General features: G+C 44.3%; 6 protein-coding genes and 1 long non-coding RNA gene across 8 annotated transcripts; 5 read left to right on the top strand and 2 right to left on the bottom strand.

Moving 5' to 3' along the window:
* Window positions 1-25,034: 25,034 nt before the first annotated feature.
* On the top strand, window positions 25,035-29,664 carry LOC123103452 (glucose-1-phosphate adenylyltransferase small subunit 1, chloroplastic/amyloplastic). The gene is made up of 10 exons (XM_044525044.1): window positions 25,035-25,439; window positions 25,918-26,214; window positions 26,777-27,046; window positions 27,165-27,344; window positions 27,614-27,717; window positions 27,807-27,918; window positions 28,089-28,187; window positions 28,266-28,385; window positions 28,845-28,995; window positions 29,263-29,664. Exons 1-9 carry the CDS (start codon window positions 25,233-25,235, stop codon window positions 28,959-28,961), a joined length of 1,506 nt encoding a protein of 501 aa, XP_044380979.1. The 5' UTR covers window positions 25,035-25,232; the 3' UTR covers window positions 28,962-28,995; window positions 29,263-29,664.
* Window positions 29,665-30,890: 1,226 nt separating this feature from the next.
* Window positions 30,891-35,624, top strand: LOC123103451 (phosphoenolpyruvate/phosphate translocator 1, chloroplastic). Its single transcript, XM_044525043.1, has 9 exons — window positions 30,891-31,550; window positions 32,846-32,968; window positions 33,055-33,207; window positions 33,315-33,400; window positions 33,639-33,723; window positions 34,623-34,742; window positions 34,827-34,895; window positions 35,114-35,243; window positions 35,321-35,624. The coding sequence occupies exons 1-9, from the start codon at window positions 30,906-30,908 to the stop codon at window positions 35,395-35,397; spliced, it is 1,488 nt and encodes a 495-aa protein (XP_044380978.1). The 5' UTR covers window positions 30,891-30,905; the 3' UTR covers window positions 35,398-35,624.
* A 3,105-nt stretch (window positions 35,625-38,729) lies between these two features.
* On the bottom strand, window positions 38,730-40,395 carry LOC123103447 (uncharacterized). The gene has a single exon (XM_044525039.1). The coding sequence runs from the start codon at window positions 39,530-39,532 to the stop codon at window positions 38,894-38,896; it is 639 nt and encodes a 212-aa protein (XP_044380974.1). The 5' UTR covers window positions 39,533-40,395; the 3' UTR covers window positions 38,730-38,893.
* On the top strand, window positions 40,396-42,640 carry LOC123103448 (uncharacterized). The gene is made up of 5 exons (XM_044525040.1): window positions 40,396-40,851; window positions 40,993-41,030; window positions 41,118-41,207; window positions 41,350-41,427; window positions 41,865-42,640. Exons 1-5 carry the CDS (start codon window positions 40,719-40,721, stop codon window positions 42,126-42,128), a joined length of 603 nt encoding a protein of 200 aa, XP_044380975.1. The 5' UTR covers window positions 40,396-40,718; the 3' UTR covers window positions 42,129-42,640.
* Window positions 42,641-43,490: 850 nt separating this feature from the next.
* Window positions 43,491-46,621, top strand: LOC123103450 (uncharacterized). The gene is made up of 5 exons (XR_006449842.1): window positions 43,491-44,510; window positions 44,607-44,714; window positions 44,837-45,030; window positions 45,538-45,769; window positions 45,898-46,621. It is a non-coding gene; the product is annotated as an uncharacterized lncRNA (long non-coding RNA).
* On the bottom strand, window positions 45,354-46,401 carry LOC123103449 (uncharacterized). 2 transcript variants are annotated; one of them, XM_044525041.1, is made up of 2 exons: window positions 45,934-46,401; window positions 45,354-45,660 (listed from the first exon to the last, which is right to left on the bottom strand). In XM_044525041.1, exons 1-2 carry the CDS (start codon window positions 46,399-46,401, stop codon window positions 45,637-45,639), a joined length of 492 nt encoding a protein of 163 aa, XP_044380976.1. In that variant the 3' UTR covers window positions 45,354-45,636. The 2 variants fall into 2 exon arrangements, with proteins under 2 accessions (XP_044380976.1, XP_044380977.1); XM_044525042.1 differs by having other exon boundaries at window positions 45,354-45,657.
* Window positions 46,622-51,270: 4,649 nt separating the features above from the next.
* LOC123103446 (ubiquitin-conjugating enzyme E2 variant 1C) lies at window positions 51,271-54,789 on the top strand. Its single transcript, XM_044525037.1, has 4 exons — window positions 51,271-51,518; window positions 53,892-54,031; window positions 54,158-54,283; window positions 54,388-54,789. Exons 1-4 carry the CDS (start codon window positions 51,479-51,481, stop codon window positions 54,526-54,528), a joined length of 447 nt encoding a protein of 148 aa, XP_044380972.1. The 5' UTR covers window positions 51,271-51,478; the 3' UTR covers window positions 54,529-54,789.
* Window positions 54,790-70,127: the final 15,338 nt, after the last annotated feature.

The following is a 70,127-nucleotide window of genomic DNA, read 5'->3' as shown; positions in this document are numbered from 1 at the left end:
AACAATATCATTATACATATCTTTCTTCTTTTGCATATCACACAAATCAACAAAGTTGTTTAGATGGGTAGCGGCATCTTCACTAGGAAGGCCAGAAAACGGATCTTTCATGACAAGATTCAGCAAAGCAGTATTAATTTCACAAGATTCAGCATCGGTAAGAGGAGCAATCGGAGTGCTAATAAAATCATTATTTTTGGTATTGGAAAGGTCACACAATTTTGTATTATCTTGAGCCATCGTGACGAGCAAGCAATCCAACACACAAGCGAACAAGAAACATGCAAAAGAGGCAAATTGGGAAAGAGAAGGGGAACGGAGAAGAGAGCGCGAATAAAACGGCAAGGGTGAAGTGGGGGAGAGGAAAACGAGAGGCAAATGGCAAATAATGTAATGCGAAGGATAAGAGTTGTGATGGGTACTTGGTATGTCTTGACTTGGCGTAGATCTCCCCGGCAACGGCGCCAGAAATCCTTCTTGCTACCTCTTGAGCACTGTGTTGATTTTCCCTTGAATAGGAAAGGGTGATGCAGTAGAGCAGCGTAAGTATTTCCCTCAGTTTTTGAGAACCAAGGTATCAATCCAGTAGGAGACCACGTGCGAGTCACCTCGTACCTACACAAACAAATAAGAACCTCGCAACCAACGCGATAAAGGGGTTGTCAATCCCTTCACGTCCACTTGCAAGAGTGAGATCTGATAGAGATGATAATAATAAGATAAATATTTTTGGTATTTTTATGATATAGATTGAAAGTAAATAAAGCAAAATAAACGGCGCCAGAAATAGTTTGTTGACGAGAGATTAATATGATGGAAAATAGACCCAGGGTCCATAGGTTTCACTAGTAGCTTCTCTCAAGATAGCATAAGTATTACGGTGGGTGAACAAATTGTTGTCGAGCAATTGATAGAAAAGCGAATAATTATGAGAATATCTAGGCATGATCATGTATATAGGCATCACGTCCGCGACAAGTAGACCGAAATGATTCTGCATCTACTACTATTACTCCACACATCGACCACTATCCAGCATGCATCTAGAGTATTAAGTTCATAAGAACAAAGTAACGCCTTAAGCAAGATGACATGATGTGGAGGGATAAACTCATGCAATATGATATAGACCCCTTCTTTTTATCCTCGATGGCAACAATACAATATGTGTCGTTTCCCTTTCTGTCACTGGGATCGAGCACCGCAAGATTGAACCCAAAGCTAAGCACTTCTCCCATTTCAAGAAAGATCAATCTAGTAGGCCAAACCAAACTGATAATTCAAAGAGACTTGGAAAGATAAACCAATCATACATAAAAGAATTCAGAGAAGATTCAAATATTATTCATAGATAGACTTGATCATAAACTCACAATTCATCGGATCTCGACAAACACATCGCAAAAGAAGATTACATCTAATAGATCTCCAAGAGAATCGAGGAGAACTTTGTATTGAGATCCAGAGAGAGAGAGAAGAAGCCATCTAGCTACTAGCTATGGACCCGAAGGTCTGAAGTAAAGTACTCACACATCATCGGAGAGGCCATGGAGTTGATGTAGAGGCCCTCCGTGATCAATGCCCCCTCTGGCGGAGCTCCGGAAAAGGCCCCAAGATGGGATCTCTCGGGTACAAAAGGTTGCAGTGGTGGAATTAGGTTTTCGTGGTGCTCCTGGATATTTGGGGGTACGTGGATATATATAGGAGGAAGAAGTACATCGGTGGAGCAACGAGGGGCCCATGAGGGTGGAGGGCGCGCCTAGGGGGTAGGCGCGCCCCTTGCCTCGTGGCCTCCTCGATTGTTTCTTGATGCCCACTCCAAGTCTCCTGGATCACGTTCGTTGAGAAAATCACGTTCCCGAAGGTTTCATTCCGTTTGGACTCCGTTTGATATTCCTTTTCGGCGAAACACTGAAATAGGCAAAAAAACAACAATTTGGGCTGGGCCTCCGGTTAATAGGTTAGTCCCAAAAATAGTATAGAAGTGTAAAAATAAGCCCGATAACATCCAAAATAGATAATATAATAGCATGGAGCAATCAAAAAATATAGATACGTTGGAGACGTATCACTGGCTTGCCCATTTTCTTGCTCATCCTGTTCAGATCTTACCCCAGCAAGGTCTTCATTGTTTTCGGCATCATCCGGATTATTATTTTCTCCTTTGTCGTGTTGCTATCTTTACTGCGGCGTGACTTAGAGCGGCGCCGCTGATGCCGATGTTTTGATTGTATCTCAGGAGGTTTATCCTCAAATGGATTTTCTTTGTCATCACCGCTATTCTCCTTTGGTGCATCCACCATGTACACATCGTACGAGGAAGTGGCCGTCCAACGTCCAGTGAAAGGTGGGTTCTGGGCCTCTTCTTCTCCAGCATCGTCGCCCATACCATTGATGTCATCGGAGCCGTAATCGAGCATGTCAGTTAAGTCTTCGACAGTGGCTATAAAGTGGGTGGCTGGTGGGGGCGAAATTCCCTGTCATCGGCTTCTAGTTCGAACCGGATATAGTTCGGCTGTGAGTCCCCCGCCAAGGACAGGTTCATTAATGAGCTTCGCAGATCGCCCAAAGGTGAGTGCTGGAATATGTCTGCGGCGCTGAACTCGAAGATCGATAAACGATCGAGTTCGGCATCCATGGACTCACATGGTTCGGAACTTACACCCAGAGATGAGTCCGGGGTTCCGGTGACACAAATATTGTGTGAGCTTAAGTCCATGTGCGGCTCCAACGCTGGTGAATCTGTGGCCTCCGTGGTGGGGTTGAACCTCCAGTCCTTAGATGGCGTCGTATGCTCCGGATCTAAGGCCAGAGTAGTTACAGGAGCTATCTCCCGAGTGCGGTCCGATGACAGATTTAGGTCATGTTCATCGAGGTGACCAGGAGCGATCGCTGCGGTCTCGAATCCGGTGAAGATCAAATCTCCACGGATGTCCACGATGTAGTTCAAGCTCCCAGATCTGACCTGATGGCCAGGGGCGTAGCTATCGATCTGCTCCAGATGGTCAAGCGAGTTGGCCCACAGTATGAAGCCGCCGAACACGAAGATCTGTCCAGGGAGGAAGGTCTTACCTTGGATAGCATCGTTGTTGACGATTGAAGGAGCCATCAAACCTTTTGGGGACGACCTAGTGGAACTCTCAATGAAAGCACCAATCTCGGTGTCAAAACCAGCGGATCTCGGGTAGGGGGTCCCGAACTGTGCGTCTAAGGTCGATGGTAACAGGAGACAGGGGACACGATGTTTACCTAGGTTCGGGCCCTCTCTATGGAGGTAATACCCTACATCTTTCTTGATTGATCTTGATGAATATGAGTATTACAAGAGTTGATCTACCACGAGATCGTAATGGCTAAACCCTAGAAGTCTAGCCTGTATGGCTATGATAATGAATCTATCTCCCCTCCGGACTAAGTCCTCCGATTTATACAGACACCGAGAGGATCTAGGGTTACACAAGGTCGGTTACAAAGAAAGGAATCTACATGTTTGGTCGCCAGGCTTGCCTTCCATGCCAAGGAGAGTCCTATCCGGACACGGGTGCAGTCTTCGGTCTTCGTATCTTCACAGCCCATCAGTCCGGCCCATGGCTAACAAGCCGGACGCCCGACGACCCCTTAGTCCAGGACTCCCTCAATCATCATACCTAGTTCAATCTCAATACCGGCAAGTCTCTTTACTCGTTCCGTAATGCAACATCCCGCAACTAACTCATTAGTCACATTGCTTGCAAGGCTTATAGTGATGTGCATTATCGAGAGGGCCCAGAGATACCTTTCCAACAATCGGAGTGACAAATCCTAATCTCAATCTATGCCAACTCAACAAACACCATTGGAGACACCTGTAGAGCATCTTTATAATCACCCAGTTACGTTGTGATGTTTGATATCACACTAAGTGTTCCTCCAGTATTCGGGAGTTGCATAATCTCATAGTCATAGGAACATGTATAAGTCATGAAGAAAGCAATAGCAATAAACTAAACGATCATAGTGCTAAGATAACGGACGGGTCTTGTCCATCACATCATCTTCTAATGATGTGATCCCGTTCATCAAATGACAACCCCACCTGACTCCCTCGCCCTCTCTCGGCCGTCGCTGCCACCGCCTCAACCCGTCTGTTAGGGAACGTAGTAATTTCAAAAAAATTCCTACGCACACGCAAGATCATGGTGATGCATAGCAACAAGAGGGGAGAGTGTTGTCTACGTACCCTCGTAGACCGGCAACGGAAGCGTTGACACAACGTAGAGGAAGTAGTCGTACGTCTTCCCGATCCGACTGATCCAAGTACCGAATGTACGGCACCTCCGAGTTCTGCACACGTTCAACTCGGTGACGTCCCTCGAGCTCTGATCCAGCCGAGTGTTGAGGGAGAGTTTTGTCAGCATGACGGCATGATGATGGTGATGATGTTCTACCGCTGCAGGGCTTCGCCTAAGCACCGCTACGATATGACGAGGTGGAATATGGTGGAAGGGGGCACCGCACACGGCTAAGGAACGATCACGAAGATCAACTTGTGTGTCATGGGGTGCCCCCTTGCCCCCATATATAAAGGAGGGGGAGGGGGAGGTGCGGCCGGCCCTAGGGGTGCGCCTGGAGGAGTCCTACTCCCACCGGGAGTAGGACCCCCCCCCCTCTTGCCTTATTGGAGAAGGAAAGGGGAGGGGAAAAGAGGAAAGGGGGGCGCCCCCCCCCTTCCTTGTCCTATTCGGACTAGGGGGGAGGGGGTGCGCGGCCTGACCTAGCCGGCCCTCCTCTTCTCCCTTAGGGCCCATGTAGGCCCATTAACCCCCGCGGGGGTTCCGGTAACCCCCCGGTACTCCGGTAAAATCCCGATTTCACCCGGAACGTTTCCGATATCCAAATATAGGCTTCCAATATATCAATCTTTATGTCTCGACCATTTCGAGACTCCTCGTCATGTCCGTGATCACATCCTGGACTCCGAAGAACCTTCGGTACATCAAAACACAAAAACCCTAATTATGATCGTCACCGAACTTTAAGCGTGCGGACCCTACGGGTTCGAGAACTATGTAGACATGACCGAGACACGTCTCCGGTCAATAATCAATAGCGGAACCTGGATGCTCATATTGGCTCCTACATATTCTACGAAGATCTTTATCGGTCAGACCGCATAACAACATACGTTGTTCCCTTTGTCATCGGTATGTTACTTGCCCGAGATTCGATCGTCGGTATCTCAATACCTAGTTCAATCTCGTTACCAGGAAGTCTCTTTACTCGTTCCATAATACATCATCCCGCAACTAACTTATTAGTTGCAATGCTTGCAAGGCTTGAGTGATGTGCATTACCGAGAGGGCCCAGAGATACCTCTCCGACAATCGGAGTGACAAATCCTAATCTCGAAATACGCCAACCCAACAAGTACCTTTGGAGACACCTGTAGAGCACCTTTATAATCACCCAGTTACGTTGTGACGTTTGGTAGCACACAAAGTGTTCCTCCGGTAAACGGGAGTTGCATAATCTCATAGTCATAGGAACATGTATAAGTTATGAAGAAAGCAATAGCAACAAACTAAACGATCAAGTGCTAAGCTAACGGAATGGGTCAAGTCAATCACATCATTCTCCTAATGATGTGATCCCATTAATCAAATGACAACTCATGTCTATGGCTAGGAAACATAACCATCTTTGATCAACGAGCTAGTCAAGTAGAGGCATACTAGTGACACTCTATTTTTCTATGTATTCACACATGTATTATGTTTCTGGTTAATACAATTCTAGCATGAATAATAAACATTTATCATGATATAAGGAAATAAATAATAACTTTTATTATTGCCTCTAGGGCATATTTCCTTCAGTCTCCCACTTGCACTAGAGTCAATAATCTAGATTACACAGTAATGATTCTAACACCCATGGAGCCTTGGTGTTGATCATGTTTTGCTCATGGAAGAGGCTTAGTCAGCGGGTCTGCAACATTCAGATCCGTATGTATCTTGCAAATTTCTGTGTCTCCCACTTGGACTAAATCCCGAATGGAATTGAAGCGTCTCTTGATGTGCTTGGTTCTCTTGTGAAATATGGATTCCTTTGCCAAGGAAATTGCACCAGTATTGTCACAAAAGATTTTCATTGGACCCGATGCACTAGGTATGACACCTAGATCGGATATGAACTCCTTCATCCAGACTCCTTCATTTGCTGCTTCCGAAGCAGCTATGTACTCTGCTTCACATGTAGATCCCGCCATGACGCTTTGTTTAGAACTGCACCAACTGACAGATCCACCGTTCAATGTAAACACGTATCCGGTTTGCGATTTAGAATCGTCCGGATTAGTGTCAAAGCTTGCATCAACGTAACCATTTACGATGAGCTCTTTGTCACCTCCATATACGAGAAACATATCCTTAGTCCTTTTCAGGTACTTCAGGATGTTCTTGACCGCTGTCCAGTGATCCACTCCTGGATTACTTTGGTACCTCCCTGCTAGACTTATAGCAAGGCACACATCAGGTCTGGTACACAGCATTGCATACATGATAGAGCCTATGGCTGAAGCATAGGGAACATCTTTCATTTTCTCTCTATCTTCTGCGGTGGTCGGACATTGAGTCTTACTCAACTTCACACCTTGTAACACAGGCAAGAACCCTTTCTTTGCTTGATCCATTTTGAACTTCTTCAAAATTTTGTCAAGGTATGTGCTTTGTGAAAGTCCAATTAAGCGTCTTGATCTATCTCTATAGATCTTAATGCCGAATATGTAAGCAGCTTCACCGAGGTCTTTCATTGAAAAACTCTTATTAAAGTATCCCTTTATGCTATCCAGAAATTCTATACCATTTCCAATCAATAATATGTCATCCACATATAATACCAGAAATGCTACAAAGCTCCCACTCACTTTCTTGTAAATACAGGCTTCTCCAAAATTCTGTACAAAACCAAATGCTTTGATCACACTATCAAAGCATTTATTCCAACTCCGAGAAGCTTGCATCGGTCCATAAATGGATCGCTAGAGCTTGCACACTTTGTTAGCTCCCTTTGGATCGACAAAACCTTCTAGTTGCATCATATACAACTCTTCTTCCAGAAATCCATTCAGGAATGCAGTTTTGACATCCATGTGCCAAATTTCATAATCATAAAATGCGGCAATCGCTAACATGATTCGGACAGACTTAAGCATCGCTACGGGTGAGAAGGTCTCATCGTAGTCAATCCCTTGAACTTGTCAAAAACCTTTCGCAACAAGTCGAGCTTTGTAGACAGTAACATTACCGTCAGCGTCAGTCTTCTTCTTGAAGATCCATTTATTCTCAATTGGTTGCCGATCAACGGGCAAGTCAACTAAAGTCCACACTTTGTTCTCATACATAGATCCCATCTCAGATTTCATGGCTTCTAGCCATTTTGCGGGATCTGGGCTCACCATCGCTTCTTCATAGTTCGTAGGTTCATCATGATCTAGTAGCATGACTTCCAGAACAGGATTACCGTACCACTCTGGTGCGGATATTACTCTGGTTGATCTACGAGGTTCGGTAGTAACTTGATCTGAAGTTTCATGATCATTATCATTAGCTTCCTCACTAATTGGTATAGGTGTCACAGAAACCGGTTTCTGTGATGTACTACTTTCCAATAAGGGAGCATGTACAGTTACCTCATCTAGTTCTACTTTCCTCCCACTCACTTCTTTCAAGAGAAACTCCTTCTCTAGAAAAACTCTGAATTTAGCAACAAAAGTCTTGCCTTCGGATCTGTGATAGAAGGTGTACCCAACAGTCTCCTTTGGGTATCCTATGAAGACACATTTCTCTGATTTGGGTTCGAGCTTATCAGGTTGAAGCTTTTTCACATAAGCATTGCAGCCCCAAACTTTCAGAAATGACAACTTTGGTTTCTTGCCAAACCACAGTTCATAAGGCGTCGTCTCAACGGATTTTGATGGTGCCCTATTTAACGTGAATGCGGTCGTCTCTAAAGCATAACCCCAAAATGATAACGGTAAATCTGTAAGAGACATCATAGATCGCACCATATCTAGTAAAGTACGATTATGATGTTCGGACACACCATTACGCTGTGGTGTTCCGGGTGGCGTGAGTTGCGAAACTATTCCGCTTTGTTTCAAATGTAGACCAAACTCGTAACTCAAATATTCTCCTCCACGATCAGATCGTAGAAACTTTATTTTCTTGTTACGATGATTTTCAACTTCACTCTGAAATTCTTTGAACTTTTCAAATGTTTCAGACTTATGCTTCATTAAGTAGATATACCCATATCTGCTTAAATCATCTGTGAAGGTGAGAAAATAACGATAGCCGCCACGGGCCTCAACATTCATTGGACCACATACATCTGTATGTATGATTTCCAACAAATCTCTTGCTCTCTCCATAGTACCGGAGAATGGTGTTTTAGTCATCTTGCCCATGAGGCACGGTTCGCAAGTACCAAGTGATTCATAATCAAGTGGTTCCAAAAGTCCATCAGTATGGACTTTCTTCATGCGCTTTACACCGATATGACCTAAACGGCAGTTCCACAAATAAGTTGCACTATCATTATCAACTTTGCATCTTTTGGTTTCAACATTATGAATATGTGTATCACTACTATCAAGATTCATCAAAAATAGACCACTCTTCAAGGGTGCATGACCATAAAAGATATTACTCATATAAATAGAACAACCATTATTCTCTGATTTAAATGAATAACCGTCTCGCATCAAACAAGATCCAGATATAATGTTCATGCTCAACGCTGGCACCAAGTAACAATTATTCAGGTCTAATACTAATCCCGAAGGTAGATGTAGAGGTAGTGTGTCGACCGCGATCACATCGACTTTGGAACCATTTCCCACGCACATCGTCACCTCATCCTTAGCCAATCTTCGCTTAATCTGTAGCCCTTGTTTCGAGTTGCAAATGTTAGCAACAGAACCAGTATCAAATACCCAGGTGCTACTGTGAGCATTAGTAAGGTACACATCAATAACATGTATATCACATATACCTTTGTTCACTTTGCCATCCTTCTTATCCGCTAAATACTTGGGGCAGTTCCACTTTCAGTGACCAGTTTGCTTGCAGTAGAAGCACTCAGTCTCAGGCTTAGGTCCAGACTTGGGTTTCTTCTCCTGAGCAGCAACTTGTTTGTTGTTCTTCTTGAAGTTCCCCTTCTTCTTCCCTTTGCCCTTTTTATTGAAACTGGTGGTCTTATTGACCATCAACACTTGATGCTCCTTCTTGATTTCTACCTCCGCGGCTTTTAGCATCGCGAAGAGCTCGGGAATAGTCTTATTCACCCCTTGCATATTATAGTTCATCATGAAGCTTTTGTAGCTTGGGGGCAGTGATTGAAGAACTCTGTCAATGACACTATCAACAGGAAGATTAACTCCCAATTGAGTCAAGTGATTATGATACCCAGACATTTTGAGTATATATTCACTGACAGAACTATTCTTCTCCATCTTGCAGCTATAGAACTTATTGGAGACTTCATATCTCTCAATCCGGGCATTTGCTTGAAATATTAACTTCAACTCCTGAAACATCTCATATGCTCCATGACGTTCAAAACGCCGTTGAAGACTCGGTTCTAAGCCGTAAAGCATGGCACACTGAACTATCGAGTAGTCATCAGCTTTGCTCTGCCAGATGTTCATAACATCTGGTGTTGCTCCTGTAGCAGGCTTGGCACTTAGCGATGCTTCCAGGACGTAATTCTTCTGTGCAGCAATGAGGATAATCCTCAAGTTACGGACCCAGTCTGTGTAATTGCTACCATCATCTTTCAACTTTGCTTTCTCAAGGAACACATTAAAATTCAACGGAACAACAGCACGGGCCATCTATCTACGATCAAACATAAACAAGCAAGATACTATCAGGTACTAAGTTCATGATAAATTTAAGTTCAATTAATCATATTACTTAAGAACTCCCACTTAGAAAGATATCCCTCTAATCCTCTAAGTGATCACGTGATCCAAATCAACTAAACCATGTCCGATCATCACGTGAGATGGAGTAGTATAAATGGTGAACATCACTATGTTGATCATATCTACTATATGATTCATGCTCGACCTTTCGGTCTTCGTGTTCCGAGGCCATATCTGTTATATGCTAGGCTCGTCAAGTTTTAACCTGAGTATTCCGCGTGTGCAATTGTTTTGCACCCGTTGTATTTGAACGTAGAGCCTATCACACCCGATCATCACATGGTGTCTCGGCACGAAGAACTTTCCAGCGGTGCATACTCAGGGAGAACACTTACTTTGATAATTTAGTGAGGGATCATCTTATAATGCTATTGTCAATCAAAGCAAGATAAGATGCATAAAAGATAAACATCACATGCAATCAATATAAGTGATATGATATGGCCATCATCATCTTGTACTTGTGATCTCCATCTCCGAAGTACCGTCATGATCACCATCGTCACCGGCGCGACACCTTGTTCTCCATCGTAGCATCATTGTCGTCTCGCCAATCTTATGCTTCCACGACTATCGCTATGATACGTCTCCAACGTATCTATAATTTTTGATTGCTCCATGCTACTTTATCTACTGTTTTGGACTATATTGGGCTTTATTTTCCACTTTTATATTATTTTTGGGACTAACCTATTAACCGGAGGCCCAGCCCAGAATTGTTGTTTTTTGCCTATTTCGGTATTTCGAGGAAACAAAATATCAAACGGAGTCCAAACGGAATGAAACCTTCGGGAACGTGATCTTCTCACCGAACGTGATCCAGGAGACTTGGACCCTACTCCAAGAAGTTTCCGGGGAGGTCACGAGGGTGGAGGGCGCCCCCCTGGGCGCGCCCCCCTGCCTCGTGGGCCCCTCGGAGCTCCACCGACGTACTTCTTCCGCCTATATATCTCCATATACCCTAAAAACATCCGAGAGCAAGATAGATCGGGAGTTCCGCCGCCGCAAGCCTCCAGAACCACGAAAAACCAATCGGGACCCCTTTCCGGTACCCTGCCGGAGGGGGGATCCATCTCCGGTGACCATCTTCATCATCCCGGCGCTATCCATGACGAGGAGGGAGTAGTTCACCCTCGGGGCTGAGGGTATGTACCAGTAGCTATGTGTTTGATCTCTCTCTCTCGTGTTCTCTCTCGTGTTCCATCTATGGCACGATCTTGATGTATCCCGAGCTTTGCTATTGTAGTTGGATCTTATGTTTCTTCTCCCCCTCTACTCTCTTGTGATGAATTGAGTTTCCCCTTTGAAGTTATCTTATCGGATTGAGTCTTTTATGAACACTTGATGTATGTCTTGCCGTGCTTATCTGTGGTGACAATGGGATATCATGTGCCACTTGATGTATGTTTTGGTGACCAACTTGCCGGTTCCGCCCATGAACCTATGCATAGGGGTTGGCCAACGTTCTTGATTCTCCGGTAGAAACTTTGGGGTACTCTTTGAGGTTCTTTGTGTTGGTTGAATAGATGAATTGAGATTGTGTGATGCATATCGTATAATCATACCCACGGATACTTGAGGTGACATTGGAGTATCTAGGTGACATTAGGATTTTGGTTGATTTGTATCTTAAGGTGTTATTCTAGTACGAACTCTAGGGCTGTTTGTGACACTTATAGGAATAGCCCAACGGATTGATTGGAAAGAATAACTTTGAGGTGGTTTCATACCCTACCATAATCTCTTCGTTCGTTCTCCGCTATTAGTGACTTTGGAGTGACTCTTTGTTGCATGTTGAGGGATAGTTATGTGATCCAATTATGTTAGTATTGTTGAGAGGACTTACACTAGTGAAAGTATGAACCCTAGGCCTTATTTCCTATCATTGCAATACCATTTACGCTCACTTTTATCATTAGTTACCTTGCTGTTTTTATATTTTCATATTACAAATACCTTTATCTACCATCCATATTGCACTTGTATCACCATCTCTTCGCCGAACTAGTGCACCTATACAATTTACCATTGTATTGGGTGTGTTGGGGACACAAGAGACTCTTTGTTATTTGGTTGCAGGGTTGCTTGAGAGAGACCATCTTCATCCTACGCCTCCTACGGATTGATAAACCTTAGGTCATCCACTTGAGGGAAATTTGCTACTGTCCTACAAACCTCTGCACTTGGAGGCCCAACAACGTCTACAAGAAGAAGGTTGTGTAGTAGACATCAAGCTCTTTTCTGGCGTCGTTGCCGGGGAGGTGAGTGCTTGAAGGTATATCTTTAGATCTTGCAATCGAGTCTTTTAGTTTCTTGTTTTATCACTAGTTTAGTTTATAAAAGAAAACTATAAAAAATGGAATTGAGTTTGTCTCATACGCTTCACCTTTTTAATATCTTTCGTGAGTATGATGGAAAGGATAATTGTGCTCAAGTGCTAGAAGAAGAAATCTATAAAATGTTTGGCACTAAATATTTGAATGATGAGCATGATTGCAATGTTGTTAGTATGAATTCCTTGAATATCTATGATGCTAATGATATGCAAAGCCACAAGCTTGGGGAAGCTATGTTTGATGAAGATGATATTTTTAGTCCCCCAAGTTTTGATGTGCAAATTTATTATGATGAGAGCATGCCCGCTATCTATGATGATTATTGTGATGACTTGTATGCTATAAAGAATAATGATAACCATGAAACTTGTCATCTTGATCTTAATTTTCATTCACATGATAGTTATTTTTTTGAGTTTGCTCCCACTACTATTCATGAGAAGAAATTTGCTTGTGTGGAGAGTAGTAAAATGTCTATGCTTGTAGATCATGAAAAGAATGCTTTAGGTGATGGTTATATTGTTGAATTAATTCATTATTCTACTGAAAATTATTATGAGGGAGGAATATATGCTTGTAGGAATTGCAATAATATCAAGTTTCCTCTCTATGTGCTTAAAGTTTTGAAGTTATGCTTGTTTTACCTTCCTATGCAAGTTGATTCTTGTTACCACAATTTGTTTGCTCACAAAATCCCTATGCATAGGAAGTATGTTAGGATTAAATGTGCTAGTCATATTCTTCATGATGCTCTCTTTATATTTCAATTCTTATCCTTTATGTGAGCATCGTTGAAATCATCATGCCTAGCTAGGGGCGTTAAACGATAGCGCTTGTTGGGAGGCAACCCAATTTTATTTTGTGTTTTTTTGTTTTTGGTTCTGTTTAGGAATAAATAATTCATCTAGATTCTGTTTAGATGTGGTTTTATCTTTTAATTAGTGTTTGTGCCAAGTTAAACCTATTAGATCTTCTTGGAAGATAGTTATTTGATCTTGTTGTAATTTCCAGAATCTTTACACTCAGTGCCCGAATTGTCAAAAATCACCAGAACGTGATAAAATAGTGATTCCAATTGATGCTGATTAATAAACAAATTGTCCAGGTCGTCTAATTTTGGTAGAATTTTTTGAGTTCCAGAAGTTTGCGTTAGTAACAGATTACTACAGACTGTTCTGTTTTTGACAGATTCTGTTTTGCGTGTGCTGTTTGCTTATTTTGATGAATCTATGGCTAGTAAAATAGTTTATAAACCATAGATAAGTTGGAATACAGTAGGTTTAACACCAATACAAATAAAGAACAAGTTCACTACAGTACCTTAAAGTAGTCTTTTGTTTTCTTTCTCTAACAGAGCTCACGAGATTTCTATTGAGTTTTGTGTTGTGAAGTTTTCAAGTTTTGGGTGAATTTTTTTGATGGATTATGGAACAAGGAGTGGCAAGAGCCTAAGCTTGGGGATGCCCATGGCACCCCCAAGATAATCCAAGGACACCAAAAAGTCAAAGCTTGGGGATGCCCCGGAAGGCATCCCCTCTTTCGTCCACTTCCATCGGTAATTTACTTGGAGCTATATTTTTATTCACCACATGATATGTGTTTTGCTTGGAGCGTCTTGTATTATTTGTGTCTTTGCTTGTTAGTCTACCACAATCATCCTTGATGTACACACCTTTTGAGAGAGCCATGTATGAATTGAAATTTGTTAGAATACTCTATGTGCTTCACTTATATCTTTTGAGCTTGATAGTTTACTCTATGTGCTTCACTTATATCTTTTTGAGCGTGATAATTTTTGCTCTAGTGCTTCACTTAGATCTTTTAGAGCACGGTGGTGGTTTATTTTAAAGAAACTTGATCTCTCATGCTTCACTTAGATTATTTTAAGAGTCGTTAATAGCATGGTAATTTGCTTAATGTTAATATACTTGGTATTCAAGATATGTGAAACTTTCTTTTTAGTGGGTTGAATACTAAGATAAGTTTGATGCTTGATAATTGTTTTGAGATATGGAGGTGATAATATCATAGTCATGCTAGTTGAGTAGTTGTGAATTTGAGAAATACTTGTGTTGAAGTTAGCAAGTCCCGTAGCATGCACGTATGGTTAAAGTTGTGTAACAAATTTGAAGCATGAAGTGTACCTGGCTTGTGCATCCTTATGAGTGGCGGTCGGGGACGAGCGATGGTCTTTTCCTACCAATCTATCCCCCTAGGAGCATGCGCGTAGTACTTGATTTTTGATGACTTCTAAATTTTTGCAATAAGTATATGAGTTCTTTTGACTAATGTTGAGTCCATGGATTATACGCACTTTTACCTTTCCGCCATTTGCTAGCCTCTTCGGTACTGTGCATTGCCCTTTCTCACATTAAGAGTTGGTGCAAACTTCGCCGGTGCATCCAAACCCCGTGATATGATACGCTCTTTCACACATAAACCTCCCCATATCTTCCTCAAAACAGCCACCATACCTACCTATCATGGCATTTCCATAGCCATTCCGAGATATATTGCCATGCAACTTCCATCATCATCATCATCATCATCATGACATGCTTTACTTTTGTCATATTGCCATTGCATGATCTTGTAGTTGACATCATATTTGTGGCAAAGCCACCATGCATTATTTTTCATACATGTCACTCTTGATTCATTGCACCATCCCGGTACACCATCGGAGGCATTCATATAGAGTCATATCTTGTTCTAGTATCGAGTTGTAATCATTATGTTGTAATCAATATAAGTGTGATGATCATCATTATTAGAGCATTTCCCAAAAAAAGAGAGAAAGGCCAAAAAGAAAAAAAGAAAGGCCCAAAAAAAAGAGAAAATAAAAAGGGCAATGCTACTATCTCTTTTTTCCACACTTGTGCTTCAAAGTAGCACCATGATTTTCATATAGTGAGTCTCATAAGTTGTCTTGTTCATACTAGTGGGAATTTTTCATTATAGAACTTGGCTTGTATATTCCAACGATGGGCTTCCTCAAAATGCCCTAGGTCTTCATGAGCAAGCAAGTTGGATGCACACCCACTAGTTTTCTTTTGTTGAGCATTCTTAGCTCTAGTGCATCTGTTGCATGGCAATCCCTACTCCTTGCATTAACATCAATTGATGGGCATCTCCATAGCTCATTGATTAGCCTTATTGATGTGAGACTTTCTCCTTTTTGTCTTCTCCACACAATCCCCATCATCATATTCTATACCACCCATAGTGCTATGTCCATGGCTCGCGCTCATGTATTGCGTGAAGGTTGAAAAAGTTTGAGATTATTTGAGTATGAAACAATTGCTTGGCTTGTCATCGGGGGTATAGAAGTTGGGAACATCTTTGTGTGACGAAAATGAAGCATAGCCTAACTATATGATTTTGTAGGGATGAACTTCCTTTGGCCATGTTATTTTGAGATGACATAATTGTTTGATTAGTATGTTTGAAGTATTATCATTTTTATGTCAATATGAACTTTTGTCTTGAACCTTTCGGATCTGAATATTCATACCATGATTAAGAAGATTTACATTGAAATTATGCCAAAGTATCACTCCGCATCAAAAATTCTCTTTTTATCATTTACCTACTCGAGGACGAGCAGGAATTAAGCTTGGGGATGCCTGATACGTCTCCAACGTATCTATAATTTTTGATTGCTCCATGCTACTTTATCTACTGTTTTGGACTATATTGGGCTTTATTTTCCACTTTTATATTATTTTTGGGACTAACCTATTAACCGGAGGCCCAGCCCAGAATTGCTGTTTTTTGCCTATTTCAGTATTTCGAGGAAACAGAATATCAAACGGAGTCCAAACGGAATGAAACCTTCGGGAACGTGATCTTCTCACCGAACGTGATCCAGGAGACTTGGACCCTACTCCAAGAAGTTTCCGGGGAGGTCACGAGGGTGGAGGGCGCGCTCCCTGCCTCGTGGGCCCCTCGGAGCTCCACCGACGTACTTCTTCCGCCTATATATATCTCCATATACCCTAAAAACATCCGAGAGCAAGATAGATCGGGAGTTCCGCCGCCGCAAGCCTCTAGAACCACGAAAAACCAATCGGGACCCCTTTCTGGTACCCTGCCGGAGGGGGGATCCATCTCCGGTGGCCATCTTCATCATCCCGGCGCTATCCATGACGAGGAGGGAGTAGTTCACCCTCGGGGCTGAGGGTATGTACCAGTAGCTATGTGTTTGATCTCTCTCTCTCTCGTGTTCTCTCTCGTGTTCCATCTATGGCACGATCTTGATGTATCCCGAGCTTTGCTATTGTAGTTGGATCTTATGTTTCTTCTCCCCCTCTACTCTCTTGTGATGAATTGAGTTTCCCCTTTGAATTTATCTTATCGGATTGAGTCTTTTATAAACACTTGATGTATGTCTTGCCATGCTTATCTGTGGTGACAATGGGATATCATGTGCCACTTGATGTATGTTTTGGTGACCAACTTGCGGGTTCCGCCCATGAACCTATGCATAGGGGTTGGCACACGTTCTTGATTCTCCGGTAGAAACTTTGGGGCACTCTTTGAGGTTCTTTGTGTTGGTTGAATAGATGAATTGAGATTGTGTGATGCATATCGTATAATCATACCCACGGATACTTGAGGTGACATTGGAGTATCTAGGTGACATTAGGGTTTTGGTTGATTTGTATCTTAAGGTGTTATTCTAGTACGAACTCTAGGGCTGTTTGTGACACTTATAGGAATAGCCCAACGGATTGATTGGAAAGAATAACTTTGAGGTGGTTTCGTACGCTACCATAATCTCTTCGTTCGTTCTCCGCTATTAGTGACTTTGGAGTGACTCTTTGTTGCATGTTGAGGGATAGTTATGTGATCCAATTATGTTAGTATTGTTGAGAGGACTTACACTAGTGAAAGTATGAACCCTAGGCCTTATTTCCTATCATTGCAATACCGTATACACTCACTTTTATCATTAGTTACCTTGCTGTTTTTATATTTTCAGATTACAAATACCTTTATCTACCATCCATATTGCACTTGTATCACCATTTCTTCGCCGAACTAGTGCACCTATACAATTTACCATTGTATTGGGTGTGTTGGGGACACAAGAGACTCTTTGTTATTTGGTTGCAGGGTTGCTTGAGAGAGACCATCTTCATCCTACGCCTCCTACGGATTGATAAACCTTAGGTCATCCACTTGAGGGAAATTTGCTACTGTCCTACAAACCTCTGCACTTGGAGGCCCAACAACGTCTACAAGAAGAAGGTTGTGTAGTAGACATGACGCTACCGCCTAGTGATAAAGTAAAGCATTACAGCGCGATTGCATTGCATACAATAAAGTGACAACCATATGGCTCCTGCCAGTTGCCGATAACTCGGTTACAAAACATGATCATCTCATACAATTTAGCATCATGTCTTGACCATATCACATCACAACATGCCCTGCAAAAACAAGTTAGACGTCCTCTACTTTGTTGTTGCAAGTTTTACGTGGCTGCTACGGGCTTAGCAAGAACCGTTCTTACCTACGCATCAAAACCACAACGATAGTTTGTCAAGTTGGTGTTGTTTTAACCTTCGCAAGGACCGGGCGTAGCCACACTCGGTTCAACTAAAGTTGGAGAAACTGACACCCGCCAGCCACCTGTGTGCAAAGCACGTCGGTAGAACCAGTCTCGCGTAAGCGTACGCGTAATGTCGGTCCAGGTTGCTTCATCCAACAATACCGCTGAACCAAAGTATGACATGCTGGTAAGCAATATGACTTATATTGCCCACAACTCACTTGTGTTCTACTCGTGCATAACATCAACGCATAAAACCTGGCTCGGATGCCACTGTTAGGGAACGTAGTAATTTCAAAAAAAATCCTACGCACACGCAAGATCATGGTGATGCATAGAAACGGGAGGGGAGAGTGTTGTCTATGTACCCTCGTAGACCGGCAACGGAAGCATTGACACAACGTAGAGGAAGTAGTCGTACGTCTTCCCGATCCGACCGATCCAAGTACCGAACGTACGACACCTCCGAGTTCTGCACATGTTCAACTCGGTGACGTCCCTCGAGCTCCGATCCAGCCGAGTGTTGAGGGAGAGTTTCGTCAGCATGACGGCGTGATGATGGTGATGATGTTCTACCGCTGCAGGGCTTCGCCTAAGCATCGCTACGATATGACCGAGGTGGAATATGGTGGAAGGGGGCACCGCACACGGCTAAGGAACGATCACGAAGATCAACTTGTGTGTCATGGGGTGCCCCCTTGCCCCCGTATATAAAGGAGGGAGAGGGGGAGGTGCAGCCGGCCCTAGGGGTGTGCCTGGAGGAGTCCTACTCCCACCAGGAGTAGGACTCCCCCCTCTTGCCTTGTTGGAGAAGGAAAGGGGAAGGGGGAAAGAGGAAAGGGGGGCACCGCCCCCCCTTCCTTGTCCTATTCGGACTAGGGGGGGAGGGGGCGCGCGGTCTGCCCTGGCCGGCCCTCCTCTTCTCCCTTAGGGCCCATGTAGGCCCATTAACCTCCAGGGGGGTTCTGGTAACCCTCGGTACTCCGGTAAAATCCCGATTTCACCCGGAACGTTTCCGATATCGAAATATAGGCTTCCAATATATCAATCTTTATGTCTCGACCATTTCGAGACTCCTCGTCATGTCCGTAATCACATCCGGGACTCCGAACAACCTTAGGTACATCAAAACACAAAAACCCTAATTATGATCGTCGCCGAACTTTAAGCGTGCGGACCCTACGGGTTCGAGAACTATGTAGACATGACCGAGACACGTCTCCGGTCAATAACCAATAGCGGAACCTGGATGCTCATATTGGCTCCTACATATTCTACAAATATCTTTATCGGTCAGACCGCATAACAACATACGTTGTTCCCTTTGTCATCGGTATGTTACTTGCCCGAGATTCGATCGTCGGTATCTCAATACCTAGTTCAATCTCGTTACCGGCAAGTCTCTTTACTCGTTCCGTAATACATCATCCCACAACTAACTTATTAGTTGCAATGCTTGCAATGCTTGAGTGATGTGCATTACCGAGAGGTCCCAGAGATATCTCTCCGACAATCGGAGTGACAAATCCTAATCTTGAAATACGCCAACCCAACAAGTACCTTTGGAGACACCTGTAGAGCACCTTTATAATCACCCAGTTACGTTGTGACGTTTGGTAGCACACAAAGTGTTCCTCCGGTAAATGGGAGTTGCATAATCTCATAGTCATAGGAACATGTATAAGTTATGAAGAAAGCAATAGCACCAAACTAAACGATCAAGTGCTAAGCTAACGGAATGGGTCAAGTCAATCACATCATTCTCCTAATGATGTGATCCCGTTAATCAAATGACAACTCATGTCTATGGCTAGGAAACATAACCATCTTTGATTAACGAGCTAATCAAGTAGAGGCATACTAGTGACACTCTGTTTGTCTATGTATTCACACATGTATTATGTTTCCGGTTAATACAATTCTAGCATGAATAATAAACATTTATCATGATATAAGGAAATAAATAATAACTTTTATTATTGCCTCTAGGGCATATTTCCTTCACCGTCAAGGTCCTTTTACAAGAGCCTATCTTTTATCATTTACACTTCATAAATTATTATTGTGCTTGTGCATCCAACCATAAAAGCGCATGACAACCTCTGCTTCCTTCTATGAAGGGCCTATCTTTTACTTTTATCTTCTACCCCTATACAAGAGTCATGGTGATCATCACCTTTCCTTTTTACACTTTTCCTTTGGCAAGCACTATGTGTTGGAGAAATCCAGATATATATATATCTACTTGGATGTAGGTTTTCATAAAGTATTATTGTTGACATTACCCTTGAGGTAAAAGGTTGGGAGGCGAAACTATAAGCCCCTATCTTTCTCTGTGTCCGATTGAAACTTTGTACCCATAAATTTTGCGTGAGTGTTAGCAATTGTGGAAGACTATATGTATGTGGGATTTGCTAAATCAAAGCTCTTACATAGACCCTTCCTGAAAATAAGATGAATTGGAATTGTTTGATGACTAAGAACATGGTTTGTTAGTTTTCAAGAAAGTTTATGGTATATACTTTAATTTATGGATAGCTTGTTACCTGATCATGAGAAGTTTTATGAATATGAGCTACTGTTTATGATAAAGAATAATGCTAGAAAAAGTGCTTGGAACTTTCATTGATCAAACTCGTGCACTTGATGGCATTCACACTTCATAAATTATTTCTTTTATCATTTACCTACTCGAGGACGAGTAGAAATTAAGCTTGGGGATGTTGACATGTCTCTGACGTATCTATAATTTATGAAGTATTCATACCATGTTTACAACAATTTCATATGATTTTATTAGAACTAACCCGGACTGATGCTGTTTTCAGCAGAATTACCGTGGTGTTATTTTTGTGCAGAAATAAAAGTCCTCGGAACGGGTTGAAAATTAATGGATAATTTTTATGGAAAATATGAAAAATACTAGAAGAAAAATATTCGGAAGAGGAGTCCCGGGGCCACCACAATGGTGGGGGCGCCCCACTAGGGCGCGCCCCTCGACCTTGTGATCACCCCGTGGGGCCCCCTGACGTGAAACCGACGCTAACCCTTCCTATAAATCCTAAAAACCCCAGAACAGAAGAGAGATCAGGAGTTCCACTATCGTAAGCCTCTGTAGCCACGAAAAACCAATCTAGGCCCTCTCTGGCACCGTGCCGGAGGGGGCCATCATCACCGGAGGCCATGAGGAGGATCCCGGAGGGGGCCATCGTCGCCTTGGAGGCCAAGAACCAGAGGGAGAACCTCTCCCCATCTAGGGGGCATGGAGAAGGAAGCACAAGGGGGAGAACCTCTCCCCGTCTCTCTTGGTGGCACAGGAGTGCCATCGTGGGAACCATCGCCGCGGTGATCATCTTCATCAACATCACCATCCTCATCTCTTTTACGCGGTCCACTCTCCCGCACCCCGCCGTAATCCCCTACTTGAACATGGTGCTTTATGCCACATATTATGATCCAATGATGTGTTGCCATCCTATGATGTTTTGAGTAGATTTCTTTTGTCTTTGGGTTGATTGATGATCTAGATTGGTATGAGTTGTATGTTTTATTTTGGTGTTGTCCTATGGTGCCTTCCATGCCACGCACACGTGAAGGATTCCCGTTGTAGGGTGTTGGAATACATTCATGATTCGCTTATAGTGGGTTGCTAGAGTGTCAGAAGGTTAAACTCGAGTAAGGGGGTTGTTGCGTATGGGATAAAGGGGACTTGATGCTTTAATGCCATGGTTGGGTTTTACCTTCATGATCTTTAGTAGTTGCGGATGCTTGCTAGAGTTCAAATCATAAGTGCATATGATCCAAGAAGAGAAAGTATGTTAGCTTATGCCTCTCCCTCATATAAAATTGCAATGACGACCACCGATCTTGTTAACAATTTTTTTGACTATGGATCTTGTTAACAATTGCCTTGGATAATTCCGCACACCGATCCAGCATTATTCCACACTCATTATTTATAATACATAGTAATATATTCTAACTTATAGTTAACATCATCTACTTTTATATTTTAGTTCTCCGATATCATGCAAAGTTAACCTCTTCATACCCACAACGTAGTTTTATTTCTCATTTCTAGATGGAAGCAAACGTTCAGTGTACGTAGAGTCATTGTATCACTGCCAGATAGGACTTGAGAGAATATTGATATTACCGTTAGCATCTTGTGGGTTCGACACTCCATACTTATCACTTCCACCTTTGGAAATTGCTACGATGATTCCTTGCACTTGGGGATTATCAGGCGGCAAGGCACGTATTGTATTGTTGCCATCGAGGATAAAAAGATGGGGTTTACATCTAATGTTGCTTGAGTTTATTCCTCTACATCATGGCATCTTACTTAATGTGTTACTCCGTTCTTCATGAACTTGATACTCTAGATGCAGGCATTAGTCCGTCGATGTGTGGAGTAATAGTAGTAGATGCAGAATCGTTTCGGTCTAGTTGACATGGATGTGATGCCTATATTTTCATAATCATTGCCTTAGATATCGCCATAATTTTGTGCTTTTCTATCAATTGCTCGACAGTAATTTGTTCACCCACCGTGTTATTTGCTATCTTGAGAGAAGCCTCTAGTGAAACCTATGCCCCCCGGGTCTATTTTCCATCATATAAGTTTCCGATCTACTATTTTGCAATCTTTTACTTTTCGGTCTATAAACTAAAAAACCCCAAAAATATTTACTTTATATTTTGTTTAGTTTCATCTATCTCTATCAGATCTCACTTTTGCAAGTGACCGTGAAGGGATTGGCAACCCCTTTATTGCGTTGGGTGCAAGTTGTTTGATTGTTTGTGCAGGTATTGGTGATTTGTGCGTTGTCTCCTACTGGATTGATACATTGGTTCTCTAACTGAGGGAAATACTTATCTCTACTTTGCTGCATCACCCTTTCCTCTTCAAGAAAAATACCAACGCAAGCTCAAGAAGTAGCAGTGCCCCTGGCCCATGTAGGCCATGGCGCACCCCCTACAACCCATGTGGGCCCCCGGGGCAGGTGAACCCCCGGGGCAGGTGGACCCCCGAACCCTTTCGTCAACAAAAACAGGACTTCCTATATATGAATCTTTACCTCTGGACCATTTCGAAGCTCCTCGTGATGTCGGGGATCTCATTCAGGACTCCGAACAACATTCAGTTACAATGCACACATCCCAATACTACTCTAGCGTCATCAAACGTTAAGCGTGCGGACCCTACGGGTTCGAGAATCATGTAGACATGATTGAGACACCTCTCCGATCAATAACCAATAGCGGTACCTAGATGCCCATATTGGTTCCTACATATCCCACGAAGATCTTTATCGGTTGAACCACGATGTCAAGGATTCAGTCAACCCCATATGCAATTCCCTTTGTCCGGTGATATGTTACTTGCCCGAGATTCGATCGTCGATATCTCCATACCTAGTTCAATCTCGTTACCGGTAAGTCTCTTTACTCGTTCCGTAACACAAGGTCCCGTGACTAACTCATTAGGCACATTGCTTGCAAGCTCTTTACGATGTTGTGTTACCGAGAGGGCCTAGAGATATCTCTCCATCACACAAAGTGACAAATCCCAGTCTTGATCCATGCCAACCCAACAGACACCTTCGGAAATACCTGTAGAGCATCTTTATGGTCACATAGTTACGAAGTGACGTTTGATAGCACACAAGGTATTTCTCCGGTATCCGGAAGTTGCATGATCTCATGGTCGAAGGAACGGATACTTGACATGAAGAAAGCTATAGCAAATAACTTAAACAATATGATGCTAAGCTTACGGTTGGGTCTAATCCATCGCATCATTCTCCTAATGATGTGATCCCATTATCAAATGATAACTCATGTCTATGGTTAGGAAACCCTAACCATCTTTGATCAATGAGCTAGTCTAGTAGACGCATACTAGGGACACGGTGTACTTTATGTATTCACACATGTATTTAAGTTTCCGGTCAATACAATTCTAGCATGAGTAATAAACATTTATCATGAATGGGAAATATGATAATAATCAATTTATTATTGCCTCTAGGGCATATTTCCAACACAACATGCATAGTGGTTCATTGTATATACCCATGAGTTTGCCTTGTTTGGGATCAAGGATTTGCACGAAAAGCCGATTCTTAGAAATCGCCTCCATCATTAAGGCATCTCCAATGCAGTACCTCGAAACATTGCTAAACGTCCGGACAACGGGGTTCACACACTTTGTGCCATCCAACGCTATGCAATAAACATCCGCGGACCAATCCACACATCCGAATTTGCAAACATCTAGGGGGTTGAGGGAGTCCGGGCGTCTGCAACGTAGGACTCTAACAATGCGGTCCAACCCAAAACCCTCAATTCGCGTTCCGCTCCAAAGGCCTCGCGCACATTTGTCGCTGCTTAGGGAGGACACGACTCGACGACTGCCTACATGCATTCATGCCGGTCATACCGTTGTGACCAGACGACTGATTAACGCTTTTTCAATGCAAATGTGGTGACTGAGAAGCCTACTCTGCCCACTGCGCCCACATTGAAGCAGCGCTGGTGCACCTGGCCCGGCTATTTAAGCAGGATGGCCTCGCCAGCAAACCCCATCTTCGCTACACGCACCACAGTCTCTTCTCTTCTCGCCCCTCCTCTCCTCTTGTCCACACACCGAAAAGATGGGCAAGACCGACAACAGATTCAACTGGTTCTCAGCGTCGGCAGGTGGATCCCCGGGGTCGTCCGGATCGTGGCGCCGTTGCCCATGCTCTCCGGGGCGTCGACGTCCTCCACTTCGCCCGGGCCCACGGTCAAGGAGGTGGTCATCTCTGACGACAATGAGGAGCAGCAACGGCCGCGCGGACAGAGGAGTACGCCTAACAACTCGAGCGGTCACTCTTCAACGCGGTTCAGTGCCGCCCTCGCCACCGGCCCCCGCATACCTTTTGCACATTGAGAAAAAAAATAACGATTTTTTGTTTCCCAATGCTAATTTCGATTCTAGGGGTTGTAAGCACATACCCTGTGAACATCAGAGTTGGCCTGAACCTCAAAAAAAAACAGAGTTGCCCTGAGAGAGATGCTCACTGCAGAATATTCCTGTCAAAAAGAAAACGTGAAATATGGACACGCGTGCGCAAGCAGAGCCGTTGGTCCGAGCTTCATCTCGCCCGCACACGCCATCACGGCACATGGACAACACAACCATAAATGCAGAACAAGCCATGCCCTGAGCTGCACACACAGACACGGGAACAAAGCGGAAAAACGAAGCTGAAAACTCTCGCAGCCGCTGAAAGGGAGTACCTGTCCTGCCGCCAGCCCCACCTCACTCCCTCGCCCTCTCTCGGCCGTCGCTGCCACCGCCTCGACCCGTCACACTCTGCCCCCGATGGCGATGGCGACGGCGATGGGCACGACGGCCGCCACGTACGGGCCACCGATCACGGCGCCGGCACCCGCCGCATTCTCTCCTCGCCGCGCGGCCGGCGGGCGGCGTGTGCGGGCGGTGACGGCGAGGCCGCGGCCCCTGTTCTCGCCCCGGGCCGTCTCAGACTCGCGCAACTCCCAGACGTGCCTCGATCCGGACGCCAGCACGGTAATGCGCATCCCGCCGATCACCTTCCTCCACAATTTTTCTTTTTTGACATTTACCTTCCTCCGCACTTTATTATGCGACTTTTAGCCGTCCCTTTCGTGATTATTACGCGGGAAAAGGTTCGTGTGCGCGCAGACTCAGAGTTGGGGTTTCGATGCGGCTCCCTTATTTTATCTACTACTCCATACTTGGCGCGTTTGGATGAGCAGATGGGGTTCGTTTTCTCGCGCCTTTCCGTTGATTTCACGATGATCCATGAAATGGGGGGAAGGCGTAGAATAATTTACTCCATGCCTTCAATTAAAAACGTTTATTATCAATTGGCTCAAGTCCTGAAGACTGTACTGCTAACCATTTGCAAAGTATGTGATAGAAGTACATAAACCTGAGACAGCAGTTCATCCGGTTAATATTTGGAATGTTTTGACATAATTTTTTCGCATCACATTCAACTGATGTGATCCATCCATCGCCGCAGAGTGTTCTTGGGATTATCCTCGGTGGTGGCGCCGGGACAAGGCTGTACCCACTGACCAAGAAGAGGGCCAAGCCTGCGGTGCCGCTGGGTGCTAACTACAGGCTCATTGATATCCCGGTCAGCAACTGCCTCAACAGCAATGTGTCCAAGATCTATGTGCTGACGCAGTTCAACTCTGCGTCGCTCAACCGCCACCTCTCGAGGGCCTACGGGAACAACATTGGTGGATACAAGAATGATGGCTTTGTCGAAGTTCTCGCTGCGCAGCAGAGCCCGGAGAATCCTAACTGGTTTCAGGTACCTTGGTTGATTCATCTTCCATCTAGAGTATCAATCTCGAACTATTACTATGTGTTCATGTAAGGGCTCAAATTTTCTACCAAGCAGGTCAAGAATTTTAAACTTCAAATAAGAAGTAAATTTAGTTGCAAAAATGCATAAGAATAAATTGTGGTATGTTGTTAAATTGCATAGAGTAGAAGAAGAGCAGGGGAGATTTTTTTTATATCAACATATCAGTTAATGACCCCGCAAAAAAACATATCAGTTAATGAAAAGAAATTCATGCATTATTCACAGTTTACACCCTGTTGTACTTCTGTCCCAGGGGACAGTTAACATTTAATAAGTTGAATTTATCTTTTAGAAACATTCAGACAAATCGTTTAGGAGCGTTCATGAACTTGGAGGGTCCTGCAGTTTCCTTGGAATAAAAAAAATCAAGTTCACAATGATGCATAACAATAGATGCTGCAAACACCCTTATGTTATCCCCTGAGGCCTGACATGTTATGTTCTTTTTATATTAATATAGTCTTGAACCATCGAGTTTTTATTCTCTTGCCTTTTCCCAAATCAGGGTACCGCAGATGCCGTGCGGCAGTACTTATGGCTGTTTGAGGAACATAATGTTATGGAGTTCCTTATTCTGGCTGGAGATCACCTGTACCGTATGGACTACCAAAAATTCATTCAAGCACACAGAGAAACAGATGCTGATATTACTGTGGCTGCCCTGCCAATGGATGAGGAGCGCGCAACTGCATTTGGCCTGATGAAAATTGACGATGAAGGGAGAATTGTTGAGTTTTCAGAAAAACCAAAAGGAGAGAAGTTGAAGGCAATGATGGTATGCAGCTAAGTAGCATATTCTGTATCTAATTTAAAACATAGATACGCCTTAAGGAGCCGAAAGTATATATGCTTGTGCAGTTAGTTTTTTCAGTTGACATGCCGTAATCTTGCAGGTTGACACCACCATACTGGGCCTTGATTCTGAGAGGGCCAAGGAATTACCTTATATTGCTAGCATGGGAATCTATGTTTTTAGCAAAGATGCGATGCTTCAGCTTCTTCGTGACAATTTTCCTTCAGCAAATGACTTTGGAAGTGAGGTTATTCCTGGTGCAACAGAAATTGGAATGAGGGTACGCTATGCTCTTGAAGCTTGTAGTGCATGTTATTCTTATTATTTTCACTGCTGTAACTTTTATCTTCTGAAACAAGGTGAAACTCCTTCATATTTTGTAGTAAAAGTGAAAGCATTGGTTTATGAAGTTAAATATTTGTCCATCAAGAATTTAGATTTCATGATCTTTTTAGAGAACTTACTTATCGACTTTGTAGTTACTTCAATTTGTTTCCAGTGTTCATATTCCGTATATTTTGTTTGCTTAGGCTGCTATTTCTGTGACAGGTGCAAGCTTACCTATATGATGGTTACTGGGAAGATATTGGGACTATTGAGGCATTTTACAATGCAAACTTGGGAATAACCAAGAAGCCAGTACCAGATTTTAGGTAGATATTCTACAGTTGAAAAAAGTTAGGAGGGGCATTTTGCTCGATTCACTACCTATTACTCACTTCTGGTAAAAACTTGTTTGCAGTTTCTATGACCGTTCTGCCCCAATTTATACACAATCTCGATACTTGCCTCCTTCGAAGGTTCTTAACGCTGATGTGACAGACAGTGTTATCGGTGAAGGTTGCGTCATTAATGTAAGCTGCTTTTTCCCTTGAGACTCTAGGTCACGACATGTTTAGGACCTTAATACCTGATATGTTATCCATCGGATATCTTGTCCTCCCTCAAGTCTAGTTTCTCATGCTTCGGTACATGAGCTTTCTAAAATTCACTATCTTGTATTTATTTTCCTCCTTTTGGCTAGCATTGTACAATCAACCATTCTGTTGTTGGACTACGCTCGTGCATATCGGAAGGCGCAGTAATAGAGGATTCCCTGCTAATGGGTGCAGACTATTATGAGGTGAAATATAATCAAACAGAACTGTGCTAATAGCGCCATGAAAGCGTTGTGAGAACTTAGTGAATTTTTTTTGTGCAGACGGAAAATGACAAGAAAGTCCTTTCTGAAAGTGGCGGCATTCCCATCGGTATTGGAAAAAATGCACACATCAGAAAAGCAATAATCGACAAAAATGCTCGAATCGGAGAAAATGTGAAGGTACTTCATATACATCTCTACCTCCTGCCAGTCAACCCGTATTCATGTACGCTCTGTTCAACTACTCGTTACTCTGGGGTGAAAACAAGAGGAGGCTCCATCTGAACATAAATAGACTCATAGATTTTTCTTGGTCATTATCATCTTCTTGTTAATGATAGGATGTTTGCAAGAATGTACCCTGAAGCACTGATTTCAATCCTCTTTATGTTACCAAATACTAATGCATTATTCTGCGGCAATATTTCTCAGGCAAACCGTATGCTTGCTTAAAAAACTCTTTACTTTACTACTCCCTCCAATCCATATTACTTGTCGCTCACTTAGTAAAACATGTACAAAGTTGTACTAAGTGAGCGAGAAGTAATACGGATCGGAGGGAGTACTGAGAAAAGAATATTATGCCATGTTTGTTGTGGTAAGTAATGTCTGATCATAAATGGTATGCTGCTTTTACAGATAATCAATGTTGATGATATCCAAGAAGCTTCAAGGGAGAGTGATGGATACTTCATCAAAAGCGGCATTGTCACGGTGATCAAGGACGCCTTAATTCCTAGCGGGACAGTCATATAGAGAGGCAACCGTCACCGCCATGTATATAAGCCAGGTTCCCTCGCTCGTGCAAACATAAATTTCTTGTCTTGATGCTTCTTATTATGGCTTCTGCACTCCACCAAAATTTCCGACATGCTCTTTTCTTTGTTATTTATCAAAAAAATTCTCTGCCATAACCGTGGATCAACTGCACTAGCAAATGCCAGGGACAGCTAGCTGCATCCCTATGCCTTTACTTGAGTGGCTAATTCTTTCATTCCGTTTCCATGTACGGCAATCATACTTCACTCTGAAAACTGACCCTTCCCCTGCACTGCAGGTTGGCTTGCAGACTTCCCGTGACCTCCAATGCAACCATGGCCGGTTTCCCATGCAGCAAGTTCACCAAGCTCTGCATCGACTCGGGAGTATCGTCGGCGGAAAGAATAAAACAGTGGCCACCACTCAAGGCACCATTTTTTTTCCTGTTAGCTAGTATATGAGCAAATGTTTTGAACTTAAAGTCTGAGAATTGCATTAGGAATCTGGATGTTTTGGCATGTACGATTATGTCCTTTTGTATAGTCTCTAGGCTTGAACTGGACATCCGATGTTTGTTTGCATCGCTTATAGCATCTCTGGCCATCCCCTAAAATTTAGCCCCCTCAAACGGCTTCTCAAACCTTGACTCCTTAAAACTCCTTACATTTAAGGAGTTAATAAAAAAAGGTTCCTAGTCGAACTCCTAAATGTTTAACTCGCTAAAATATTTTCTTTGCCAATTCTTCTAAGTTTTAGTTTAAGTATTAAATTTCAACTACATATTTGCACACATACTGAGCCTGACTCGATACTGCCTGACTCCGGCAACTTTCTCGCGAGCAAACCAAACATGCCCTAAATCTAAACTTGATAATGAAGGTTCACACAATTCATGAATATCATAAATTTAAAGTTCACAAATTCAATTATTTAAAATCCAAACACATGAGGCACAACAAATCAACTGCTGCTATGGAGTACACAACAATCAATTGCTGTTATGAATGACACACACTAAAAATCTACTCCCTCCGCCCCATAATATAAGAGTGTTTTCTACATTAGGGATGGAGGAAGTATATTTTAATAAAAGTGTGCTTTGCTATGCAGTAATCTGATCCAACAGTCATGCTTCAAAAATTCTTTTGTACAATCTTTGACATTTGAAGACACTAACTTCGAATTGCATTTGACAGAAATTGGGGAGTGAGAAACAATCAGGTTCCACTTTTGTTTATCATCCCAGGGAAACACACACATGTTTATCTTCCCGATATGAAAAATGTACTATCACATAAAAATACGAAAAATGTTACGTAGCTGGCAACCGTCAGCCGGGGGGATTCGCCCCCCGCCCCCTCCTGGCCGCTGGATTCAGAACGCGAATCTCAAGGCGCATGTTTGTCTTTTGATAGGAATGGAGGTACTAATAAATTCCTCAGCATTTTCTCCGGATACTGGCCAAAGATTCCTAGCATTAGGCGTGACCACATGAAAAATTCCGAGGAATTGGGACGGAGAGGACATCCCCAATTCCTTACATTGTCCATTCCTTTGATTTGAAAATTCTGTGAACCGAATGAGCCACGAAATGGTGTTTGTTTTTCACGAAGTTAAAAAATAAAACCTGTACTCCCCAAAGCTGAGGTCCGGAGCAACTGGCAGTCCGTCCGCCCCAGGACCCAGAAGAAGACGCGCGGTGAGCTGGCGCGGCGGTCTCGCTCTCGCAGATCCCGCCCCGCCTACTGTGGGCCCACCAGCCCAGGTTTTTCCCGCGACCGGGACCCACCCGCCCCTCGGCGCCCTCGCTGGGCAGGTTCCACCCAACAACCCCTCCACCGCATCGCGCGGCGGCTCACCCGCGCCCGGGCCCCGCGCACCCTCGCCCCACGGCCGTCCGCCCCGGCGCACCGTGCACCGGCTCCACCCAGCGGCTGGCCAATGCCAGGTCAATTGCTCGGGCCCACCTGTCACTCTTGCAGACGCTCCTCCCCGCCGGTGCCAGCTCAGCCCGGCCTCGGGCCGCCGCTCCTTAAAACCCTTCGCCCACCAACCCACTCTCTCTCATCTCACCAGACCGCACCACCCCGCCTTCCTCCTCGTGCCCTCCGCCGCCGCCGCCGCAGCCGCAGCCTCGGCCTCGAGGCCTCCGCCCGCCACCCCCGCGCGGCCGAGGCTCCAGAGGCGCCCCCCGTCTGCCCGGAACACTCCGCCCCCGCCGCAATGCAGAGCGCGGCGGCCATCGGGCTCCTCCGGCCATGCGCCGCGCGGCCCATCCTCAAGAGCCCTAGCCCCGGGGCCGCCCGCCTCCCGGCCTCCCGCGCGGCCCTCCGCCTCTCCGCCGCTGCGCCCCGCGCGGGCCTCGTGGCTGCGGCCGGGCTCGGCCGCATCGGGCTCGTGCCGGCGTCGCCTGAGCAGGAGAAGAGGAGCGACTGCCTCGTGGCCGCCGCGGCCGCGGGGAAGGCGTCGGCCGGCGAGGAGGCCGGGGAGGAGGGCGGAACGGCGCTCGCCAAGACGCTCCAGCTCGGCGTCTTCTTCGGGCTCTGGTACCTCTTCAACATCTACTTCAACATCTACAACAAGCAGGTGAGCTGCCACGCCCTTTGCTTGCTTTTCCGTTCTGTTGCGTGCAAGGTTATACTGTATCTTGTAGTCCTTCGTAGTTTAGCGAGCGCGCCTTCTAGTTCGATCTGGTCAATTGGCCTGGAAATCGGTTACTGGGTGCGAATCGACGTGCTGTTTCGGTTGTTTTGGCGCGTTTCATAGTCTCGTAGAGACAGATCTCTCCAAGTAATCCGCATCTCTCCACCTCGGATCATCCCGAGCGACATTGCATGGAAGTTCCTTGTACGGATGACGGAGTGATCTTTTGGTGAATCGTCCTTAGATTCAGTGAAATCTAACTGAACTGAACTTGTCGAGAATTCCATTTTGCCTCATATTTTGTGATTTGTTTTCGTGAACATCATTGATTTACATAAAACCTACGGCAGACGAAGAACATATTGAACTTGAACTGCCTTTTCTGATCAAACTTTTGGCACAAATGCATTATTACCAAAACCCAGGATCAGTAGAAGCAAATAATTCCTATCAAATCAGGGTGCTTCCTGTCTGCTTGTGTGAAGAGAAAGCTGACCTTTATGGTTCATAACCCAGGATCAGTAGAAGTAGATAATTCATATCAAAATCAGGGTGCTTCCTGTCTGCTTGTGTGAAGAGAAAGCTGACCTATATGGTTCATCTGTATGTCGAAGTGATATTTGCTGGAGTTTTTTGATGAATGTCTAAGCTCATGATTTTTCGCTGGGTTGTTGAAATACCGTACCATTTTGCCTCTTACTTTATAATTTTTTTGTCAACACTATTTGTTTTTATTCCAAAAACTTAGTTTAGACAGTTGAAGATATTGAACCTGTAGCACTTTCCTGAGCGATTTGCTTAAGTGTATAAAATTTGTACCGCCGCATTCCAAAGCCTAGGATTACTGTTAGTAATAATTCCAATCAAGTAAGGGTTCTTCCTGTCTGCTGCATGTGAGAACAAGCATTTGCTGTCAACTTCACTCAGGGTCTTTCATAATGCACTGTACCGATGTGATGTGCACTATGGCTTTAATCCTACGGACATATGTATTCATTTCTTTGTCCAATATCCGTGCCTCTGTTATTACAGATTTGAATGGGTACCATGCCCTTCTGTTTTCTGGTGCGTGTGTAAATAGAGAATTCTGCGGCAAACGTTTAGTTAATGATTAAGCTACAGAGAGAGTTGGCGCAGATGTTGTCACCCTTTGATTTATTTTCCTAAGAAATTTCTAGACGATTGCATCATTTACCTGTGGATAATGCAACTTGCTCCGCTGTTCATATTTTTGACAGGTCCTCAAGGTTTTTCCTTATCCCATAAACATCACAACAGTTCAATTTGCTGTTGGAACTACGATTTCCTTATTTATGTGGGCCACGGGTATCCTTAAAAGACCAAAGATTTCCAGTGCACAGGTAATTATCTAGTTTCATGTGACAGACTTTCAGTACACATATATTGCACCATTAGAAGATGTATTCTAATGGCTCTTATTTCCCAGCTTCTTGCTATCCTCCCTCTGGCTATTGTCCATACCATGGGCAATCTTTTCACCAACATGAGCCTTGGGAAGGTTGCAGTGTCATTTACACATACAATCAAGGCCATGGAGCCTTTCTTCTCAGTTCTACTTTCTGCAATGTTCCTTGGCGAGGTAATGTCTGCTTCTCTTTCCTCTGTTAAATATTCCATGAAAAATTGCAAATATGCATAATGTAAGAAATTTCTTGGTCCTGTTCTGACACATGAATGGCCATGCAGCTGCCTACTCCATGGGTTGTTTTGTCTCTTCTTCCTATTGTTGGTGGTGTGGCATTGGCATCTATTTCTGAAGCTTCTTTTAACTGGTAAGCAATATTAGCATCTTCATTTGAATGAAAGAACTGTATTGTTAGGATGCGCATTACAGTTGTGGCATGTCTATTGAATTTCATATGTGGTCGCCTAATGTCTGACGTGTGTATTTATGCGCATGTGTGTGTATTCCTTTTTGCATTGAAATTTTCCTCCTTAGACTCCAAATAATTTGTTGCTCATAAATTATTGTGCATTTTGGTGATTAATTTGCAATTTAAATGACAACAGGGCTGGATTTCTGAGTGCAATGGCTTCAAATGTGACCTTCCAGTCAAGGAATGTCCTCAGCAAGAAGCTCATGCTGAAGAAAGAGGTAAGAGCATTACTAGTAGAACCCTCAAACCCGCAAACCCTCACTAGCGTTTTAAGGGTCCAAAAATGATCTTTTTGTGCACTTTTACGGGTTGAAAAACAGGGGCAAAGATTAGAACCCTCAAACCCAACCCTTATAACGGAATATTCCCCATGAACGACGTTGTCGTTGCGCGCGGGAGGTCGACGGGGCGGCCGCCGGCGACGGGGGCGACTAGCAGCGGCGGTCGCGGGCGTGGGCGCGGGAGTTGGGAGGATTTTTCCCTCCCGCGCGAGTATAACCGCCAAATGAGGGTTGGGGTAGGTTTTGCTCCCCAACCCTTACTTTTGAGGATTGGGAGAGGGTTTGAGGGTTGGACCTTTAAAAAAATTTGAGGGTTTGAGGGTTAAGGGGTTCTAGTCTACGGCTTTTTTTCGACGAAAACTGTAAAAAAGCAGTTATTTTTAGGGGTTTGAGGGTTTGAGGGCTCTACTAGTAATGCTCTAACTAAGCTAGCAATTTACAGTTCTCTTGGATAGCTGTAACTGAATAACAATATTCAGTTCTCTCTAATTATGAATCACTTCATCAATTTACAGTTCTCTTGGATTATGTACGCCCAACTATGGTCATCTTTATGAACTTTTACATTGGACACATGAAAATTATATGTGCATATTAATATCGAAAAGTATCATCATAATGTTATTTTAGTTGGTACTGTTGAAGTATTACAGTAGAGATAATTTGTCAAAGTCGTGTTTTGGGGGTGTCTGCAATTCTTTTCTTTTCTTTTTTGTGAATGGAGGGGTTAGTAATTGATATGCTACTCTCATATTTGAAGATATGCCTCTCAGTCTTTCCCCATGACTGTATACAAATCTATTACTAACCTTCATATTTCCCCAAACTCTGACCAGGCATCTCTGGACAACATCAATCTCTTCTCGATTATTACAGTCATGTCATTCTTCCTCTTAGCCCCTGTAACCTTGTTGACAGAAGGTGTCAAGGTCACTCCTACTTATCTGCAGTCTGCTGTGAGTATCCACTGTTTATTTGTCCGCTCAACCGTATAAGCACACTGTCTTGTTTGAATTCTTACTATGTTCTTTCCTGTGCAGGGTCTGAACTTACAACAAGTGTACACAAGGTCTTTGATTGCCGCATTCTGTTTCCATGCATACCAACAGGTCAGCTATCTATTCAGTTTTCTGTTGTGTGATGGTTCGTCTTGTTAGAATCTACTTTGATCAATAAATTTTGTTTCTGGTTTCGAATAGTTTGAAACTTATGCCAGGTCATGTATCAGTATATGCATATGTGTAGCACATGCCCAGCACATGTGTTCAGAAGCTAGGCACTTCTGTACTTACCCAAATATTCTTACTTGTCTTCGGATTCATCGCAGGTGTCATACATGATCCTCGCAAGGGTGTCACCAGTTACCCATTCGGTAGGTAACTGCGTCAAGCGTGTGGTGGTCATTGTTACATCTGTTCTGTTCTTCAAGACTCCTGTGTCTCCAATCAACTCTATCGGTAAGCACCTGTTTTTCATGTGCGTTCTATCGATCGTATCACATCCTCTTTACATATTTGAAATGCCTTGTCTGTAGGAACCGCAATCGCTCTTGCGGGAGTTTTCCTGTACTCACAACTGAAGAGACTTCAGCCCAAGCCCAAGACTGCTTGATTGCATTCCGTTCGTCAGGATCAATAGAGCGTTGCCACACTCTTGGAATCGGTGCTTTAGTTTAGCCGGACATATTGGGAAGCCTTGTTGAGTAACTAGTACCGTGCAGGATCATTTGTAATTCAGTAATGAGCATTTTGACCAGGAAAGTTTTGAAATCTTTTTCACCGTTCTCTACTTGGACGTTCTAGTTGCCACTTAATAAAGCCTCTGCAGTTTGATCGTGCCGTGATGAAGTCACCGATGAGTGACATCCGTAAGGGTTCATTTCTGTCCCTTTTAGCCATTTTCGTAGATAATTCAGAAAGTTTTTACTTGCTAACACCACATAAAGTTAATGAACAAGATATTGCAACTTGCATTGTATTTAACCGGACAGTACTACATTCATGTGTGCCCTCCATTTCTGGTGTCAGGGCATCGTGCATGGTTGTGAACTTGCATTGCTGTAACCTTGTTTCTAACAAACAGTGCTGACTTTTCGATGAAATGAACACTACCAAGCCTTTTCCTACGTGCATCTGTTTGCTGACATGCTTTATTTTGAACTTTTCTATTAATATCTCTACTACTTAAAAAGAATGTAAGGTTCCCATTTCATCTTTTTTCCCACTATTCCTACGTCCAACCTTCCATGTACATGTAGTATATGATAATCAATCACCTTAATTTATATTCCTTTTGAACCGATTCCATTTTAATTTACTCACCAAACTTCTAATCAAAATATAAGGCAATTCATGGTTAGAATTTGATGAACATTTACTTGCACAGTTGCATTAATATTGATAGTTAAATCACAAACTAACGTACTAGAAAATTTATATCTCGTTGCAATGCACGGATATTATTCTAGTTATTGACTAAATTCTACATATCCATTTTATGAATTTATACTCTTATTTTTAGAGTATTTTGTGTCCCTGTGCGGAGCTAACGACCCGCATGCTCAGGCCTTCCCGAGTTACGCGATTTGGGACGTGCGATTTTGGTTGTGAGTTTTTTTTTTGAATAGTTTGGATTGCTCATCATATGTGTCACATCATAACTGATGCTGGTTTGAGTACCTATATTATGTTAGTCTTATGAACCGCTGCAACTATATTCAGCACACGATGTTCCATTGAGGGTGGTCGAAATCTTGGGCCTAGGAGGTGAAGATAGTGTGCGGAAGAGGAAGAAGAAATAGAAAAAACATATGTTAACATGATTAGTGTTGAAAAAAAAGGGCAGCCCCAGTGCATGTAGCTCCCGCTTGCGCAGGGTCTGGAAAAGGGTAACCGCCAGAATTTCTATCCCCCATTGCAACGCACGGGCTATTGCCTACATTTTGACATGCTGAGAGACCTCAGCAGAATCATTTGTATCAGTACTCTTTACATCAGACTTAGGCTTCCTCTTTAATCTTGAGTGTCATCTATTCACACACACACACACACAAAGAGAGAGAGAGATGGACTATTTAAATGGTTATACAGTATATGTTTAAATTCAGAGAGATGAGAGAGAAAGAGAGAGAGATGGATCTAATTATTACCCCTAAGTATATAATGTTTTGTCAGTAGTACCTCAAATTTGATGTGAATGTTTGGATTATTATTGTTGGGCCTAAACTACATCAAAGACTTCAACAGGGGATGTTGCCTCTTTCACCTGATTGTTGTGCTTTCTTAAGTCCCTATCATGAGTAAATCATAGTGCAATTGCGTCTTACATTCTGTTTAGGCATGTAGGTATGTGCTTCCTTACGTTTCCATTTCTTATAAGTTGTCGTCATTTTGTTGCTTATGTTTAAGTTTGATTTTTTTTTCTTCAACCCACAGGCCCAGTTGAGTGTGAGCGAGAACACAACAGGTGCAAAGGTTTCCCTTCGATTTTCAACTCCCAACCTCTCTAATGTTTCCATGCGGAATGTTCAGCAAAATGCTAAAAAAAAACTCCCGCCTTCAGTGAATACCCTTGAGAAATTGATGATGTTGTGTTTTGAATGATACCTCTAACTGTGGTAGAAATGTATTAAGAATACATGGAAGTGTAAATGCATGTCATGGTCATGCTATGGGAGGAGAAATCGGGCAAATATCCCATATGAGCTTTATCTTGTACAATTTTTGTTTGTTTTCTCCGCGCTCTTGATAGCAGGTTGTGGTTGTTTCATAAATGGGTCCAGTTTGGCTATTTCCGATCTTATGAAGATATTTTGTATCATATAGATTAGTTATCAAAACTTTTAGTAAATTGTGCCTGATATTTATCTCAGTGTTTATTTATGCTTAAAGTGGCATGCAAGTACAATGATAAATTGGGTTTTGAACGTCCCTTTTTTGGTCAGTTGACATCTAAATTTTGCACTTCTCATATATTAGAATTGCAACAATAAGCTTAAATCGCCATGTGAGCCTCACACAAACGGTTCATTTGGCGTGCGCTTTAAACTTTCGCTTTGTTCATTATATTTTCTTCATTGTTGTATCCATGCAAATTTCAACTAGATTTTTGTTTATTATCTTTTAGATGGTTTCAGGACATCAGATCAGCCTTCTTGGTTCGGGGGCATCACTAGCGGTGCACACCTCCTTGATGGCGGTGGCGGATCGACACAAACATTGGGGGAGGGGGGGGGGGGGGGGCTCAGGGCAGGGAGCGGGGCAGTTGGTTGGGGAATTCTTGCCGGTCCGTGGGGAAGTACGATGTGAAGGAGAGATGGTGTCATCCGGTTTTAAAGGAGGGAGCTCCAGCAAGAAATGTTGTTTAAACGGCAGGGTACGATTGGAAAATAAAAGGGTGTATCATGGGTGGGGTTTTTGTGTTGGACCGTGTGTTCGAGATAACATAGCGGATAGTTCAGACAACCGTATTCCTCCCTCACATATGGGCTGAATTTTGGGGAACCCACTGAACACGCTCGGACATAGGATAGAGGAATGAGCTATGACCTGACGTTCTCCATTATTTGTTTCATTCACTTATATGTCTTGTAGCCTGTAGCAATGCACGGGCATTCTACTAGTTACATCTAAGATTGTTGTAGGAAAAGAAAAACAAGCCCAAAAAACAACTTAAACTTGCCATCCGAAAAGAAAGTTGTCATGTTTGACAACTAAATTTGCTGTACTCGTGTCACTAAACTTGTTATAAAAAACATTCGAAATTGCCATGTGTTCGTGCCACATGTGTGCCATTTATCAGGTTAAAAGCAAGCTGCAAGTTTGGAAAGTCTTATTTTCAACATAGCTAATTAACCCGATGATTTCAAATTACAACCTGCGCATTCTAAACCACAATTCACGAAAGTAAGCTCGGGGGGGGGGGGGGGGGGGGGGGCGGCGAATCAAGCTGCCCATCGTGTGGGCTGGGCATTCGTCGTAAAAACGTTCATAGGAGGAGAGAGGAGTGCTACGTGGTACTATGTTCCATTACGTACATTCAATCGAGATGCCCTAATGAATTCCCTAACGGATTCTCAAAACAAAAAAAAAATGAATTCCCTAACCGGTCACACGCCAAAGTATTCGAAGGCGTTGCTGAGGCGGCGGCCGGCGTAGGGGTAGGGATGGTCCGGGTACGTGCACTCCGTGCTGAACAGGAGCCAGTGCCGCCGGCAACGTTTCACCGGCAGGTCGCCGAGAACCCGCTGTCCCCCGCCGGGCGTCTCGAGGCGCACCATGTCGCTCTCGAACACGACGCGGCACAGGCCGCCGCCGGCGACGTCCTGGCACCGCTTGGCCTCCGGCCACCGCGAGTCGAAGAGCGGCATGGCGCCGACGTAGTTTCCCTGGTAGGCCCAGCTGCAGGTGACCCACCCGTACGTCTTGGCGTCCACCAGGAGCTCCAAGACGCGGCGGCCGTCGCGGGGCACGCGGCCACGCGGCACGACGCTCCACTGGGTAAAGATGTCGCCGCCGCCCAGCGCGCGGCAGACGAGCACCATGCCGGCCCCCGCCGACAGCCGGTTCTCCACGGCCGCGTAGTAGGACGACGACCACGGCTGCGACGACGGCGGCAACGGCGGGGAGCCGGCGGTGGTGGCGTGGGCCATCGCCGCGAGGGTCGCCACGGCGAAAGCCGCGGCGAGGCCTGCCATTGCCGCACGTTGGCGGCTCCCGATCTGGACGCGCGGCGTGCGTGGCTGCATGTATCGGGCGATTTCCTGTGGCTGGGGACAGGCACATGCACTTCATGGCTAAACCATGGACGGAAAGACCACCCGAGGAGGATTAGAATCACAGTTATCCCACAAAGCCATATATAGCGCCGCGGTAATGCTATTTTTATCCGACTAGCACAGTGACCCGCACAGCTGCAAGTGTTCTAGTGTGCGGTGTTTATTTTTTAGGCATGTAAATTTGAAACCTTTAGGGTACCTTCCGATCCTACTTAGTTCAATCAGATGAATTAAAATTTTAAAAATAATGTGAATTATAAAAATTTAGTTCATTTACTTGAACTAAATAGGGTTGGAGGGTACCCTCAAAGTTCCAGGTTCGCATCCTTATTTTTTGACGAGAAAGAAACTTTCATTTCTTAACCATTAGGCATACAGTCGTTCTGGTACACGACGTTAATCTCATCAGGTCTAGACCTTACCCACACGACAGAGCGTATACTATGTGTGCCCTATTTGAGCAAGGCAGTGAGCCACACAGTTCCTCGAGCAGCGGATCATAGTGATGACATGTTGTCTATCTTGAAGTAGGTGTATAATCTAACATATAAAGCCTGGTAGAGTACCCGCCATTCCAGGGGCATTCGCGGCGCGCGTGTGTTGTGGCCGCACGATTTCACAGCAACAGGGATTTTTACGCTGCTGTCAAAGTCGTGGCCGTTAGTCCTCTGTGACTCATTTGTTTTGCTTCCTTGTCCATGACGGGTGGGCCTCAAATGTCTACGGGCCCAGTGTATTGGTGCGTCCCGCGTGCGTCCTGGGTGAGAAAGCGAGAGGCGTGGGGCTGGATCGTAGGGCGCGGTGAAAACCTAGCCCCCAATCCCATTCGTCTCCAAGCAGCCAATCCCTCCACTTCTCGAGCCCCGCCTCCTCCCCTGGTCTCCACTGCGCCGCCTCCCCCCCCCCCTTCCCTTTTCTCCTCCCGTGCTCTCGCCCGGGCCGAGCCGAGCGACCTCCTGGCCAGCATCTACTCCATCTTGTTTTTCTCCGGCTAAACAACGGTGAGCCCGCGGATCTGGCGTCCCGGGAGTGGAAGGGGATCTGGCGTCCTGGGAGTGGAAGAAACGAGGAGCATCCACCCGATGGGGGAGGAGGTGGCGCCCAGGGAGAGGGGTGGCGGCGGCCCCTCTGCCTACCACCGAGGTCTGGGAGAAACATGGAGGTGGCAGGGAGCATGGGAGCGATAGCGGTGACTGGATGCCAGGAGCTTGACGAGGTCCATGCCGGCAGCACCCTCTCGCTCAACCTTACTGGCGGCGTGGCTGTACAAACGACGTCGGTCGATGGTGGTATGGCACCGCATCCCTCCCCTTCTCCCTCTCCCCTCCTCTTCAAAATATTAGTTGGACCAATTCCCGATAGCCGTCTTCTTTACCCTGTTTCAAAATCAGGAAATCCTGGTTCCTAATATGTGATGTTTTCTTTTTAAGGGGCTGGAGAATCAGGAAAGTCCATGATATCTATGCAGGCAAGATCCCATTCTATTCTTCCCTGGAAAGTTACAATCCCAGTGACAAATAGTATACCTTACATTTTTCTGAACATCTATCTCCAGATAAATCTTCTTTTCTGGACCGGCTTTGATGTGGCGGAACACAAGGGCTATACGACAGTCAACCATGTCATCGTGTACCAGACAATCAAAGTATGCCAATACTGCAACGAGTGTGTTTTAATATAGTTTTTGCTCTTATTGCTTAGTGAGGATCATGTAGGCAGCTTTATATTGTTCTTTTGGGAGTGGTTTGTAAGTGTTTTTTCCCGAGTAATGAGCTTAATTTGCGCAGTTAATGTATGATGGGGCTAAAGAGCTTGCCCAAGGGGAATCTGACTACTCAAAATATGCTATTTTACCTGATAATCAGGTTCGTACGTCCTATTTTGTTCAGTACGTAAGTTACATTTGGGCTGGGCATAAACACCAATATATTGCAACATGAACAACTTGTTATAGCTGATGCAACATTACAGTTAACACTCAGAACTAGACTATAATCAACCTTGTTCAGACCTTGCACCTGCTTTAAGCTCTGCTGCAATATTGTGTTTTGCTGCTGTTCCACCGTCATGTGTTTTGCTACTTTTCCACCGTCATACACGGATATACTTTCAACTGTAGATGATTCAGCCAAATGAAGTATACAAAGTTTGGTCTCTAACCCGTCCTTTCTATGTATCGCTCCTTCGATTTCCCACAAATCATTGTTCTTCTGATAGCTTAGGAATATATAATCTCTGCTTGTTATTACACTTGATTTCTTCAGAGAAAGAATACTAACTTTATACAGTGTTCTTCTGATAGCTAAGAAATAAGTTAAGAGAGGCGGAACCCGACCCTGATGACAGCCAAAATCAGGCCCCACTCCTCTCTCTCTCTGGCACCTACTCTTCAGATGGCCAACAACACTTTGCCAGCAACGGCTGCTGTCCAGTTAAGAGCAAGTATGTTTTGTTGCTGAAGCATTATTTGGATTATAGTTACTTCTCTGTTTCTGTGAATAACTACACATGTGTTCTTCTACTTTTCATACTGTCAAATTCTTATCTTTGTACATGGATCCATTAAGAACATTAAATAGACCACCCAGTTCATGTAGAATATTGTCTAATGCCTTCAATTATGCCATGATGTATTCATACAAGGTGATGTTATAACCATATCTAGAGAAGATCACAGACAAGTTTCTTCAGCACTATTGTGTTCACTATGCTCTCCACTGGCATGTCAGCATTATACAGTGTTCTTGTGATAACTGAGAAATATATTGTGGCTGATGTCATGGCAAGGCTACTACAATCCTGACTTTGTCAAGTATTAAGTATTATTGAGATTATGAAGTTTGTTTATTTACAGTGTGTTGCTCTCCTATCTTCAGGAGATTGGAGAAAAACTATCAAAAATAAGTGTCAGGTTTGATTACCCACCCCTTAACAAAGAAGTCATACAGGGTGTATGAAATCTATGGGAAGATCCATCCATCTAGGTGAAAATAAGTTCATATTTCTGTAAATGTGTATACTGTCAAGCAACCAGTTTTATTATAAAGAAATGCATCTGTAAGAAACTTACTTGTGGAAGTGTGTTGCAAGTTCATCCCCATCCCCCGTCGGACCCAATGTTGTAAGTTAGAATAGTGGGTCTGCGGTTCTTGTTGCTGTTCTGCCGGCCCGCCGCCTCGTGTGCTGCCTTTCTTCCTGCCAAGGTTCTGCCTTCCTTCTCTGACTTTCCATTGTTTTGCTCATTTCATATACACCATTTTACTCGCTCTACCTGTGTGTTCTGTGCGTTGTGTTCTGTTTACATTATTATTTTCTTCTCATGCTTGCTCTCCTTCAAGCTTATTTTGTGCCAGGATTCTGGAAACGACCAAGGACAAGCAACTCAAGCGAAAGATTGCTTCACTTAATCTGGCGCTGTTATTCTTCTGAAACATGCTAAAGAAAGGTTGGTACTCTTGGGTAAATCCAGCCTTTTTGATTCATTTGTCTATTGTTCTTATCATACAGGGTGTATCCCAAAATTTTAAAAAATATGCCTCTCGGATCAAAATGTTAGTACATGAACAAATGGTTTAAAAATATAGCCTCTATCAAAAGTTCCCAATGCTTGAGTCGATGCAACGTGTATGGTAGCAAGTAAGTACTGCTGGTGCAGAATGGTTGCAACATTGAGCAACTAGCTGGTTTTGGCTATTTTGCAACTGTAATTAGGACTTGATTACTGATGTGTGCCAGTATTAATCTATGTTGGTATTTTTCATACGACCAGCATTAATCTATGTTGTGATGTATGCCAATTCATTGCCGATGGAGTGCCATTTGCCGAAAATATGTGTATCGTTGCACTCTATTGCTTAGGCCTTTAAGTTAATGTGTTGTTGGTTACATCCCTGATAACTAGATTGATACATTGTCGTAAACACATTACACTCCTAAAAACACATCTACTAGGCTTATATGCCCAATCTGTATAGTAGCTAGCTTCATCTTAATTCAGTCTCAACATTGGTAACAATATTTAAAAATAGCACAAATAGGCCCTCCAAACACCATGCCGGTTGGGCTCTCTTTCCTACCGAGTTAGATGACAACCATTACAGGGTAAATTGGTCATATAATTTCATTCCACACAATATGTGATAGGGCATCTCCTCAGTTTAAACCGTTCTATATATAAGTTCTTCTACTTGTTTTCTTGACTTACAACATTCTTTTCATATAATTTCATTCCACAGAATATGTGACAGGGCACCTGCTCAGTTTAAACTGTTCTATATATAAGCTCTTATACTTGTTTTCTTGACCTGCAACATTTTCTTCATTCTCTTAACATGAAACTCTCTCCGCATATGGTCTATTGGACACTATATTTTTCATGTGATTCGGTATTACCTATCAAAGTCATGTGATCACTAATCAGCGTCGTGGCGCACATCTGCTAGCCTTTGATTTTGGTCTGTCGCCCATGCCATGTATTTTACATGTTCATCTATTTGGGCATTAGTGACACCGGTAGTTAGTAGCCGTGTTAATCAAAATTCTAGAAAAGTGTTACATTAAAACTGGTACGTAAACCACCTTATGCTAATATTAGTGCTACACAAACTCCAGAATGGCTTACTGATGGTGAATTTCGTGGTGCATCACGGGTCGAACCTCCAGGATTTTGTGGCCATATTATGTTGTCTGCAATGTTGTAATTCAGATGCCTTGATTAATACACATGTGAATGGGGGTGCTAAACCAGTCATTCCCCTTTGAAAACCGATGTTGCCTTGCATACATATGTATTTTGCTGGTCTCGAATCGGAGACCGCTGATAGTATGCTATTTGGTGCTATGTTATTTCAAATGTTGATAAAATTCTATATTTTGCATGATTAGTTCAACCTATTGTTTCTTGCAGATGAGAAGGATCGGCAAAAAAGTTTGAGCCTCCTCTTAGAAGGTCAGTGACAATCTTAATGCTTTAGTAAAGACTGTTTAGTGTTTATGATCAAGGAAACATAATGATTTACTTATTATGTTCTCCTGGCAATCATAGGTTCAAAACGGGACGGGGGCAAGATAGCTCTAGGAAAGTTGGTGCGGACGGCTACGAAGTGGAGCCTAGAAGTGGCGAATTTTCTTAATACCGCTACATTAATCACCTGTCAGTACCTTTCTATTAATATACTTTGTTAATACGTGCTACATCAACCACCTGTACACGCTTTACGTGTTTCTACTTTTTTATTTTGCAACTAACAAAGTGTTCTTTGCTATTGTATTAAGAAAATTGGCAATAGTGACAACCTAGAGGAAGATGATACCACTGGAAGTGATGTGCCGGTGGATGATATGGACGAATACAACTAGAATATTGCCAAGCCTATTATTGCATCAAGGGCAAGACTTATTACCGATGCTCAGCGCAAAGTCGAATATATGCTCAAGGAAATATGGGTGCCTCCTCCAACGCTACCCATGTGCGTCATTTCCCTTAAATCTATCATTAGGATTAAGACTATTGAGCATGCGTTTGCTTCTGATTTTGTGGATTATGGGCGCACAATGAAGTATGGTCGGTAGTAATGATTTATCGCCTCTGAATCTATGTTCAATCATAATATCACTATTTTTGTGAAAATGCAGTGTTTACTTCATCTATATCATACTCCCTTTTTACACTAACATAAGACGTTTTTGCAGTTTAAATTGAACTGCAAAATGTCTTATATTAGTGTACAGAGAGAGTATTTATGTTCTATGGCCATCATCTTTATAAATTACCCTAGCCTAATTACAACAGTTTATAGAAACATGCTTAGAACTATATGACAACTTGTCTCACATATACCAAATCAAGGTTGCTTATCAGTAACACCCCATTGTTAGCATATGCTTTAGGGCCAAATTGTGTTTCATGTGTCTCTCCTATTGCCTTTTTACTATATGATTGAAGTCCATACCTGACATCAAACAATCTTAAACAGATCCATTTGTCAATGATGACTCTGCTTGATGTCGCCGCATACCAGCAGAAGATAAAGCTCAACCATAGATTGGAAGACCGGGGCTATATAGATTGATGTCTAAAACCAATGCAGATCACCCTGCTGAAGAAGGAGAGGAAGTTAGAAATCAGTTTCAGTTTTACAGGTGCAAAATCAACTCATTCCACTGTAATACTGGACATCCAGATGTCCAGGATGGTTATTGTACATGGTATGTTAGCTTGCCTTTTCTAAGTACTTTTCAATCAAGTTAAATTAGATGCTGCTATCTCTGGTGATTTGCATGAGCATAATACTGTTGTAGAAGACCCTGCTAATCAAGCGAATATGCTTCTTCAGGAGAATCAGGATGGATTAGAATGGATTATTTATTACCTTGGTGACAACGTCGGGTGGGCGTTGAATCGTGGACATGTCCCCTATGAATCCAGGCGGCTGGGTGAACAGATGGACCAAGCTCCCTCCTCCGCCCAAGAAGCAACCGGGGAAAGCAGCACCGACGGCCGGAACCTCCTCCGCCCAAGAAGCAGCCGGGGAAAGCAGCACCGACGGCCGGAACCTCCTCCACCCAAGAAGCAGCCGGGGAAAGCAGCACCGACGGCCAGAACCTCCTCCGCCCAAGAAGCAGCCGGGGAAAGCAGCACCGATGGCCGGAACCTCCTCGCCCAAGACGGCCAGAACAACACTACGGCGGATCCAAATCGCCAGTCTCCTCTGTCCAGAGCTGAACTGAGTGGCTACCCCCATGAGAGGATACGCGCACAGCCAAACCCACACACACCAGACACGCGTGGCATGGTGGCTTATCCGGTGGGAGACTACCACTTGCTCACGTTGAACCATTGTGGCCCACAGCCCCCCGTGAACGTTGTATCCCACTGCCACTTGCACCTATATACGTTGTGGCCCACCGGGAAAATGCATATATGAGCGCTCGTAGGTGCTAGCCATCTATTCCAAGGGGAGAAAAAAATCTACTCCCAAGGAGTATTTATTTTCTTTTTAAAGGATCTATTATTCTCAGGTACTCCTTTCGTCTCATAATATAAAATACTTTTTGACATTACATCAGTGTTAAAAAACGTCTTACATTATGAGACTGAGGGAATATGTTTTATTCACATAAACAAGTGTGACAACCGGTAAAAATCTTAGCACTCAATTATTTTTTTTCAAAAATTATCCATATCTATTATCAATGTTCATTGAAAATACAAATCATATCAAACATAATAAAAATTACATTGCGATTCCAAGACCATCGCATAGCCACTACTATTGCTGACGCGCCGCTATCGCCGCTCCCCTACGGGATCCGACTTGACCTGGTCAATGATAGCTGAGAAGTCTTCATACATGTGCCCCTTGTTCAGTACCTGGAGCCGTAGTTGTCATCATTGAACCCTTGCCTATATTTGAAGCATCTGACACCAAATCCTGCCACATGATGAGAAACCCTAACCTCATCACCCCAAGGAGACGACAGGAATCTACACCAGAGCTTTGTCGGCTATGTTCAAATGGACGAACTCGAGTAGGATTGGGACATGAAAGACAAACTCGAAGAAGTAGCGCCATCATCCGCTCGAGTGTCGCACCTGCGAGGACTAAAAAACGTGGCCTAAACAACTAACCGGATCGAAGGCAACGAGATTCCCATTCCCACCACCGGTTGATGGAGCGGCAGCAAAGGGAAGGTGAATCCACAGGCTCGCCAGTGAAGTTTTGAGGGGAGAGTTTGCCCTAGCCACCTAGAGTTTACTCTCCCTGAACAGCAAGCGACAGAACGAAAACACATGTCGGAGCGGTCTCAACCATCCATTCCCAAGGAGTGTTTTTCCTTTTTGAGGGTCTATATTCTCTAAGAGTTTTTATTCACAAAAACAAGTGTGATGTTGCAGAAACAAGCGTGATGATCCGGTCAAAGTCATACCCCTCAATTGAACAAGGGAGCTCCTACCCCTATGGAGATTAATGATTTATCTACACAAAAAATATCAGTTATCCAATGCCAATTATTAGGAGTGGTTGTTGTTGTGCTGGTTGTTAGCAAGAAGGTTGGGATCATGCACTAATTTTTTTTCCCTATGTTCATTGTTTGTGTACCTATCTAATGGCATTTCAGGAATTTTTTCCTCTACAACCTGTAAATTTCGGATTCAGTTTACTGATCTTTGAAAGTCATGTATAACTTGGCAGAAATGCTATCCCTACAAATGCAAACGTTTCTGTTACAAAAGGTTTTACCCTTGATGCTTGAATTTGGACCTTGCACCTTACTTGGGTAACATAGAGCCAAATGGCACATTGTCCAAATACACGTTGAAAACACTTCGGGTTTGACATGGTCTCTATTCTTGATCAAACATAAAGTTACTAAAAAAAGGCAACTATTTCTCCACATGAACATGGTTTTAAATGGGTCTCTGCGCCATTTGGCGCACCGGGTCATCTAGTCTCCTTAATAATCGTTGCATTAGCCGAACGGTCAGGCTCCTGTCCCATGATTGCCTTGGACGCCACTTCCGAGTCGGTCTTAATGATGATCGGCTTCGGGCCCCATTCTTGAACAAGGCGATTCCCTCCATGCATACCAAAAGCTCAACATTACGTGTAAATGTCTGCAGGAGGAGAGCACGATCATCTCGTCCCGAAGGATCATGCCAGCCCACCTCGTCCTAGCTTCGGTGTCGAAAGCACCATTCACGTTCAGCTTATTCCACTCCATCAGAGGCTTAACCCAGCGACCGGGAGGGCCTACAACGCCTTGTCCAGGTGTGTCTTGCTTCTTGCTTCTTTCCTATTTCACTTTCACATGTGATGATCATCTTCATACGATGAATATCTCCATTGGGTCCGGGTGCAAGGCTAGAAGGAGTTGATTAACCACATAGAGATCAAAAATATTGTGTTCCTCGAGTTAACTCTTGACAATAAAAAATACATACATTTGTTTCCTTGTATATGTGAACTATATAAGCTGGCAATATACTACATGAATGACACTCGTATATGTAAAGTATATAAGTTGACAATGAAATTTGTTGCTTGGGATGAAGGAGGCATACAATGAAATTTACTTGCAATGTCGGTCCCTTTTCAAATTTTGGAGGATTCCTATTGATGTAAAAAGATTAAGTGTTGACCTAAGCGCTTAGGTGGTTAGGTTTCACGTTCAGCTTATTCCACTCCATCAGAGGCTTAACCCAGCGACCGGGAGGGCCTGCAACGCCTTGTCCAGGTGTGTCTTGCTTCTTGCTTCTTTCCTATTTCACTTTCACATGTGATGATCATCTTCATACGATGAATATCTCCATTGGGTCCGGGTGAAAGGCTAGAAGGAGTTGATTAACCACATAGAGATCAAAAATATTGTGTTCCTCGAGTTAACTCTTGACAATAAAAAATACATACATTTGTTTCCTTGTATATGTGAACTATATAAGCTGGCAATATACTACATGAATGACACTCGTATATGTAAAGTATATAAGTTGACAATGAAATTTGTTGCTTGGGATGAAGGAGGCATACAATGAAATTTACTTGCAATGTCGGTCCCTTTTCAAATTTTGGAGGATTCCTATTGATGTAAAAAGATTAAGTGTTGACCTAAGCGCTTAGGTGGTTAGGTTTCTTGTGGTGGAACCAACCACCTGGGTTCAGGTTCTAAACTTGCCACAGGTGCTCTCATATTTCTTGGATTAATTTTAGACTTTCTGGCGTTACTCTCAAACGTATGATGTGCCCGTCAACTGTGAGGTGCATATAGCGGCCTCATCAATCTTAAAATTTATTGCCTCGGTCTTTTGAAAGTGCCCATATGAATAGGGTGTGCGTGCGCGTTTATAGAGATCAGTTTGCATGTGTGTTATGAGCCTCCATGTTCGTACTATGTTTCCAAAAAAAAGATAAGAGTAATTCATGATGAAGGCCAGTTGAGGAGAGAGTGAAAATATCCTATCTACTGGAGGAGTATCTCAGTTGGTTAATATTTGCTTGAGCAATATTCATATATACATGTTTTCCTTTCTAGAAGCTTCAAGAGAAATCTAGTTATTTGGCACTTTGAGGATGTGGCTTTACAAAATCGCCACAATCAAGATTGGCTTTGTAAAAATATCACCCAACTCGTGTGCGCTTTGATTACCGTGCCATTTTCTCTTTTGCATTGCTTTTATTTTTATTTTTTCATTTCCTAACACCGCAAAGTACCGAACTACTGTTAACCTACACATCAGAGATCAACTTACATTTAGTCGAAATGTACCATGGAAATTTGAGAATATGTAAACTATATACTACATGTTTCTGTTACCATGATGTCATGTTTATGTTTTTCTATAAATAATGTTTTTATTGACTCGTAATGAAGCATCAAGAGAATGAAAATATAATGACTATACACCCGGTCATTGCATGACTATATTGCACACAACCAAAACTAACACATGCGCATAAAGAAAACACGTTTGCAACTGCAAGAGCAAAGTCATAAAAGACCGAAGTTATGTATAGGCCATGGAGAAAGAAACACCAAAATTATCAAACTCTGATCAACGAATCAAAGACCATCAGCAGTAATCATCTCTTGGCAATACAAGGACTACAAGAAAGGTTCTTCAAAAACAACGTCTTCAGAAAGGGAACGACGTGTACACGTCATCATTGCCTGATCCAATCTCCGAAGGTCGTATCGTGAGTTTTCTCTCTAAAGATCATGTCTAAACAAATTCCAAACAATGTCTTCGACAGAGTGATAATGCAAAAACGTCGCCATTGCCAAGTATAACCAACTTGGGTCAAACCTAGGGTTTACCTCCGGAGCTCAAGGCCAGGTACCTAAGAAGCACCACCAAATGGAACTCCTCTTGCATTGTCACCTCCACTTTTTCTAACAAGTTGATGATTTCTTCTCCCTTATTTTTGGCAAAGTGTACTAGCGAATTTTCCGATCTCTTAATTTCTATATGCTATAGTACTAGTTAATATGATGTGTGTTTTTGCGAGGAAGTTAAGTTTGGTGTATAACAGGGATTTACAATCACCACATTAAATGCTTGGTTTGTTTTTATGGAAGTCAAGAATTAGATGTCTAAAGCTTATGTATGTACTTCTCGATGCCGACACTGTCGTTTGGTTGACGACGAACCAACATGTGGTTCCGACAAAGCCCTTCTCATCGTCGACCAATCGGATGTCGGGGCCTGCATCGGAGAAGATGTTGATGGATTCCTGCAGTTGCCTCACGGTGTGGAACCACTCTTGAAAATCATCAAAGAACTGGCTACCTTTTGTGTGCAGTAGTGTTAAAACAGGTAGTAGCGTCGTCTGAACTTTCTTATATGTTCGTTCATACTCATTTACTGTCAGGTTGCGGCGTGAATGAGTGTTAGTTTAAGTGGGTACACAAGAACCGTGAACAAGATTTGCTTTTAAGTGAACGGTCCGTGTAATCTCACATAATTATATAAAAATATGCGGCGTTATGCGGAATGCCCGTGGTCTGTCCCAGTTATAGCAAGCATTATGTATACCGGAATGCGCGGCAGCAGTGTAATTGCGTCAACAAAAGCTTTTACGCACACAAAAAAGTCCAAACTGCTGCCATTAAAAATCATGGGTGAATCTTGAGAAAAGGTCTCAAATCTCACAGGCAACCGCACAAAGTTTTTTTAAATACCTAATTAATGTCACGTCGCTCGTCCACCTGATCACCCGATTCCCGATCCAACGGCGGATAGCCACCACCGAAGCATTCCATCCCCCACAAGAGGACAGGGAAGAATCTCGTTCGCGTTGAGCCGCCGCAGACCTTCCCTTTCCCCACGCGCAGGCGATCCCCTCAAATCCCCCGCACCGTCCCCCTCTCCTTCGATCGGATCCGCCCGCCCGCCCGCCCGCCGCTCCGGTCGATCGGATGACGCTGGGCAGCTCCGGCGCCGGATCGAGCGTCGTCGGTGAGCGATCCCCGTCCTCCTTCGCGCGCTACCTTCCGTTTTCTGTTTGTTCCTTCTTCCCTCTACCGCGCGCGATTTGGTCCTGTCTGTGTCGCCTTGCGCCGCGGTCCGATCCGGCTGCTTGTTCACGATCTGATGCGGTTTGAGGTGGAACATGCATCTCAGGAAAGTTGTGCGAGGAATTTGGTTGGTTCCAAGTGACCAGGCGACGCCGACGCGTGGATTAACTAGGGGGCGGTAGTTGCTTGGCGCATGGTTGGATACCATATAAGATCTTCCTGTTCAAGTGATCACCTGATATCTTTGTTAGGCGATGTGATTGATTGCAAGCCGCACTTCTATGATTGTCTGCCGTCCTGCTGATAGATAGATATGGTTGATGAAGCCATGATATGGGGTGACTGTGATGTAGTGTTGGATTTTCTCTTTTCTGTTTCACCAACCAATTCTAGAAAAAGGCGTAACAGCGTATGTGCTAGCAAGTGATGCTTACGGCTATTATGCAGGTCTTACTCACAACTCAATTGGACTTGTGTAGCGGTAGGTATGGGAGTGGGGGCTTATTGCCCGAAGTGGTCAATTGTAAGCAGCAAACTGTATGTGTCCAGGGTACTGCATTTCCTTTACTTAAGCAGAAGAATTTTGGTATTGGTAGACCATTCAGAATGCTGTGTAAATTGTAGATAGGTGGTATTTCACTAATTGAGCAATTTGCACTTCTTTCTTTCTCTTAATCAGATGTTGGAAATACTGAGAATGAGGTTGGCGCTATAGAACATCTTACCGAAAGGAGATTATGGCAAGAAAAATTCATTTCTTAGAATATTATCCTAGACACGTGGCACATGTTTCGTTGGGCAAGCCATGTTCTTAGAATATTTCCTTTGTGTCTTGGATATTACATATATCAAGATTTGGCCATGCTACATGCGTGGTGAAATCGAGACTGCTACTACAGTGTTCAGTATGTGTGCTTCGAGGGAATTTTTTCCTATGGTGTCTGCCTTGGGTCCATGGTGTCATGTTGGCCTCATTATGGCGCAGTTTGGCAGCACCCTCGTCCTTGCGTGTTCCTAAGGAACATGGCGTTGTGGTGGCGTGAGGATGTTGCATGGCTTCCACACTACTCTGGCGGAGAGGAGGGAGAGGCGTTGTCAGCAATGGGGAGGAAATGGTGGTGCTGATGACGAGGATGCGGGAGGGTATACCAGAGGGAGACTTGTGTGTTGTCTCTGCTGTCCATGTTTGTTGGTGGCAGTGCTGTTATGGGGAGAAGCCCTAAGGCCCTACTGCTCTCCCTGGGAGGCATGATGACATAAATGGGCCTGATGGGCTAAGAAAGTTCTTTTCCAAATCCCTCTTCTTTCCTTGTTCTTTTTCTGCCTGCTGGTTGGCTGGCCCAATAGTTCATAGCCATTTTCTTTATTCTTTTACCAATTCTTCATGATGGGTATAGGTATCTTCCCTTTTTATTTTATCTTTTTGGTTGTAAGATAATGTATGTATGGTAACCAACCATACAGGCACAGGTTACCTTACTGTGCGTTAGATGGTGAGGTCGCCTCCCGCACTAATAACCATGTTTTGCGTATTGTATGTGTCATGCCTCTACAGGTAATTGAATATGTAGTGTAAAGTGTTGACACTTGTATGATTTCTTAGGTACCAACGGAAAATGCCAATTGATATTTCCATATTTCTTGGAAACTTGGATGTGTGTTCTCCATTTCTCTTTAAAAGCATGCAGAAAATCCATACCCTGATTTTCATTCAAAAAAAAAATCCATTCCCTAACCATATTGCTCTAGATTTGCAGTTTTTTTTAATCTCAAACGTAAGATCTCTTGATGTTCTGATGATAAATTGGGGTTGTGTAACCACAGATGGACTGAGTTTGCTTTGTTTCAATTGTGTGATTTTTGCTTGCCGAAGTTCATTTAATATGTTTTTTTTCTTATTTAATGTTGTACCAACTGAGCTTTGTCAATGGAAATTAATTTGACGAAAAATGGAAGCATGACTGTCGGTGGGAACTGGAAAGGTCCAGTATAGAAGACACAGCAGGGTTTACTAGTCCCAGACTGTGTATGAAGGATCACAGAGTGTATTGGTATCATGCTTGTGATTAATTACTGCATAGAAAATCTGAAAGGTTAATTATGCAATCATAGAGCTACCCTTGCATATCCGGAGGTTAAATTTGTATCAGTCTTGCCTAAACTTTTTTCTCTGAATTTTTACTGCTCAAGGATTGCTGCTGATTCTTCGATAATTTTTATGTTCCATCTTTGGAAAATGAACTGAACTTACATATTTTCTTTAGTCATTTTAGCTTCTTATATGGAGGTAACTAATATTTCAACCTGCTTGCAGTTCCTCGGAACTTCAGGCTGCTAGAAGAGCTTGAGCGCGGGGAGAAGGGCATTGGAGATGGAACGGTCAGCTATGGAATGGATGATGCTGATGACATATACATGCGGTCATGGACTGGCACCATTATTGGCCCTCACAATGTGAGTTTATGAGATGACTATAGTTCCTTCCTGTTCTATTGGTGAAAATGTGTAGTGACATTCTTCTTCCTTCAGCCGTTGCCATTTATATTATTTAAAGTCTTTTATCTTACTCAACCTTTGCAGACTGTCCATGAGGGTCGCATCTACCAGCTGAAGCTGTTCTGTGACAAGGACTACCCTGAGAAGGCACCATCTGTTAGATTCCATTCAAGAATCAACATGGCTTGTGTTAATCACGAGACTGGGGCGGTACTCACTCTCTCTCTCTCTCTCTCTCTCCATGTCAATCCATGCATAGAAGATGAGCTTTCTTGATGTGTGGCATAGATTCATTGTTTGCCGTGGTGATGCAGGTTGACCCAAAGAAGTTCAGTTTGCTAGCAAACTGGCAGCGGGAGTACACTATGGAACATGTCTTGACCCAGCTGAAGAAAGATATGGCGGCGACGCAGAACCGCAAGCTAGTGCAGCCTCCAGAAGGGACATTCTTCTAGCGGGGTGTTTGCTGGCCCATCTCCAGTTCCAGCAGCAGCTATCTATGTCACTCCCATGGGATTTGAAATGTAGATTCGGCGTCTGCTGCCTGCAGATCTTTTCCCAGTTTTATGTGAAACTGTGTCCCTCGCGATCTGCCCGATTGCCGTTAAGGAGATGGAATGAAACATGTACCGGTTTGGCGATTTGGTGGTACTAATTAAGGCCTGTAATTGAAGAAACAACCCGTATCAAGGAAATATAATATGTGTTTGTGTTTTCTTGTTTCTTTCTTTCAAATTGCGTGTGTTGCAGCAACTGTTCACTCTTTGATGGTCTCACACCTTTGTGGCTCCAGCCGCCACATCAGATGTATAGGTTTCAGATGAACATTACTAGTACATTATTAGTATCACTCTACAAAAATAGGTGCTACTAGCTGACTGCAATCTCGTTGCTTGTTTTTTTTGTAAGTTGATAAAACTTGATGAAGTTTGATCTCAGACAAATTTTATATGCAGACTAAAAAGAAACATAAAGAATACTCCTTTGCATCATTGGCTTGGTCAATCTTTACGTGACCAACTACCTAATACTACGCAGGCTCATCAAACAGCACATGGGTATATATATCTTGCGACCCGTACGGTTGAAAAATTCTTCAAACGTTTCGAGCCCGCACCCCATTGCTACTGCCCCAATGGTCTTTGGATCATCACTATGGTCTCCTGTGCGTCGTCGTCGCAGGAATCCGTTGCCGTCAACGGAATCTACTCCATCGTTGCCGCCGTAGAGGATCGTCACCGAGTTAGGGTGAGATTCGATCTCCTCGTGCTTTCTTTCTCTGATTCATTGCACAAGGATCTTTCCTAGTATCTTGCCACGTTTCAGATTCATATATCCACCAAAAAAATTCATTAGAATAGATTCGAAGAAAAAATTAGGGTTAGGTTTCCGCCGAACTCATCTCGGACCGACCGAAATGAAATTTTCGGTCCCACCAATTGGCCCGGGCCATTGCACAACTAGAACTCGGTTCCACTGAAACGTACTGATCGGTGAGACCGAAAGTAAAATTTCAGTGAAACCCTAGCATCTCAGAGCCACCGAACCACAACTCATTCCAACCAATATGGTGTGTTTAGGCTCTGTGAGTGCTTCGGTGTCACCGAAATAATTAACTCGGTAGCTCTGAAATGCTTTCTGTGGAAAACTAATACTAATGTTTGGACTCAATTTTTTGGAAAACTATCTGCGTTTTGTGATAACTCATCTACTCTATCCATACCCATCTATTCACAGGACCAGCTTTGCAAGATGTCTAGTGTTAGTGACAGTCAGAACCAGTCTGAACAGAATGTTGAGCTTAGTGAGGGATCTAGTCCCAATGGGAGCTATGATGATGGCAGCAGGAGCACTCCAAGCAACTTACCAAAGGCTGCCATCAGGACAAGAAAGAAGAGAACCTCAGAAAGTGAGGACGAAGATTTTGTTGCACATGAGGTCACTTCCAAGAAGAAGGCAGTACTCAGAAAGGAGTATGGTCTGCAGCTACCACTAAGTCAGGTGCCAAGAAGAAAACTGCTGTGAGGAGAGACCCAACATCAAAACCTTGGAAGACCTCAGCTCCACAAGAGACAATGACCTTCACACTGGAAGAACCAAGTGATGAAGAAGGTGATGCCGGCAAGAAGAAAAAGAAGGATAGAAAGACAACTCCTACAATTATTGGTCGACCTTCCATGAAGGAAGATGATCAAGAGGAGGAGGAGGAAGAGCATTCTGAAGCACCTCCAGCTAAGACACAGAAACTCATGGCTGATGCTATGAAGTCAGCTGCTGCTCCCTCCAAGACCAAGTCAAAGCCCAAGGTTTCTGCACCCAAGAGGTCAACAAGAAACATTCCAGCTGCTGAGAAGAACAAGGCCCCAGTGCCTGAAGTTCAAGATGATGATGAGCCACCAGTGCTCAGAAAGCTCAAGCTCAAGATCCCAGACCATGACAATGCACACCCTGTTGCAGAAAACATGATGCTCAGGAAGGGCAAGGGTCTACGAGAGTGGATGAAAGTGGATCCCTATTCAGTTAGGAGAAGGACTGCTTGTGACTAACGTTTCCACGACAGGGAACACCACGATTTCTATGAGACAATTTTGCTTGATAAGAAGCCCATTGTAAGTGACATGATGTGGCTGGACTAGAAATACATAGATGCAAATGATGATTATTTCCCCCACATTCATGAGAGTTTCAGACTTGCCGGAGTTGATGCATTTGTTGGTCAGAAGCTCACCAAGTGGAATGATGATCATGCAATTCTACTCCACAACACACTCCTATCCAGAGTGGAGGATTGCATGGATGACTGAGGGTTCCAAGTACCAGTCATCAATCTCTGAGTGGGCTACTCTTATTAATGCCCCTAAGGAAGATGAATATGACGTTGATGTTTATGGGAAGCCCAAGATGGACCATAACTCAATGGAAAATATGTACAAGGAAATTCCCAAGATCTTGGTACACAAAAGCTTGGGTCAGTCAAGCACTTGCTAGCTAGGTTGTCCACAACCAACTATATTGAGGCATACCCTTTTGCCCAAGTCTGGAGATGACAAGATGATACGTGGCCACTTCATCAATTTGCTTCACTTGTTTGACTCCCCACCTCAGAAGTTCAAAGTTATGAGTTTGATTGTAGAGACGGTCAAGAGGACAACTGCTAACTAGAAGAGATCTTGTGGATATGCCCCACACATTCAGATGCTTATCAACTCCAAGTTGGTACATACACATATCTACTAGATCGTGAGCACCTCCCTCTTCAGCTAGAGTTCAAGGATAATGTGGTGTTCATGGATCCCTTACACCCTACATATATTGAGGCCCAAGAGGAGGCCTAGGTAGTAGCAGCGGCTAAAGCAACTCAGGAAGCCGCAGCTCCCAATGCACCCATTGCAAACCTTAAGTCAAAGAATGATCAGATGACATATCTGCTAGAGGCCACCCTGAGGACTGAGAGGAGTCTGGCCAACATCCCGCAAAACCAGGAGATTCTAGAGCGGGTTATCGAGACAAAGATTCATGATCTTGATGTGAAGATCACTGAGGTTCAGACAGTTGTGGAGAAGCTGCAGGAAGATGTTGAGGCAAGCAGGATTGCTGCCGAGGACAGTGGAGATGAGAGACCTACCACTCGGAGGTTCCAGACTGTACCCAGGGCACACAGATCTTCACCTGTGCTAGTTGTAGACACGAGGCCTACTCACTCTGCACCTGCCGCTACTTCTCCAGTGCCACCTCCAGTGTCTACTCCACCGGTCCAGCATACATATTCAAAGGCATTTGCAGATGCACTTCTCTCCACGCCATCTATGCACACCAGAGCCACAAGCCAAAATACCCCTTCAGGAGCTCCAGAGGATTGTGCCTAGAGAGACGCATAGCTCTATACCTTTTCGATGGTTTTGGTACTTGTTGCCAAAGGGGGATAAATTGTATAGATCATAGGCCGAGAGAGAGATAGATAGATAGAGAGAGAGAGTCTCACTTTTTCTCTTTGGTTTTATTGAGTTTTTGCTACTATGTTCATTTGATCCGTGCTACTTGATCGGTTGATGCTAATGAGATACTATGTTTGGTTGTGTGGTTGATCATACTTTGCTTAATGTGTGCTTAATGCTTATCCCTACAATTATTTGTGTATGATCATTCACTTATATCTTTGGTGATGCGTGCATGTTATTTCACTCATATCATTTTGTGCGCTCCACCAAGATGTATGTGACATGGAAGAGTGACCCATGATCATAATCGATTGTGCATTTGCATTCAAATGCAAAATTTTAATAATGCACAAATTTAGGGGGAGTTCTTGCTTATCACATACTTCTCAAAGCGATGATGTATTTCATTCATTTAATCATTTGTCGAAGCTTTGATCTATATTCTGTCATCAATTACCAAAAAAGGGGAGATTGAAAGTGCAACTAATCCCCGGATGGTTTTGGTAATTCATAACAACATATAGCTCATTGAACTAATATCCATTCAAGACAAATATTTCAGGATGTTCAATGATTGGCATGGCATGGACTAGAGATGTGGACCCCTCAAAATGCTAAGGAAAAAGATTGGCAAAAGCTCAAGACTCTTCATTTGTATTTAAGTGATCCAAGATCACATTGAGTCATAGGAAAGACAATATTATTAAAAGGGGATGAGGCATTGCTTAATGGTCTACTTGCTCAAAGTGTTTAGTGATATTGCTTCAAAACCCTCAGCCACTTTCTCCATCCAAATATGTCCAAACCCCGATTCCAAACTCGGCCCCACCGATTCGTTTTAGTCGGAGCCACAAAGTTCATTTGACATAGCCATTGCCAGAAACCCTAAGAGTTCGGTCACACCAATACAGATCTCGGTAGGTCCCATCAAGTTTATGCAATCGGTCTCACCAAGTTGGCTTGACAGACTCTTTGTTGCTTATTTCTTCACTTCGATCCCACCGAGTTGATGCAGTCGGCGCCACCGAGATGATGTTGGCCCTAAGACCTAGCATATCGGTCCCACCGAGTTGTTCTAGTCGGTCCCACTGAGATTCCTAACGTTCATATTTTGGAACAGATCGGTGCCACCGAGATGAGTCAAAAGTGTGTAATGGTTGGATTTTGTGTGGAGGCTATATATATCCCTCCACCCCTTATTCCTCATTGAGGAGAGCCATCAGAATGTTCCTACACTTCCACCATTCATTTTCTGAGAGAGAACCACCTACTCATGTGTTGAGATCAAGGGATTCTATTCCAACCATTTGAACCTTGATTTCTAGCCTTCCCTGAGTTGCTTTCCACTCAAATCACTCTTCCACCATAGCCAAATTTGTGTGAGAGAGAGTTGAGTGTTGGGGAGACTATCATTTTAAGCACAAGAGCAAGGAGTTCATCATCTACACACCATCTATTACCTTTTTGAGAGTGGTGTCTCCTAGATTGGTTAGGTGTCGCTTGTGAGCCTTCATCATGATGTGGAGTTGAACCAAAAAGTTTGTAAGGGCAAGGAGATCGCTTACTTCATGAAGATCTACCCGAGTGAGGCAAGTCCTTCATGGACGATGGCCATGGTGGGATTGACAAGGTTGCTTCTGAAAGAACGTGCGGTGCCCCCATGTTTGGTTTTGGTAATTGATGACAATCTCTATGGACAAATGGTTGCATTGAGTTATATTTGAAGGATTTGTCCATAGGCATTTCTTGAAGTCCATGTGCTGGTTTCAAGGAGTTTATGAGTTGACCAAGGTGATATTAAGGAATTATCCAAAGTTTGGTCATGTGAGTGTTGGGCTTATTGCAAGTATGTTTTGAATAAGAAGATTGTGTGATCATTCATGCTTACCTTCAAGGCATCATCCAAATGAAGAGAGTTGGAAAGGTTCAAGGTTGATCAATACTAAGTCAAGAGTGAATCAAGTTGATCAACTCACAAAGCGTAGAATATGTACCGAGAGGGATCAAGTGATCCCATGGTATGGTAAGCATTGTCAATTCCGCTTTGTGTACTAACCCATGGTCTTCGTGAGAGTTCTTTGTGGGGTTAGGTTGCCGTGTGCAAGTTCAAGTGATGCATCACGAAGAGATCAAGTGCTTGAAGCTTGCCGTCCATTGTGGTGACAATGGACTTGTGAAGGTGTGCGGAAGAGTGGCTCACCCATAGTGGAGTATGGGGGTGCAATCTACTAGTCTTCACCAAGCCAATGCAATCAAGAAAGGTGGTCCAACTTGAGGGAGTCAAGATCGTCATCATCTAGCTCAAGTGGACCATGTGCAAGGCAAAGGTTTGCCATTGATAGGTTTTCTATTTTTCCGGTCTCATGGTGGTAGTTGGGAGACCGGATTATAGGATCGATTGTCATACTATCAAGGGGGGCTCTCGATGAGTAGCTTGATCATATCATTCGTAGAGAGCTCAAACCATTGCATCCTTGCGTCATCTTTCTTGGTTCTAGTTTGGTTCTCTTTGTGAGTGTGGAGCTTATGGTCATCTTGATGACAAGCTCGAGTTCATCAAAAACGGAGTTCACTTGCATCTTCTATGATGTTTTCGATGTTGGAAGTTATGCCGGTTCTTCTCTGTTGGAGGTCTCACTCCTCTATTTGTTAGACATATCTCCCGTGCCTCTTCTTACTATAACCAACAAGCTTGAGTTTGCTCAATTCGGAGCTCATTTGCAGAAGTTATGGCAGTTCTGGTTTTATTGGATTCATCTGTTGTCTTTAGCTGCGTTTTGAAGGCGCCGTGTGCTAAAGCCTCTGTGGCGTGTGGTAGTACTGCTCAAGGGAGCGGTAGTACCGCAGGGGCCCGCAGTAGTACCACTCCTGGTGAGCGGTAGTACCGCTGCCTCTAGCCCAGAACGCTAGCGCGCACGGAAGTATTTTTTTTACTTTTGCGACCCACGCATCCTGTCGCTGATGCGTGCGGTAGTAGGCACGGATGTAATTTTTTACATCCGCTCGTATGCGGTAGTACCGCTCCCTGTGAGCGGTAGTACCGTGCCGGCTTTCTCTCGTAGCTAGCTCCAGCGGATGTAGGTGCGGCTGCAATTTTTTACTTCTGTGGTCGCGCAGTAGTACTGCAAGGTCTTGCGGTAGTACCGCTCCTGCAGTAGTACTGCCCTGTTGCACCGTTGAAGTGTTGTTTCATTTGGCTTTTGCCGCCCTAGTGGTAGTACCGCTCGGTGCGGGCGGTGAGGATAATGGTTGGATTTCCCCCCTGCTATAAAAGGGGGTCTTCTTCCCCAATGAACCTTATCCTCTGAGCTCGTGTTCTTCCCCCATTGTTGACCTTCTTCGAGCTTGCTAACTCTCAATTCCTCTACGGATTCTTGCTAGTTTTTGAGGGAAAAGAAAGAGGAGATCTAGATCCACATTTCCACCAATCACTTTCTCCTCTATGTGACGGGAACCCCTTGGATCTAGATCTTGGAGTTCTTGGTGTTCTCCTTCTTGTTCTTCCTCTAATTTTCCTCCCTAGCATTAGTTGCTTTGGTGGGATTTGGGAGAGAAGGACTTGGGCACTCCGTGTACCCTTGCCATTGCATTTGGTGCATCGGTTTGAGTTCTCCATGGTGATACGTGGAAGTTACAAGTTGAGAAGCTTATTACTCTTGGGTGCTTGGTACCCTTGAGCTTGTTCCTCTTGGGTGCTTGGGCGCCCTAGACGGTTGGTGGTGTTCGGAGCTCAATCATTGTGGTGTAAAGCTCCGAGCAAGTGTCGAGGTATCCAATTAGGTTGTGGAGATCGCCCCGAGCAATTTGACGGATTTCGGTGACCGCCCCCAAGGGTTGCCAAAGCATACGGGTTCGGTGACCGCCCCCAAGAGTTGCCATTTGTACGGGTTCGGTGACCGCCCTCAAGGGTCCCTTAGTGGAATCACGGCATCTTGCATTGTGCGAGGGCGTGAGAAGATTACGGTGGCCCTAGTGGCTTCTTGGGGAGCATTGTGCCTCCACACCGCTCCAAACGGAGATTAGCACCCGCAAGGGTGTGAACTTCGGGATACATCATCGTCTCCGTGTGCCTCGGTTATCTATTACCTGATCCCTTTACTTATGCACTTTACTTTGTGATAGCCATATTGTTCTTAGTCATATATCTTGCTATCTCATAGTTTCTTATCTTGCTTAGCATAAGTTGTTGGTGCACATAGGTGAGCCTAGTTGTTTTAGGTTTTGTGCTTGACAAATTAACCGCTAGGTTTATTCTGCATTTGTCCAAGCCTAAACTGTAATTATTTTAAAACACCTATTCACCCCCCTCTAGGCGACATCCATGATCTTTCAGCTTCTTCATGGCCCCTTCGTGGGTGGAGCCCTCCGTGGACTTGCGAAGTGTTACCCTTCGTGGGTTGAAGTCTCCATCAACGTGGATGTACAATAGCACCACCTATCGGAACCATGTCAAAAATCTTCATGTCTCCATTGCGTTTTCTTTCTCCAAACCCTTCCCCTTACCTTCATATGCAATGTTTTACATTCCGCTGCTATAGTCTTAGAATTGCATGTGTAGGTTGATTGCTTGACTTGTGCTAATTGCTAAAATTTGGCAACAAGTAAAATTGGGAAAATGATAGATTTTCATTTGTTCAAGTAGCCTAATCACCCCCCTTTAGACATACTTTTGATCCTACAGAGAGATCCCTCTCCGATTTCCATTAGAAGAAATCACAGTGTCTTACATATATTCAGTTCCTAGAGGAAAAAAGAACTTGCATGTCCTTTTAGTCTAAAAATCATGTTGATCCTTGGAGGATGATGGGAACAAATCACACATATGACCTGTACTACACACGCGTGAAGGCAAAGGATTTTTCTGAATGCCATTGTTGTCCGGTACACAATGTTTATCAGTGAGTAATTTGTCCCTTTCGCAATGTGATACTGGTGCATAGGGGAAGCATCATACACCATTGGTTTTGTTGATCTATTAAACCACAAGCTGGTACAATGTTTGAGATATAATGTTTTCTATCTAAATGTTGTTTCATACAATTAATCATTGGTTTTACTTGAGAGATTAAATCCAAATTAGTTTATACACTAAACTAGAAATAACACAACTACATATTGATTTTTTGCTTAAATTCTACAATAGATATTTTGCCGGATGACCCACTGTATGTGGACGCCACATCCTTTCTTCCTCACCCAACACACGCCCCTATAAGCCTCATACTGCCGATATGTTTGACGAGATATGCATCAATACTTTCAGTAAGTCAGTGTGCTCGATTTGAGTGTGACAGGTACGTCATTGTGTGCTTCTTAGTACAGTATGTGAGGCACCATGCGGGTGGTGACCTGGGAGGCTGGGACATGCTGGCGTGGCCAAACATCCGGTTCACTGTGATCAGGGTGTTAGAGGCTCTTCTTAGCCCGCATGCCTGCTAGAGGTAAGTTTTATATCCTCTTTCTGTCTGTAGATGCTCTTGGTGTAGAGATATCATCTAGACTGTATCTTTAGTGAAACTTGCAGCTATGTGACACGTCTCCAACGTATCTATAATTTTTGATTGTTCCATGCTATTATATTATCTATTTTGGATGTTTTATATGCATTAATATGCTATTTTGTATGATTTTTGGGACTGACCTATTAACCTAGAGCCTAGTGCCAGTTTCTGTTTTTTTCCTTGTTTTAGAGTTTCGCCATGATTTTTCTTGGACCAGAAGACACTCAGAAGACTTGGAGTACAAGTCAGAGGAGCCTTGAGGCGGCCACAAGGGTGGAGGGCGTTCCCAGGGGGGTAGGGTGCGCCCCCCGACCTTGTGGGCCCTGATGAAGCTATGTACCTAGGGTAGGGTCATAGGCCTGACCTAGACGCCCTCCCCTAGGACATCACCCTAAAGCCAGAAGCATTCAAAGGGCACCATCATCCACTCGACCAGAGACATTCCACTCGGAAGAATCAATGTCACTCGACCGTCACAGAAATCACTTGACAAACAGAAGATCTAAAGTCACTCTACACAACAATGGTCGGGCGTTTACTTATAGACTTAATTATCATTTATAGCACTTTAATACAACCGTTACCTGTAACGCTCCTTCTTTATGTACATTGAACCCCTTGTAACTTGGGCGGGCTGGGGTCCTGGGGCACTCTATATAAGCCACCCCTCCTCTGGGATAAGGGTTCACATCTTTTGTAAACTCACACACACATACAATCCAGTCGACCGCCTCAGGGCACCGAGACGTAGGGCTGTTACTTCCTCCGTGAAGGGCCTGAACTCGTAAACTCGTGTGTACAACTACTCCATAGCTAGGATCTTGCCTCCTCATACCTACCCCCCATTCTACTGTCAGTCTTAGATCCATGACAGTTGGCGCCCACCATGGGGCAGGTGTCTTAGCAGTTTGTTGGAGAAGTTGCAATTCTTCCGATTCCCATCATCATGGTTTCCGGCGGAGGATTGGCTGAAGGCCGCGAGATCCGTCTCGGCGCGCTCGTCTTCATCGCCGACGACTCCGCTTGGCTCCACGGGGCTCCACTCGACGTCGAGGCGCTCCCCGTCCGTGGGGCGACGCACTTCCGTGCATGCGTCTGCGGTGTCCTTCTTCGACAGCCGTCGACTCAGTATCATTCGGCTCCTACGACATCCACGCTTCCCGTTGTTCGCCGGCACCAGGGATCCGGTCGGTCGCGGCTTCAGTGGTGGGTGAGACATGCGGTGGCCCGCCAATCGGCTACCCCACAAATCGCGCCGATCGAGCCCGATGAAACTCTCTACGGCATGTTTGATCTATCGACTGGCTCCGTTGAGACTGCACCCGAGTGCGATAGCAGTGACCCCGCGACGGAAGTCTTGATGGTCAATGGACCACGCAGTCCTCCTGGCTTCCCCCGTGAAGACGGTGGCGATGGCGTCGGCGACCCATCACATGTCCACGAGGAGTACCGCCCCGAACCCTTCTCTTCACAGCGGAGGGAAGATCTTTGCTGCCGTAATATGGATGTACTTCACACTCCTATCATTGGAGAAACCCCCGAGGCCCAGGCCTTGGAGGAGGCGCGCCTAAACAACTTGGCTGAGCGCACTCGACTGGAGAACCTCCAGCGCGCACTCGAAGAGCGTGCTCGGCAGCGGATTCCTGAGTCCAGTCGACGGCAACTTTTTCCGCCTCCGACTCAGGTATACCGAACTCCGATCCAGAATCTCACAGCTGCAGCTCGAATAGCAGAGTCAATTCAACCTTCCAAGTCAGAAGCTGGCCGAGGTTTGATGCAGATCCGGGCTTTACTTCGGGCAGCAGGAGAGCAGAATACAACAGTATCTCAGTCGCGGAATAGGATTCATAGCAGATCTGTGGTGGCAGATATTGTCCAATCTGCTCACATCCCAAGATCGCCTCCGCGACGTGAGGGACGTGGGCACCGGCAAGATCAATACAGGAACCGTGAGCAGTATGATCATCGACTCGACCACGATGACCGTCATCGAGTGCCCACGCCTCCTCCAAGGAGTGGGTCATACGTGCCTCGGCGGCAAGATGACAGGCGGCCCCACAGCGACGAACGAAGAATTCCAGTTGACCCTAGAGAGCCAGCCTTTGATGCAAGATCTATTCTCGTTCAAGGTCTGGTTGATAGGAACAGGGCTCACAGAGAAGGCTACGATAGAGATTATTCGACTGGAAGCAGGGTGCACATTTCAGGACCCGAGTGTTTCAGCAGAGCCATCAGAGCAGCAGTGATTCCTCCCAACTTCAGGTTGGCAACTGGAGTCAGCAAGTTCACCGGCGAGTCCAAGCCAGACACTTGGCTTGAGGACTAACGAGTGGCTGTGCATATTGGTGGCAGCAATGATGATGTGGCCATGAAGCACCTTCCCTTGATGTTGGAGGGCTCAGCCAGAGCGTGGTTGAATCAGTTGGCTCCTGGCAGCATATATAGTTGGGAGGAACTTGCTCGAGTGTTTGTTAGAACCTTCGAAGGTACTTGCAAAAGGCCAGCAGGGTTGACAGAATTATAGTCCTGTGTTCAGAAGCCGAATGAAACCTTGAGAGATTATATCCAAAGATGGATCACTCTGCACCACAAAGTGGAGAATGTGTCAGATCACCAAGAAATTTGTGCCTTCAAGGAAGGAGTTAAGTACAAAGAGTTGAACCTGAAATTCGGTCAGACAGGAGATATGTCCCTGAGTCGAATGATGGAGATCACCACCAAGTATGCCAATGGTGAAGAGGAAGACCGACTCTGGAGTGGCAAGCACAAAACAGTCGCCCAAGAAACCGGAGGAGGTAATTCCAGTCGGAAACAGAAGCGAAAGGCCGAACCAGCTGCTCCTGGTGAAGCTTTAGTTGTTGCCCAAGAAAAGTTCAAAGGAAAGCCCAAAGGGTCCTGGACTCCCAAAAAAGTTAAGGATAAAGATGGGAATGATGTGTTGGATTTACCCTGCCATATTCATACCAAAAAAGATGAAGAGGGGAACATCATTTACCCTAAACACACCACTCGACAGTGTCGTTTCCTGATCCAGCAGTTCCGAGAGAAACAACCCAAGGAGAAGAAAAATGAGTCGGACGGAGGTGAGGATAGGGAAGAAGATGATGATGGTTTTCCCAATGTCAATTCCACGCTGATGATTTTTGCTGATGCTGAAAGTAAAAGTCGATTGAAAGTTATTAACAGAGAAGTAAACATGGTTGCTCCAGCAACACCCAGTTATCTGAAGTGGTCCCAGACTGCCATCATGTTCGACCAGTCGGACCATCCAGCACATATAGCCACCCCGGGGAGGCAAGCAATGGTGGTCGACCCAGTAGTTGAAGGCACTTGACTGACTAAAGTGTTGATGGATGGTGGCAGTGGCTTGAATATCCTTTATGCTAAAACTTTGAAGGGAATGGGCATTCCGATGTCCAAGATTAGTGAAAGCAACATGAGTTTCCATGGCGTTCACATACCTGGCAAGAAGGCTCAGTCACTCGGCCAGATCACCCTTGATGTGGTTTTCGGTGATTCCAAGAATTACTGCAAGGAAAAGTTGACATTTGAGGTAGTGAATTTCAAGAGCGCTTACCATGCTATTCTGGGTAGGCCCGCTTATGCACGTTTTATGGCTCGACCATGTTACATGTATCTCAAATTGAAGATGCCTGGTCCTAGAGGAGTAATCACTGTCACTGGCAATCAGCAGAAGGCAGAGGAGTGCTTCCAAAAGGGCTCAAAAATTGCCGATGCACAAATGGCAGTAGTAGAACTGCAAGAGTATCAGAAAAATACAGATCCGAGTGATTTGCTGCGAGTCAAGAAGCCTGCCACAGATTCTGCATTTCAGTCGTCCGGTGAAATGAAGCCGATTCATATTCACCTGACTGATCCCAATGCTGCTCCGACCCATATCTCAACAACACTCGACAGCAAATAGGAAGAAGTGCTCATCCAGTTCCTCTGTGAGAACTGGGACATCTTTGCATGGAAACATTCTGACATGCCGGGTGTGCCCAGGGGACTGGCTGAGCATCGTTTGTGAGTCGACCCAAAAGTAAGACCAGTCAAGGAACATCTCCGATGGTCCACCATCCAGAAGAGAAAAGCAATTGGCGAGGAAGTGGCTCGGCTCCTGGCAGCTGACTTCATCCGAGAAATCTACCACTCCGAGTGGATCGCCAATGTTGTCATGGTCCCCAAGAAGGACGATTCACTTCGCATGTGCATTGACTTCAAGCATATCAATCGGTCCTGCCCGAAAGATCATTTTCCTCTCCCCCGCATCAACCAAATCATGACTCAACTGCGGGGTGTGAGCGTTTGTCTTTTTTGGACGCCTATTCCGGGTACCATCAGATCCGACTGTATGGACCTGATGTGATAAAACGGCTTTCATCACTCCATTCAGATGCTTCTATTATGTCACCATGCCATTCGGATTAAAGAACGCCGGAGCCACATTCATGAGGATGATCCAGAAGTGTCTGCTCACTCAAATCAGTCGGAATGTGGAAGCATACATGGATGACATTGTGGTTAAGTCACATAAAGGTTCCGACCTGCTGGCTGACCTTGCTGAAACCTTTGCCAATCTCAGAAGATATGATATCAAGCTTTATCCATCAAAGTGCACATTCGGAGTTCCTAGCGGAAAGTTACTCGGTTTCCTCATTTCCGAACGAGGGATCGACGCTAACCCGGAGAAAGTTGGTGCTATACTTCGGATGAAACGCCTTGTGCGTGTGCACGATGTCGAGAAGTTTACTGGTTGTTTGGCCGCCTTGAGTCGATTCATTTCCCACCTCGGTGAAAAGGCATTGCCTCTTTACCGACTGATGAAGAAGTCTGATAAGTTCGAGTGGACTCCCGAAGCTGATGCAGCGTTTGCAGAGCTCAAAGCCCTGCTTTCCACCCAGCCGGTGCTTGCTGCACCAATCAGCAAAGAGCCTTTACTGCTTTATATTGCAGCCACTGGACAAGTTGTTAGTATAGTACTCACGGTCGAGCAGGAGGAAGAAGGAAAAGCCTATAAAGTTTAGCGCCCAGTATATTATGTTTCTAAAGTTCTGACTCTGTCGAAGCAAAGATATCCACATTATCAGAAGCTTGTTTATGGGATTTACATGACCACGAAGAATGCACACTATTTCTTCAATCATTCCATTACAGTCGTCAGCAACGCTCCATTATCAGAGATTCTGAACAACAGAGATGCAACTGGTCGAGTGGCAAAGTGGGCGATTGAACTCCTTCCCCTGGACATCAAATTTGAGGCAAAGAAAGCTATCAAGTCCCAAGCAATAGCTGATTTCCTCGCCGAGTGGATCGAACAGCAACTTCCGGCCCAAATTCACTCGGAGCATTGGACCATGTTCTTCGATGGGTCCAAGATGCTGAATGGTTCCGGTGCTGGGGTGGTGTTGGTATCCCCCCGTGGTGACAAAATCAGCTATGTTCTCCAAATTCACTTTGACTCCTCCAACAATGAAGCTGAATATGAGGCACTTTTGTACGGGTTGCGTATGGCCCTTTCACTCGGCGTCCGTCGCCTCATGGTCTATGTCGACTCGGATTTAGTGGTCAATCAGGTGATGAAGGAGTGGGACGTTAGAAGCCCAGCTATGACTGGTTATTGCAATGCAGTGAGAAAGTTAGAAAAGAGGTTTGAAGGGTTAGAGCTCCATCAGATCCCTCGACTGAAAAATCAAGCAGCCGATGATCTGGCAAAGATAGGCTCCAAAAGGGAAGCCATTCCCAGCAATGTATTCCTGGAGCATATTCATGCACCTTCAGTTCAAGAAGATCCCTTCACTGAAGAGCCCCCGCAGCCGAAGAGTGCCATCGATCCGACTGAAATCGAGGTTCCAGCCGTGGTCGATTTGATTATGGAGGTTTTGGTCATCACCCCCGATTGGACAGTACCATATATCGCGTACATTCTTAGAAAGGAACTCCTAGACGATGAAGAAGAGGCTCGACAGATCGTGCGTCGATCGAAAGCGTTTACTGTGATAAGAGGACATTTGTTCATAGAAAGTGTGACTCGAGTTTGCCAGAAATGCATAACACCTGAAGAAGGTCGAGTGATCCTCAATGACATCCACTCGGGGACCTGTGGTCACCATGCGTCCTCTCGGACCATTGTGGCCAAAGCATACCGAGCGGGATTTTACTGGCCACGGGCAAATGACATGTTAAAAGAAATAGTCGACAAATGTGATGGTTGCCAGTTTTACTCCAACATGTCCCACAAGCCTGCGTCGGCCTTGCAGACCATTCCGCTCATCTGGCCTTTTGCTGTTTGGGGATTGGATATGGTTGGACCTCTAAGGACTGCTAGGAGTGGATTCACTCATGTGCTTGTAGCAGTCGACAAGTTCACCAAGTGGATTGAAGCCAAGCCTATCAAGAACCTTGAAGCCAGTACTGCTGTCAGCTTCATCAGAGAGTTGACATTCAGATATGGTGTTCCACACAACATCATCACTGACAATGGGTCAAACTTCGATTCTGATGAGTTCAGAACTTTTTGTGCTTCCCAAGGTACTCGAGTCGACTATGCCTCAGTCGCCCACCCCCAGTCGAATGGGCAAGCTGAAAGAGCAAATGGATTGATTCTTAAAGGAT

Source organism: Triticum aestivum, chromosome 5A, assembly GCF_018294505.1.
Source record: "Triticum aestivum cultivar Chinese Spring chromosome 5A, IWGSC CS RefSeq v2.1, whole genome shotgun sequence".
Taxonomy (NCBI): Eukaryota; Viridiplantae; Streptophyta; class Magnoliopsida; order Poales; family Poaceae; genus Triticum; species Triticum aestivum.
Note: the sequence above shows the minus strand (reverse complement) of the source record. Positions and strands in the feature narration are given on the sequence as shown.

What these genes read in the sequence shown, in the direction of transcription:
- LOC123103448 (XM_044525040.1), top strand. Translation starts at nt 40,719, where the DNA reads ATGGAGGTGGCAGGGAGCATGGGAGCGATAGCGGTGACTGGATGCCAG. An exon ending in TCGTGTACCAGACAATCAAA is followed by an intron (nt 41,208 to 41,349) that starts GTATGCCAATAC and finishes TAATTTGCGCAG; the next exon opens with TTAATGTATGATGGGGCTAA. An exon ending in CTATTTTACCTGATAATCAG is followed by an intron (nt 41,428 to 41,864) that starts GTTCGTACGTCC and finishes TTCTTCTGATAG; the next exon opens with CTAAGAAATAAGTTAAGAGA.
- LOC123103446 (XM_044525037.1), top strand. Translation starts at nt 51,479, where the DNA reads ATGACGCTGGGCAGCTCCGGCGCCGGATCGAGCGTCGTCG. An exon ending in CCATTATTGGCCCTCACAAT is followed by an intron (nt 54,032 to 54,157) that starts GTGAGTTTATGA and finishes CAACCTTTGCAG; the next exon opens with ACTGTCCATGAGGGTCGCAT. An exon ending in TTAATCACGAGACTGGGGCG is followed by an intron (nt 54,284 to 54,387) that starts GTACTCACTCTC and finishes GTGGTGATGCAG; the next exon opens with GTTGACCCAAAGAAGTTCAG.
- LOC123103447 (XM_044525039.1), bottom strand. Translation starts at nt 39,532, where the DNA reads ATGCAGCCACGCACGCCGCGCGTCCAGATCGGGAGCCGCCAACGTGCG.
- LOC123103452 (XM_044525044.1), top strand. Translation starts at nt 25,233, where the DNA reads ATGGCGATGGCGACGGCGATGGGCACGACGGCCGCCACGTACGGGCCA. An exon ending in AGAAGTTGAAGGCAATGATG is followed by an intron (nt 27,047 to 27,164) that starts GTATGCAGCTAA and finishes GTAATCTTGCAG; the next exon opens with GTTGACACCACCATACTGGG. An exon ending in GAATCGGAGAAAATGTGAAG is followed by an intron (nt 28,386 to 28,844) that starts GTACTTCATATA and finishes CTGCTTTTACAG; the next exon opens with ATAATCAATGTTGATGATAT.
- LOC123103449 (XM_044525041.1), bottom strand. Translation starts at nt 46,401, where the DNA reads ATGGTTCAACGTGAGCAAGTGGTAGTCTCCCACCGGATAAGCCACCAT. An exon ending in CACCCGACGTTGTCACCAAG is followed by an intron (nt 45,661 to 45,933) that starts GTAATAAATAAT and finishes CTCCTTCTTCAG; the next exon opens with CAGGGTGATCTGCATTGGTT.
- LOC123103451 (XM_044525043.1), top strand. Translation starts at nt 30,906, where the DNA reads ATGCCAGGTCAATTGCTCGGGCCCACCTGTCACTCTTGCAGACGCTCC. An exon ending in TCAACATCTACAACAAGCAG is followed by an intron (nt 31,551 to 32,845) that starts GTGAGCTGCCAC and finishes TATTTTTGACAG; the next exon opens with GTCCTCAAGGTTTTTCCTTA. An exon ending in AGCTCATGCTGAAGAAAGAG is followed by an intron (nt 33,724 to 34,622) that starts GTAAGAGCATTA and finishes AACTCTGACCAG; the next exon opens with GCATCTCTGGACAACATCAA.